General features: G+C 46.0%; 4 protein-coding genes and 2 pseudogenes across 4 annotated transcripts; 5 read left to right on the forward strand and 1 right to left on the reverse strand.

The window, feature by feature from the left end:
- Positions 1 to 1,520: 1,520 nt before the first annotated feature.
- LOC127771195 (uncharacterized) lies at positions 1,521 to 6,667 on the forward strand. The gene is made up of 3 exons (XM_052297044.1): positions 1,521 to 1,998; positions 2,942 to 3,384; positions 6,014 to 6,667. Exons 1-3 carry the CDS (start codon positions 1,831 to 1,833, stop codon positions 6,450 to 6,452), a joined length of 1,050 nt encoding a protein of 349 aa, XP_052153004.1. The 5' UTR covers positions 1,521 to 1,830; the 3' UTR covers positions 6,453 to 6,667.
- An 801-nt stretch (positions 6,668 to 7,468) lies between these two features.
- Positions 7,469 to 11,471, reverse strand: LOC127771186 (triose phosphate/phosphate translocator TPT, chloroplastic). Its single transcript, XM_052297033.1, has 12 exons — positions 11,060 to 11,471; positions 10,544 to 10,612; positions 10,355 to 10,420; positions 10,151 to 10,229; positions 9,808 to 9,928; positions 9,622 to 9,717; positions 9,284 to 9,396; positions 9,083 to 9,160; positions 8,876 to 8,992; positions 8,619 to 8,718; positions 8,396 to 8,496; positions 7,469 to 7,774 (listed from the first exon to the last, which is right to left on the reverse strand). Exons 1-12 carry the CDS (start codon positions 11,350 to 11,352, stop codon positions 7,760 to 7,762), a joined length of 1,248 nt encoding a protein of 415 aa, XP_052152993.1. The 5' UTR covers positions 11,353 to 11,471; the 3' UTR covers positions 7,469 to 7,759.
- A 2,024-nt stretch (positions 11,472 to 13,495) lies between these two features.
- Positions 13,496 to 14,077, forward strand: LOC127762979 (uncharacterized). The gene has a single exon (XM_052287526.1). It carries the CDS (start codon positions 13,496 to 13,498, stop codon positions 14,075 to 14,077), a length of 582 nt encoding a protein of 193 aa, XP_052143486.1.
- Positions 14,078 to 27,857: 13,780 nt separating this feature from the next.
- LOC127779411 (receptor-like protein kinase HSL1) lies at positions 27,858 to 31,651 on the forward strand. Its single transcript, XM_052306181.1, has 2 exons — positions 27,858 to 30,643; positions 30,724 to 31,651. The coding sequence occupies exons 1-2, from the start codon at positions 28,027 to 28,029 to the stop codon at positions 31,113 to 31,115; spliced, it is 3,009 nt and encodes a 1,002-aa protein (XP_052162141.1). The 5' UTR covers positions 27,858 to 28,026; the 3' UTR covers positions 31,116 to 31,651.
- A 925-nt stretch (positions 31,652 to 32,576) lies between these two features.
- LOC127769234 (uncharacterized) lies at positions 32,577 to 35,904 on the forward strand (annotated as a pseudogene).
- Positions 35,905 to 57,134: 21,230 nt separating this feature from the next.
- Positions 57,135 to 59,456, forward strand: LOC127771115 (uncharacterized; annotated as a pseudogene).
- The last annotated feature ends 1,289 nt before the right edge of the window (positions 59,457 to 60,745 follow it).

Below are 60,745 nucleotides of genomic sequence, written 5' to 3' on the forward strand. Positions count from 1 at the left end.
GAGCGGCGGCCAGAGCTGCACGACCTCGGCCCCGCCGCCGACGAAGACTTCTGCTGCGCCGCCGCATCGATCTGCATGAGTTACAATCTTCATCTACAGCCTTGCCTTCAGGCCAGTTAGGATTTACCATCGCAGCAGAGACATGACACCACCACAACCCTCCCAAGTCCCAACCTTGCTTCTGAACAAGCCTTCCGCACATTCGTCGTGCCCGTTACAGCAGCAGCAAGTGTATGAACCTATAGCAACATCAATTCATTTAGCTACAAGAACATGATGATTTAATTACAACTCTGCATACTTCAGCTACTACTGGTTGTTGAGAAATCAACAGTTTCGACAAATCATTTTTAGTAGAAACCGTTGATTTTTGTTGATTTTCAGTAACTGCAATCTACAGTTTGAACCAGTCAATAGAGAAGAAAAGGAATTATTTTGCTGAAAAAAGAGAGATGTGTGCCCCTGGGTTATGGGCGGAGAGGAGCACGGGGCAGGCCACATGGAAGACGTCGTCGCAGCCGGCGATGGCCGCCGCCATGCTACCGTAGTCGAGCAGGTCGGCCTTGAATAGCCGCAGCCTCTCTGCGGCGACGTCCAGAGACATCAGGTGGGCGTTCTTCGCGTCGCCTTCGCACAAATCATCCGCACAAGCACACCAATCAATCAATCCACCAGAACAAGAGCAGAACGCCATGAATATCAAAAACTTTAACGCATATGGAGGGGATTGGGGAAGTGGGCAGCGGCGACTGCGACTGCGAGCTCGAGTCCTGGGCCCCGTTAGCGCCACGCTGACTGTGTCCCGCGGCTGTGAGCTCGCCATCGCCGCAACTCGTGCAGATCGATGCGGCGGCGCCGGAGGAGGGGGGGCGAGGTCGTGCAGCTCCGGCCGCCGCTCTCTTGCCTGCCGCCGCGCGCTCACCGGCCTACCCGTTCCGCTCGTTGGCCTCCCCGCCTACTCCCTCTCTACGCACGCTCGCCGGCCTCCCCACCCGATGGCTGGCGCCCTTCTCCCTCTCCGCGCGCGCTCACCGGCCGGCTAGGGAGCTCGAGGAAGGATGAAGAATGGCCGGGAGGGAGAAGGGACAAGGACGACGGCGCGGGGGAGATAGAGAGCAGGGTGGGTCCCACTATTTTTAATGACTGACACGTGGGTCCGACCTTTTATTTTGCTTCCAAGTGCCACATCACCGCCACATACGATGAGGACTAAGTCAAACTAGCCACATCAGCGCCATATCAGTCAAAACCACCATCTAAACCGCTGAGGGACCTCATCTACATCGGTTTTGACAGTTGAGGGACCCATGGTATCTGGTATTGTGATTCAGGGACGAAAATCAGACTCGGTGTAAAGTTAAGGGACCTTATATGAACTTATTCCAACTCCGACTCGCCGACGTCCACCGGCGAACGCACGCACGGCCCACGCCGCGGACGCAGAGCCCACCCCGAACCCAACACCAACACCACCACTCCTTCTCGAACCTTCCACTCCCACGCTTCTTAGCCTAAGCCAATAGCCTAAGCGCCCTAGCCTAGCCTAGCCAACCCCCTTCCTTCCTCCTCTCCTCGCGGCCCGACGCGAGACCCAGCCACCCGCCGCCGGCTGCGTCTCCCTTCTTCTCACCCACCGTCGCGGCGGCGGAGCGAGGGGGACGAGGCGGGGGACAGCACAAGGCAGGCAAGATTCGAGAGGCCGGCGGAACCAAGCGGAGGGCGCCAGCCTCGTCGTCGTCGTCTTCTTCCGCCGCGCGGCCCGGCCGCTGCCGGCGCAGGGAGGCGCCCCCGCCGCCGCCGCCGCCACCGCCACCGCCTCCGCGGGGGGAGATGGGGATCGACTACTACAAGGTCCTCGGCGTCGACCGCGGCGCCGGGGACGACGACCTCAAGAAGGCCTACCACAAGCTCGCCATGCGGTGGCACCCCGACAAGAACCCCACCAACAACAAGAAGGAGGCCGAGGCCAAGTTCAAGCAGATCTCCGAGGCCTACGAGGTTGCCCTCACACCCCCCGCATCTCCCCCTCCTCCTCATATTCCTGCGAAGATTAGTTTTTCGTGGTTCATTGTAGCGGCTCGATCCGTTATCTCGGCGGTTTGAAGAATGATGTTCTTTCTTTGCGGAAGAAGTAATCAAGGCCATTGGAAACCTACATCATCATCAATCTTACAAAGATCATGTTTTGATTCCTCCAGGCAAATCTAGGGTATTAATATATCTGACACGATCATACCTCGTATTGGTTGTTACCCTTAGTCCGTATGGAGGGGAAGAATTTCTTTGTCATGTTATTCGTGTTGGAATCGTTCTAGCTTCAATGTTTACTGTGATTTAGCGCGCGCTCTAAAGTTTTTCTTATGTCTAAATAAGGAATAGAGGCGAACCGACCTTATTTGGCGCGCTAAATTTTTCGATGAGTAAATAGCGAATACTATATCCCTTTTACAATACTTAGATTATGGCCTTGTTCGGCCATCATTTTTGTAGATGTGGCTACCGCCAGTAGCCACGTGTGCGGGGCCGCAGCCAGAACCACTAGGCGAAGCGGCAGCTGCAGCCGCAAAAATCGCAGCCAAGCAGAGCCTATGGTGCTAAGGGCATGTCATATACTCATATCATAATTTATGTTATACATTCTGAATGATTCTTTATCCACGTTCGAAGGTATTGGTATGAGGCTAATGCTAGGTACACAATTATTTCAAGTAAAGTAAAAAAGATCTGCTGATCCAAAATGTAACCCAGCCATTCGGTATCTTTCATTTTCCAGAATACACATTGTTGAGTTGCGATTCTCATTCCATGGTTGGTATTTTCTTTTAGTGCAATATAACAGCTTAGTTTATTTCAATCCAGTCCTTGCAGTGATTGAAAATTATCCGTCCGTTGTTGATATTTTTTGATCTGTTATTAATGCTATTTTTGTTTTACCTTTTAGGTCCTTAGTGATCCCCAGAAACGCACAATCTATGATCAGGTAGGGGAAGAAGGGCTCAAGGGGCAGCCGCCCCCTGGTGCGGGAGGTCCTGGAGCATCTCCCTTCTACCCTGGTGGTGCCCATTCCAACTCTTTTCACTTCAACCCAAGGAGTGCAGACGACATTTTTGCCGAGTTCTTTGGATTCCGTGGTCCTTTCTCTAGCATGGGTGGCATGCCAAGTGTAAGTGGAGGCATGAGAGGGGACCCAAGGTTCCCAGGGTTTGGCAATGAATATTTCTCTTCACGCTTTGGTGGTGAGGGTTCCACCAGTATGCATCAGCCGTCACACCAACTAGCGAAACCTCCGCCCATTGAGAACCGGCTTCCAGTCAGCCTTGCAGATCTGTACAAGGGTGTAACAAAAAAGATGAAGATCTCAAGAGAGATTATAGACTTCAACGGGTAAGCCTCCATTACTTTTCGATGACTTTAAAACTTAGTACTAAACAACTTGCCTATACAATTTTGTTTTGTATGGTCAAAGCTCTTCCAGAGTGAACTGGTAGCACTATAAGTTTCGTAGGAGCAAGATTGTTTACTCATGTTTGCCAATCACGTATTCATTATTTCATTGTTGTTGCAATGGATTACTTCGTTGCTATTGAGCTACTATAAATGGCTACATTAACTTTCATAGATAAGAATCACCTACTAATCAATATATCCTTATTTTGGGAAAAATGAAAGCTTATCGTTCCTGGAAAATATCCTGCTTCTATCGTGCATAATGGTGTGTTTTCCTTGGTTTAACACTTGATGTGACAATCAAGTAGTTTAGATTTTGGAGCTTAATACTGTTTGCTGATCATATTGTAGTTTGTAAGCCTTGGAGCATTGCCATGATATTTGTGGTAACATGTCAGAGATTTGAAGCTGTATCGGGCATTCTATCACATTGACATCATTTTACATTTTTTTTAAAATGAAGAAGGAAATTTACTAGACAGTTCTCTGTTGGGAACATGATCTCCTTATATATGGAGAATTGTCCAGGTTTCATCATATAATTTCTATTGTACTAGAACTTGTATAGAAAATGCAACAACAGCATGCAGTGTTCAAGTTTACTGATATGTGAGGCTCATGATAGCACATCACATCCTGACCCCTAAACGACCTTGATATTGTCCTCTCCCAGTCTCCCTTTTAATACGTCTTCCTTTCTTGATTCGCCTTCCTTGATCTTATCTGCGTTCGCCAAGTATTGTTGATTACTTGGTAGCTCACATCTGCAAGCTGGCTCGATTAGACATTTGCATAGGGTGACAAGAACCTGCAACCCGAAAATGTATAAGTTGATGGCTTGCAAACAGGGATCTCATGTTCAACAGTGTCTAAGCTATTGCACTTTAGGTTTGGATTTTGGAAGCATTGAGGATTTGAGGCCTCATTTGCAACAACTCCAAATTCCTGGCACATACGCGTGTTTGGAATTTTGGAATCAATGGCCAAATTCATGGCACATACACGTGCAAGGGAATGGATTTGGATCCATCCAAACAAGGTCGAAAGGGTCATATTAGTGTACGAAACTTTGAGGCATTCCTATGAAAGCACTTAATCCAAACAAGGTCGAAAGGGTCATATTAGTGTACGAAACACTGAGGCATTCCTATGAAAGCACTTAAGGCCCTGTTTCTTTCAGCTTGGGATTATTATAATCTAGATTATTGAGTCAGATTACTATAAGCTAGATTGTTATAATCTGTAGTAGAATAAGCGGTTAGTTGTTTCTTTCCTAGATTATTAAAGCCTAGATTATTGGGTTTGCAAGTCTAAAGAGGGAGTGGGGTGGCATGGTGGGTAATTTTTCACCCAATAATCTGGAAAAAGCTCACCTAAATGAGCTTATCAGATTATAATAAGCTGGGCTCTAGATTATAATAAGCTACTTCAATAAGTTATTTATTTCTTTCAGCTTACTCCCAATAATCTGGATTATAATAATCCCAAGTTGAAAGAAACAGGGCCTAAGTTGAACATCCTAGTTGCCTCTTCTGCCACACCTTTAAGAGGTCTACTTGCATTCCTATTTTTTTGGTACCATCACAAAAAATCTCAGAGTTGAAAAATACCATTGTATATATCATTGACATGTGCCACATATGATGGTATTTTCCAATTCGTGTATCTCCATGATGGTATTTTTTAAATTTTCTCATTATTCTAGTGTCAAGTATAGTGGTTCTTCGTCCTATAAAATTAGCTTTTATGTCATTGAGATGGGAATGATCCATGATCATTAAGGAACAAAAACACAACCAGTTTTACCATGCGATGTTTGTGCATAAACCTGTAAATAGCAATGACACACCATTTGTGACATATACTGTTGTAACTACACAGACTGCAGTTCCGTATTTCCTTTTTTAGTACACCTTTATCATCTTTACCTTCTTAACACTTTCTAGTGATGTCCAAATAGTCTGGCCATTGCTAATAAGTAAATTTATTAAACAATTATATCAGAGCGCAAAGCACCAAGTTGGCAACCTCTAGATTCATGCTAGCGTAAAGGCTGTCCTATTTTGTGTAGCCAATCAATGTAACTCATATTTTTGCTAAGCATTGTTGACGTGATGTTTAACTGGATACAGAGACATGAACAAATTAGTGACATTAAAAGGAATTGTTACTTGAGATTTACGTGCGAAAAAAAATTTAGTTGTCTTCTTATGGCTGTGACGTGGCTTTGAAAAGGTGTTTCTGACATATTGGGTTATCCTGTAATTAGTTTATAAATTTGTGAAGTGTAATAATTCCTTTTAGCTCTGCTTTCCAAAGCACAGAAGTGCAGCAAAACTAAGCATTTAAAACTACATTCCCTTTTGATTTTCTGCTACATGATTAGCTGATATTGTTTCCCCCTGTTGTTTACAACACATGTTTTCAATTTTCAGGGGGTGATATTCCTACTTTTCATTTTATTCTTCAGTGAAACTGATTTTACATAACATCTTTGACTTCTTTATGGGTACCTTATGTTAATTCTTTGTACTTGTCTGCATGCTAATTTCACTATTTGTAACAGGAGAGTTTCACAGCAGGAGGAAATTTTGCAGATAGAAGTAAAGCCAGGTTGGAAGAGGGGGACAAAGATCACTTTTGAAGAGAAGGGGAATCAAGCTCCAAACATGAAACCTGCTGATATTGTTTTCATAATTGAGGAGAAGCCCCATGACATTTTCACCAGGGAGGGAAATGATCTTGTTATAACGGAGAAAATATCTTTGGTGGAAGCGCTCACTGGGTATACTGCACGTATCATTACACTTGATGCGCGAAGTCTGTCAGTGCCCATTAATTCAGTCATCCATCCTGACTATGTGGAGGTGGTCCCTGGAGAAGGCATGCCTAATCCAAAAGGGCCCAATAAGAAGGGAGATCTGAAGATTAAATTCAACATCAGGTTCCCTTCCAGGTTGACATCTGATCAAAAAGTAGGGTTCAAAAGGCTCTTGGGTTCTTGAGCCTGTTTGAACGAATTTCGTAAAAGTGACTGTGAATATTGGCGGTACCTAGCGAGGTAGATTTCTATTGGTTCTGGGGGACAAAAGGCAAGAAGTTAGAAAAAAGAAAGATGATTTCATAACATATCAGTAATAGGTTGTTATGTTGTTTTTTATCCCCATAATTTACTGATGGTTTGACATGTGCTATACCATGCTATGGCTTTTTGATTGCTCTTCCTCTTGGCTACCTGCGGGTTGCAGGGTACACACAACTTTTTTTTCTTTAAAATATATTTCTTGAGGCAATTACTGCTTCCATATGAATCCTGTAAAATCATGCATTGCAAGTAGGCACCGCTCTTGAGTCTGGCAAGGGTTATGCCTCCTTTGAATCGCAGGCTGTTTTTAGAATTTTTATATAAATATGTTGATTTCCCATATAAATCAGGGGAAAAAATTGTGCGCTCCAAAATGTTAGCCTCAGAGGAAATTTTACTCCTGCCGTGCTGCCCTAGTTTTTAGAAAATTTTAGCTTGTCTCGTGGTTTGCCGAAATTCAGAGTTTTCTTTTGGAGTTATCTAGGTCCTACCGTGAGAAGATGAGTTAGATCCCTGATAAATATCTTGGGAATTTTTTTTCGCGAACGCAAAAATCTTCGGAAATGTTAGGTTATAACTTAAAATCAGTTCTTTGGATTTGTATGAGAACCGTCGGCGTCACGGGCAGGCAAGTTGAAAAGTATGTTTTCCTTGATCGTTGTATCAAAGCTATGTGTAACCGGCTTTACGCAAATCACAGTTCTAAAGTACGATGTCATTTGGCTAAAGAAGCGGATGAATCCTATACTCGAGGGCAGAAATACAAAAGTATATAGAGTTTGTTTTTAAACTCAAAAGTACATCGAGTTAAACTTGTGGGGACGGAGTAACTAGTGGCAACAGGTTAGGTTCACGCCACATCGGCACTACTGACGATTTCCATTTCCAAAAACACAACATCCTCACTTCCTCAGAGCCAACAAAGACAAGGTCACAGACACGAATAACATTCTCGGTTATTACATACAAAATGAAAAGCTTTTCCAAGTATGAGCGTTTATTTCTACACATTTGGGCTCTCTCGACAATCAACTGATGATAACCAATCTTACCACCGCAATATGCTGTTCAACACCAGACTAGGAACAATTTGACCAAATAACCCCAAAAGCAAAAACAAGATACGCAAGAAGAAGACGCCATGATCCTCGCCCATGTTGTCCCTGAGGCGAGTAAAACTAACGCACGCACCGCAGCCACCTTGCCATATTCACAGAAACCACCTCATCATGCACTCTTCGCCTGTACCAAATCAAGATAAGCAATTAAAATGATAAACACTTTTCTCATGCCCAGTTTACTTCTTACTCTGATAAATATATTCAATTATAGAACTACTATCAAATCCATGTCCATTCTGTATTGTTGAATCCCCTTGAGCTTGAGGGTTAAAATATCATGAATACATGGAATAGTGCACAAAAAATAACTCCATGTTTGGTTTCTTTATAACCATGATGTACTGAGGGTCAGAGGCTGTCAATCAGACAATCATACAATTGTTACTTTCATTTCTAAACAGGAATAGCTGTCTTTTATGTGGTAACTGGGAAAAATGTTGGCATTCGAAAATTCAACAAATATTCAATCTAAGGGTGGAATGCTACTTTAGTTTTCCTTTAATGTTGGTCTGTTGGATAAACCATGTCTCAGTATCCAAAGTGCAGTAAAAATTGGACTACCAAAGCAACCAACAAAGTGTTTACATAATAGGCTTTCAAAATTATTTCAGTTATTTTTAGAAACTTAGTGCCATCAATTATGTGCAATTGCAGCTATATTGCAAATTTGCAACTAAAAAAAACAATCATAACATTTTTTTATACATGTATTCACATGTAGGAGATATTGTAATGAACTTACCCTTTTCTCCTCTTCGATCTTAGCCTTGATGTACGAGTAGATGGCAACACCAGCTATGGCAATGCAAGTACCAATTCCAGTCTGTGTGGTAATTCTGTTGCCTGTTTAACATATGATTTACCAAGTGTTAGGCTAGGCATAAACACATCAAACAAAAAATGCAACGAACATAACAAATTTGTAATTTTCAATTCGTAAAGGCATGGGGGAAAAAATTACTTACCAAAAACAATGATGGAGAATCCAATGACGAAAACCCTTTTCAACACATTGCCAACGGCATGCGTCAGAGGGGCCACTCGCTCCAGAGTGTTTGTAGCAACCTGCATGACATGATTGCATTAGTGATGTTCTAGTAGATGAAAGGTAGTCAATGAAAAAATTGGAATTTGTTTACATAAGAATGAAACTTAGGTACATCCTGTGAAGCACAAAAATACGATGAATTTGGTGGTTTTGCATGGCATGAAAACGGGTTACCTGGTTATAGAGGTGGTAGAACAGTCCCACGAAGAAAAGGTCAGAAACGAACTTTGTCAAGCCTACTTTTGCAATTGCATCGTTAAAACCATGCTGCAATAGTTGAGGTCCCTCGATCTGCAAGTTGGTCATGGAAAGAGGAACACCAACAGTAAGCATAATGCACGAATAATATTATACTTCTTGGACCAAATTTATCACACTTACGATCACTGCTGGTGGAATGCACACAATAAGGGCGATCATTGAGATATAAGCATACACATTGGTGCTATCCATATCAGTCTGCAACAGTGAAAATGGTTTTTAACGTCAGAAAGGACAGAATCAGGAATCAACGCAAAATCCCATGAGGCAAAAAAAAAAAAAGGTGATGAATCAACAGATTAGCACAAAAGAGGCACAAACCATAGCTTTCTTGGAATAAATGCTCCGGTAAGTGAATGAGATGTTAGAGATCATAGCATTGATGAAGCCCGTCCAGTTAAATGAAAGTTCAGTCAGTGATGCCATTGAAACACCTGGTAATCTTAATGTGGTTAAATAGGTTGAAACAAAAATGCACAAAAGCATGTGGCAGACATTACAGAATTGAAAGAATCTTCAAATACTCAGTAGCACGAGTGAAATACAATGAAATAATGGAATCATAACAAAGAAAGCATGGTCAAATTAAATTGATCAATATATTTTTAATCCTTTTAGTTTACTGCTAAATTAATGTGAAGTCTTAATTAAGGAATTACCAAGCACGACAGGGGCAAGAGACAACCAAAGAGGCAGGGGAACTTGCTGTCCAAGGACAAACTGGGTAGCCGCTGCATTGAAGAAGGGCTCCAGAGCTGCATTGCAATTGGGCAACACAAAAACATTAGCATATAAAACAAAAGAAGGTCGAAATTCAAGAATTAAATATGCACAAAAAATGGCACCTTTAATGGTGTGGGCAAATGAAACTGCAACAGTAGCAAACGATACATTGCTAGTGACATGACCAAGAGCATGGCACAACGCAACTGGAAAGAGCAGCTTCAAGAGTGTCGAATTGATAGGCTACAAAAAGACAAGGTTCTTTTTTGTCAATTTGTTGGTAATTTCCACATTAGATGCATTGTCTTGGATGAGTAGAAACTGATAATTCAAGAAAAAATGTTTTAGTTTCTTTTGATGCATGAAAGATGGATTGTGAAGCTCCATCTTAGTTTCAATGTTTACGACGACCACTGCAAGAGCCGTCAAGGAAATAACATCACAATGGAAGGAGGTAGAAATTACCGCACGCTTTGGGAGCCCGACGGTCCAGCTCACGAGGCAGTACACGACACCAACAAGCAGATGGATCACCGACACAAAGCTGCAGCAAGCAGTACGATTGTTCATACTATGTCGTAACCCAGCTACAAAATGGAATGCAAGATCACGCAGCTTGCTGATGCTCACTGTTGCAAAGCAAGGGGGGAAGAACAATAATACACTTACTATGGATAGGGGAAGTAGTTGTATATCTTCTTATTGAGGATGTTGAATATAACGTTCAAGAAGTACCTACAAGATCACTTGCACAAAATGGCAATCTTCAAACAGCTGAATAATCGCTGTGAAATCAATTCAATTCAATAAACAACGCAGAGGTGTAGGTCACGCGATTATTGTGGCAGAAAACCATACCACATGAAGAAGAAGAAGCCGGTGATCAAGGCAGGGTACTTCTCCAGGAACCCCGCTGGCTTCGCTTCCCTAGCAAAACCAAATCAGAAAAACAAAAATCATCAAATAATAAATTAATAATCTCTGAGCTGATTCCGATTAACCATAAGCATATCACACTCCAGTGGAACAGTGGGTTATCGAGTGAGCCCCATCGATCAGAATGATTATTTGTGGCTGCAGGTGGGGCCGGCATTCGGGGGTTTCTTCCATTCGAAAACGAAGAAGCTTCTCCGCCGCGAAATTTAAAAATAGAAAGCGAAATGCAGCAAGCAACCGCGAGCGATACGGGGGCGGCGGCGGAGGCGGCCGAGCACGAGCAGCGGCGCAACTGGGGCGTTTGTTTTTTCACACCCGCGCTCGTGGGTGGGTGGTGCGGGCGCGACGCGACGCGAGATTCGACACTAACCAAGTGGGAGGAGGAGCACCCGGGCTCCAGCTGGTTCTAGAAGTTTCCAGAGCGTAGGGGGCACTCACCCTGAGGTGGCGGCGGCGGGCGGGCGGAGCGCCTGCCTCCTGCCGGCCTGCGACGACGACGGCGACGTCGGCGGCTGCAGAAGGCCTCCAGCGGCGGGGAGGAGCAGCGCAGGGCGGAGCTGCCTGCCCCACACGAGCTGGCCTCCATCGGGGACGACGGCGGCGGCTGCGCACCTGGCGGCGGCCGCGGCGGGGAAGGGAGTAGCGACGGCGGGGGAAGGCGTGGCGCGGCGGAGGCGGAGGAGGCCGGCCACGCCGGCGGCGCCGCCGGAGAGCGTCCCGAGCGCCGGCATTGGGAGGGTAGCGTGGGGAGGCTGTGGAGGTGGAGATGGAGAGGAGGGTTTGCGGATAAGTTTATGGGTGGGAGTGGGAGGCGCGCGGCGTTGGGGGGTGGAGGGGGGAGGGATTTGGGTGGCGGAGGCGAGCTCGGGGCGGATAGAGTGGACCTCCCCGCCTCGCCGTGCGCCGCGAGCGGAAGGGGAAGGGAGCACGTCGCCGTCAAGGTTGGTGACGCAGCGAGGCAAGGCGAGGCGAGGCGAGCGGAAAGGGGTTTTTGTGGTTAGTTGTCGCGATATTTTTGAGAGGTGGGAAAGGGGAAGGTGAACCGTGAAGTGGCCAAGTGGAGAGTGGAGGGGAGGGGAAGAGGAGTGGAATGGGCGGACCGGGTGACATGGAAAAGGAGGGGAAATTCGAGGAGTATATTTTGTTATTTGGAGAGCACGACGGCTTTTGTTTTGATTTTTGTGTGAAATTTGTCGGGGTTCAAAGTGGTATCAGGATCACCTGAAGTTACTGTTTGGAATATCCGTTCGTTTTTTTTTTTGATGAAATGGGCACTATTGTCATGGTCATAGCTGGAAATTAGGGGTCTTCATGGGAAACACATAATAATGGACCTTTTAACAACAGTGTGAATAGAAACAATCATGTTTTCGCTTATGTTTATGTTTATCGGTCAAAATTTAAATTTTCAATGTTAAATTTGGAGTTGATTTTGAAGTTTTTCATCGAAGTTTAATTTTCAACATTTGTTTTTAGATCGCTAAGAGGACGCACATAAAAGTTTTATTAAAAATTACTTTTCGTTTACAAATATATTGTCTTAGCTTATTCCATGGCTCCAGTAGATTGACTCGGTGACTTCAAGTTTCCTCGTGCTCTAGCGGCGTCCTGGTAACATACTAACATGTAAAAGGAAGAGCTGGAGATACACAGTCCAATAGAAAAATAGAAGTTGTGTCGATTTTTCCTACTTGTGGAATCTACTTTTTTTATACATTAATTTGCTTTGATTATTACTACTCATAGATTTGGGATCCGTAATTTTTCTGAGGGTCTTGAATAGATGCACAGCTTGGGATGCAGATTATCTGTAGTAATGGCAGGGAACACCATTTGCACAGTGATATGAGTCTTGCGTAACAAGGATTTGCATTAGCATAGTGCCCGATTTTACGTCGTTTCAGGAAGATCTAACGCATCGAAGCATGAACTAATGCAGGGTACTGTAGCACCTATGTATTTTCTTCCGCACATCTTGCACCAGCCGGTCAATACTTGGGTGTGTTTGCAACCCCTTTTTCCTAACACATCTCCCTCGTTTTCCGCGTGCACGCTTTTTAAACTGTTAAATGGTAATTTTTTTAAAAAAAGTTTCTATACGAAAGTTGCTTAAAAAATAAATTAATCTATTTTTTTGAAAAAAGTAAATACTTAATTAATCACGTGCTAATGGACCGTTCCGTTTTCCGTGTTTACCGTCCACGTTAGAAAATTGGAGTAGCGAACACACCCTAATGCTGCAGTGATCTAGCACACGGTACAACATCTCATTGCTCGTGTCGTACCCGCATCAGGGCCGAGCCGTGGCTTTCAGCATCTCGATATATTGGTTGATAGTATATGGCTGTTCAGATTGATGTTATTTTTAACTATACTATTCTTTTTTTTAAGTTGTTAAAAAGAAAAAAGTGCTTACGTTAAGTTTGTTGCCAAACTTTGGTAAATATAGAAATCCTGTCAAAATTTTGACAATCTTGCTAACTTGTCAAAATTTTGACATTGCTAAAATTTGATATGGTTTATTTTGCAGTACTGCAGGTGCAGCACAACTGCGTGGTTGGGAAGTTGGGATTCGGAGTCAGGATTATCCAGCCGAAAAGGAAAAAGTACACCGAAGGTCCCTCAACTTGTCATCGAGTTGCAAATCATCCTCAAACCGCAAAACCAGATATGCCACGTCTTTTAACTAATCAAAACCAGTCACAATATGTCCCTCGGTGGTTTTGATCCCGGTTCTGTCCTACGGGGCTGCTGAATCAGCGTGGAACCCACGCGGGCCCCACATATCAGCCTGTCCAGTCTCTTCTCTCTTTCCCCTCTTCTCTCCCTTCCTCTTATCTCTCTCACACTCTTCTCTCTGGTGCTCTGGGCAGGATGGCGCTGTCACCGACGGGTGGGGAGGAGACCGACGGGGCGAGGCGGGAGAGGAGGTCCGGCGGCAGGCGACATGGCGGCGGCAGCAGCGGCGACCATGTGACGGCATCGAAGATCGTCCACACCTGCAGCGGCCGCCGCATCCACGTCTCCCTCCACGTCGACGACCCGCCGGCCGTCTCCCGCCTCTACATCCACGATCCACCTCCTCGACGCCGACAACCAACCATGGCCGGACACTTACGACCTCCGACACGCCGAGGTCGTTGCCGCCCACCACAGCTCCATCCTCTTCCGGACCCGCGTCCCCTTTGCCGACCCGGACTTCGTCGCGCCCGGACACTTTCCCGTCGAATGCTTCGTCTACACCGCCGGCGCCACCGCTGCCTCTCCCCCGTCGCTCACGCAGCTTCCCCGTTGCTTCATCGACGGCTTCTCCGACCCGGTCGAGGACGAATACTACAAGCCGTACCAACTCTAGCGACAACAGATCATGCTAGACGAGAACATCGGCTTCCTCTCCTACTCTGGCGACGGCGGCCACGAGTTCGTGGTGGCGGACATCAGGAACTACCACGGTGATTCCCTCGAGCTCTGCATCTTCAACCACCATGCCAGCTCGCCGTCGCCGTCGCGGAGCAATGGAGGATCCAGCATCTTGAGATGCATCACGCCTCGGCGTGCAAGATCGGTCACAGCAGGAAGCAGCTCAGCGATGGGTGAACGACGTCGTGCTCACCCTGCATAGCCGCTACCTGTGCTGCGTCGACTTGTACAACGACATATGCCTCATCGACACCAACAACCTGCGAAGCTTCAGCTACATCCCGCTGCCGGAGGAGGCAATGACGCACGACCGCCACATCGATGAAGACAAGCCCGATCCGGCTCGCCGTGTCTCCATCACCAGCGCAGGCTCGATAAATCTTGTTTGCATAGACAACGTCATCGTACGCAGTGAGATAAGAAGGGTAAGAGAGAGGAGACTGACCTGGACAGGTTGATATGTAGGACCCACGTGGGTCCCACGCTGACTCAGCCAGCTACGTATGACAAACCCGGGATCAAAACCATCAAAGGATCTATTGTGACCGGTTTTGATTAGTCAAGGGATGCGAGATATTTACAGTATGAGGATGATGTTGTAACTGGATGATAAGTTGAGGGACGGTGTACTTTTTCCGGCCGAATATAATCTGTTTACAATCCAGCCCATGCGAGAAACTCCTGCTCCGTTTCAGTTCACAGCCCAGTCCGGCCTTGATTTTACGATGGGATGGCCCAAGCCCCAAGGATCTCGTCTCGCACGGTGGGAGGCCTATTATTGATGTTTCTTGTCACACTCCTTAGCCCACATAACACGTGACCATTTAATTTCTGATGAGTTTTTTTATCCTTCTTTTCATCGTAACTTAAAAGCTCGAGACCATGGTAAATTATATTTTTCAGAAAAAAATTAAAAAAATATCTTTCTTTAAATTTTTAAATAAACCTATTTGACCACATTTCCCTTCGTGCTGTCAGTTCTGATATTTTTCTTTTGGACATGCAAACAAGTTATTCCGGTGTTCCTCTTAGAGAAACACTAGAATAACTTATATGCCACCCAAGGAATTTTCTCTTTATTTTATGGTTCTATGGTCCAAATGAGGGAATGATATCCTCTGACATACTACCATAGAGAAGTGGTTGTTGATATGTGAAGTCAATCCCTTCATCACAAAAAATAAATTTAAAACTAGATGTGACATATCCTAATAAAATGAATCTAAACATGCTTTTGTTCAAATTCGCTATAGTATGATATATCACATCTAATTCTATATTTGCTTCTTTTAGATTAAGGGAGTATATATGCCTTATTTGGAGAGCTTCTATCTGCTGCAACTTCTCCCCCCAAACAGTCCATATTCTAAGAATTTGTAGTTGTAGAATTCAGAAAATAAACTAGAAGTCAATAGCTGAAAAACCTAGTTCTTCCAGATTCTTAAAAGTTGACTACCAATCAGTTTTTCTTAAAATCTTATGCTCCCCAAACAGGCTCTACGTCAGTGACTACATTATTGGAGAGGAACTTCTTTAGCTCTCCTGGTCTCCATTTTAGGAGACGGACGTGCCCAGGCCGACGAGATGGAGGCCCAAAGCTGCATTTTTGTACTACTCAAAATGATGGGCATGATCATCTGATGGATGGTCGTGACATGGTTCGTTCTCAGTGAGCATGGGCTTGAATTCACGCATCTCAATCTAATCCTCCTCCAGTTATCATCTAAAAAAATCCCCCTTCAGTGCCCGTGACAGCGGCATGTGTAGTATGCACAGCTCCTGAACATGATTTCCCCCCCTTCAAATCCCCGCATATCTCGGGATAATCTTACCCAGAATCCCTATAAAATTCACGGAAATTTTAAATATTTGAATCATTTGCATCTTTTATCTGTGTTTGGTTTTCTGTCCCTCTCATTATCTCATACAAGGACCAGGTTTGGAACAAGGGAGTCAGGATTTAATTATGGTCCAACCTGTACATTTGTAGGTAATCAAACGAGGCTTTCCAATCCAAGGTAACATTCGTGATGTCCCTGTCGGGCACTCGGTCTACACGTCTCGAGCCACACTGGCCCAGTGATGTAGTAGCTCGACAGAGCAATGTCGTATGTAAATTAAATTGATCGAACAGAGCAGGGTGGTCCGCCTGCCTAACTTGGATGGGTGATCCATGGATCGATGTAACATAGTAACTGGTGAGTATCATCAATCTGTGGTGGTCTAATACTCTAGTAATTAGCCTGTCCAAAGCTCGCCATTATGGCGATGTGTGATCATCCAGCTGACCGTGTTTAGTGCACCTTTTTAATTTCTTTTGTTTGAATCAACCAGCTGATGATTGATCATCCAAAAATGACATCTTCTTTGGTTTATCCTGTACAGTATAATCCATCGAATATGTGCAGTGATGTTGTGCACCCGGTCAGGTCTGCACCAATTTTTTTCCCCGTGTGTGACACGCCTCTGCCGAAGTGCCGAGTCCATTGTCGATGCTGCTACCTGCAGTGGCAGCTTTCTGAATTCTCTTTCTGCATTCTGTAGATGGAGCAGATGCAGGTTTGACAGTGAGTTGACTGGCTAGTCCAAGCAGCTCCGACAGCTTTTCTGCAAGCTGAGCCTAATCAAATCCGTTCATCATGGGGGCCACCTCACCTCCCGGCTTTGCCCCGGCGAAACTTCCGACAGGGAGGCCGGCAACGCAACCACTACAGTACATCATCATCCAGCCACGCACAACCAACTAGAAGCAGCAAGTGATTAATTTGCTTAAGTATTGGTACTCTGATGGCCGAACTGGGCAAAATGAGAGTGATGTTTAGGCTGTGTTTAGATCCAGACTTTGGATCCAAATTTTTAAATTTTTTTATCACATTAACATGTCATACATATGTAACTTTTCAGTCACATCGTACTAATTTCAACAAAAATTTTTAACTTTGAAAGAAACTAAACACAGCCTTAGGGGGAGATGTTTCCTCTCCAAATGCTCTGAAGAAAATGTTGGTTTCAGATGCTGAAGAAATGATGCTGAACAGATGATGAAAAGAAACGCAAGCTTGATTCTTTTTTTCTGAAAGTTGCAGAGTAAGTACAAGGTGCGATTCTTCACCGTTCAGGTCCATGGTTCACATGCCTGTTGATTTTTTTTCTAGAAACACAGTAGAAACACAGGCACTTATTTTTTTTTTAGAAATACAGTACAAACGCAGGCACTCACAACGTACACACACTCACCCCTATGAACGCACGCACGCATACTATATCCCTATGAGCACCTCACCTATGAACGCACATACGCACACCATACCCCTATGAGTACCTCAGGAAGACTGGCTGGCATATCTTGAGATTGACGAAGTCACTACAGGCGCCTCGCTATCGACGGGCACGTCGCCTACCACTAAAAGAAAAAATAGCTGTAAATGCGAGCATCCATACTAAATCTAGAATTTAAACCTAGGTGGGCTAGTTCCACCACAAGAAACCTAACCAGTTGAGTTATGCTCACTTGGCGCCTGTTGAAAATTTTGGAAACCAGGGCTTAATAATACAGTGGATGTATATTCGGGGTTCGTCCTTTTTCTGAAAGTCATTAAGGCTAATGACGCGACTAATCATGGTTAGGACTCCACTTTAGTTGTAAGTACGGTGCTCATCTAGACGAACAGCGCTTATGCCACTTGCACTTGATGCGATCACACCGTATTCTGCCAAGCAATTACTTTTGACAAATGACGAAGAATCGCATCAATTTTCGCTCCCTTCTCAGGATCAAGGATAAAAGTAAAACCAAACCGAGGTATCATCGCATATACTCCCTCCGTTTTAAAATATTTGACACCGTTGACTTTATAAGTATATGTTTAACCATTCGTCTTATTCAAAAAATTTAAATAATTATTTATTCTTTTTATATCATTTGATTCATTGTTAAATATACTTTCATGTACCCATATAGTTTTACATATTTCACAAATTTTTTTAATAAGACGAACGGTCAAACATATGCTAAAAAGTTAACGGTGTCAAACATTTTGAAACGGAGGGAGTATATATTCATTCTAGTTCTTTCGGTCTCTCGCTGTCTCAATCTGGGCCATCCAAACCGGAGAAACCAACGGCTCAGCTCTCTTCTTCTGAGTGAGTGCACATGTTGTGTTGGTGTTAGAGATAGATTAGAATGAGGATAAAGTAAGGCATGGAAAACGAAAAAAATGATTAGTATATAATAAGTTTTAATTATTATAATTTTTAAAAATGGATTTATGTAATATTTTAAACAATTTATATATAAAATTTTCTTACACAGAATATACTATTTAATAATTTAGAAAACGTACTAATGAAAATCCAGCTAAAAAAATATGTACATCTTATATGTACCTGTTGTATATTTACCTTACAGTAGACAAAGAACAGAGGCAGAATTGAAAAAGAAAATGGAAGGACTTGACGCAGGGTAGTCGTCGACGACGAGAACTTCTTGCCGGCGACGTTGCGCGCCGCCGTGACCGGCCGGAGCAATCCGAGCCGTCCGATGGTAACAGGAGGGCCCACAAGACAGTCGCTAAGGTGCGCCACACATGACACCCTCTTTTTTTTTACAGCACACGTGCCGCTGCCGCGAGCCGCCGATCTTGACCTCCTCGACGCGGCCGTTTCACACGAGCGAATCACGTCGCGTCCACGGCCGGCTAGTGAATCGTGGGTATCCACTTACTCCTCACTGTTGTGTTGTGTCTGGCCTAGTGTGTGTTTGTTTGAGTGATCGAGACTTGAGAGTTCCACCTGTGGTCTCCCTGGTTGGCTGCCTCGTTTGCTCGTCATTTTTTGTTGATTTTTTTGCTCTACTTGTTTCTCCGAAATTCGAGTTAAGTGTAGCATATTAGGGGAAAAAACGATATACAGTAACCCCATTATGCAAGCAATATTATCACTGAACGTAGAATAATCTTATATTACTTGGGCCTGTTCAAAGTTTAAAAGTACAAAAACAAGAAAAATTATTGATGTATGATTAATTGAGTTTTAATTATTTTAAATTTAAAAGGTAGATTTATCTAATATTTTGAAGTAGCTTCTTTGTAATTTTTTTTAAGAAAACACCGTTTAATAATTAAAAAAAAAGATGTTAACAGGAACCAAGTTAAAATCAGAAAAGAACGAGCCTTGGTGCCTAGTTGGATACTATGCATCCACTAACTACCCAGGTGTAGTGCCATTCCTCAAAGAAATTCTACAAAACACCAAACTTTTTCTTCAAAATGCTCAAAAAAGTTTGTTCCATATTTCATACTCCAAACTAATGCTTGTTCCATAATTCATATTCCAAATTAATACTTGTTCCATATTTCATACCGCAGCAACTTTTGAAGAAAAAACTGTGGACAGCCACAACTTGTGTTCTTCTCTCTCTATATATATCTATATATGAAGAGCATCCTTCATAACAAAAAGAAGAATAAAAGAACAATTCACAATATTGCCGCCGTCGCCGTCGTTGTAGTGGCATCGTTAGGCATAGTGCCAAACACTGCCGCTACGTCTGCGTCCGATGGCGATGGCCATTCAGCCACCACGGCAACCTACACAAACACACAAAAGAGAACAAAAATAAAAATAAAAACGGAGGATGCCAGCGTTGACGCCAAGTCCGGCCTTTTTGTTCTCTCTATCTACTAGTCTTGTCCTAAAGAAAAAGATTAGGGATGACTAGCTTTGCCTTAATTTGGAGTCAAGGGAAGGGTTGATCTAATTGGGGGCCCTAATTATTCTCCTGTCCACTTCTCTCAGACCAACCCACTCGACCACATTGGAAAATTTTGGAACGTTCCAAAGTGGAGAGATGGAGCTGCTGATTAAGCATGCGTGATGGGCACCGGCCTGGAGAAACCTGTGATATTCCATTCATGTCTTGAGTTGATGCGCTAGAACTTTACTGTGGGTTTATAGGCTTATCAGTCACAACTAAAATTTAAATTCATATTTGATTTTAAGAAATTAGTTATCGTAGTTTTTTTTAATATTGACTTTTAAAATACGATATTAGGAGGAAGAGACGTCCCTCCAAATAAACTTTTAAGAAGAAATTATGAGTGTGGCTGGAATTAAACACGAGACCTCAAGGTTTAAATCACACACACATTGCCACTGTAATATCAAGTGCATCTTTTTAATATTGGCTTTTGCTAAGAACTTTATCGTGGGTTTATTGGGTAAGTCATAACCAAATTAAAATTTTAAAATTTAATTTCATATTTGATTTTGAGAAACTAGTTGTCGTAGTTTATTTTTTTCAATATTGACTTTTGCTAAGAATACAAAAAAAAATTTACTGTAAATTATTTTTGAATGAGTTGTTCTTTTTTTTATTCACGGCTTGTCAGCACTCTAGTATTACTACATGTGACGATAATTTCTTCTCAACTTTGGTCATTAATTGTTCATTTATTACACTAAGAGCTAGTTCAAAAGTACTTAACGGATGATGAGTTATCTGATTTTGCGATAATATACGAGGTACATAACGAATTAACACATTACAACGTTTAAAAAGGTTTATTTTCATTAAGTTTTCAAACAAACTAATAACAGATCAGGGTTTTGGGGAAAAAATTCATCATTTAGGAGCTTATAAATCGTGCCTAATTCGTAAAAGGAAAATAACTAGGCCTAAATAGCTTTGTATTACACGAATAAAGAAGAGGCACTATGACTTTCAGCACTTCATCATCTCAAAATAATCCAACTTTTATATACGAACATGAACATAATATATCTCTAGTTGGTTCAGACGCCTTAAACTGTTTTTGTGATCCAGTAAACTGTACTTGTGGTACGTGTCTTTGGCCTCCGCATCAAGTAGGAGTATGTATGCACGCAACCATTCTCAGCACCGAATACCTCGTACTCTAATTAATCCCTGTTAATAAGTACTCCCTCCGTCCCAATATATAAGAATCTAAAATTGGATGGGACATTTTCTAGGACTACGAATCTGGACATGCAGCATATTATATATTAGGACAGATTCGTAGTACTAAAAAATATTCCATCCGGTTCTAAGTTCTTACATGTTGGAACGGAGGGAGTAGCAACGGCATAGAGAGTACAATGCTGTATGATTCCTTTCTTTAGCATCACGTCGTCTCACGCACAAACTCCTCACAAACTCTGTTGCGAACCGTGGCCCATCAGCGATGTTTGCTGGCTAGCTGCAGCACAGTAGTTTGCCTACGATTCGATCGATCTCTCGTTGCTTTTAAGCGTGCTCCAAAGGCTAAAAAGCCAAACCTTTTGGAATCGTTTTAATATCCAGGCCGGCTAACCTTTAAAGCGAAGCACTAACCTGAGCATCGATCACCACCCCTCAGGTTAGATTGGTTAGCACACCAACCCCAACAAGGCTTTCTTTGTGGATTGGAGTAATCTCTTTTGAGATTGACTGTGAAATTGAGCCATTGGAGGTATACTGTGTTGAATTTTGAATCCCTCTCGATTCAAAAAGGAGAACTGAGTGGTTCTTTTTAAAGAGCAGTAGGGTTAGTTGAGTTGCAACTACATTTAGTTTTTTCTTCAAAAAAAAAGATTTTAGATGAAATATTTAATCCACGATATTTACAGTTTTGTAGCTTAGAATTCACCGTACTAATGCCAATATCTCTAAACTACTCTCTCCGTCTCCGATACTAAGGGTTTTTTTTTAAAAAAAGTTCTAATTTCTAAATTTAACTCTGAGAGTCTGAAGTAAAGTGGAGTAGCCAAACCCCACTCTAGCTCTCTAATTAACTTTGTGAGAGTGCTCGAGCCCGCTATAATCCTTTTTAGGTGGAGCTGAAGCTAGAGCTCTACTAAACTGACCTTAAGTACCTAGTGTTTTGATCAAGATCTGGTCAAACTTTAAATATCAGCAATTTTTAGGTGTGTCTTGGAAAATACTACTATCATCATCTCATAAACTCGTTTAAAACAAATTTATAGTCGAAACCACACCTTCAAATACCGTGAAAAAGTTCAAATGTTAAGTATCTTTTATTGGATGGGCCGTAGAACTTAGTTTTTTTCTTTTGTTTGTTTGGAATTTAGGGTGTGTTTAGTTCACGCTAAAATTAAAAGTTTGGTTAAAATTGGAACGATGTGACGGAAAAGTTGAAAGTTTATGTGTGTAGGAAAGTTTTGATGTGATGGAAAAATTAGAAGTTTGAAGAAAAAGTTAGGAACTAAACCAGGCCTTAAGAACCTAGCATTTGGGACCTCAAACAACGATATCGCCATGTCGGCACCAGGGTTTCCCAAACCGCCGGGGCCGGGGTTACCGCACCCCGGCGGTAAGCACGGTTACCGCGTGGTAACTGCGGTAACCGTGAAAAACCGTGCAAAATTTATCAAAAAATAAATTATTTTTTAAATTTATTTAAATTTAAGGAGGTTACCGCAGTATTTATATTACCGTACCCCGCGATAAGCCTGGTAACCGCAGTAACCGCGCGGTTACCGGCAGTAAAGGAAACCCTGGTCGGCACCATTTAAGCACGGTTCCACATGTGACATGTTTTCATTTATTATGCCATTCTGCTACTCCCTTCGTCCCAAAATAAACGCAACTATGAATTTCCGTGTCTAATTTTGATCGTCCGTCTTATTTGAACTTTTTTATGATTATTAATTTTTATGATTATAGTACTTTACGCGTGACTTATGTTTTTTAGTTTTTTTAAAAAATTTAAATCAGACAGACGATTAAAGTTGGACACAGAAACTAATGGTTGCACTTATTTTGGGACGAAGGGTACGTCCGAATTTGAACAGTGATCTCTCTCGGCTGTCCTGGCACCATTCGGATTTTCATAAGCCGCGTGTCCTGGCAAAATTCAGATAAGATGGAAGTGAACAGTACTCTCTCATATCTGGCTATGAAAAGGAAAAAAAAAAGAGGCAGATCATTGTGGCCCAAGCAGATCACTCACCGTACTGTAGTAACTTAGATATTGTGATGAGATGAGCTTTTGTGGGGGGCTAGCGATGATGATTGCTAGAAGGCTGGCCATGCCATTTTGATTACAATCGCATTTGCAGAGACGGAATAAAGGGTTCCTGATCGATCTCTTTACCTCTCCTTTTCGAATGATACGATTGGCCACGCATGACAGGAAGCCGTATGTAGGTGTATAGATAGATGTGCGTACCCCTTTTCTCCCGACACCCCTCATGGTCGAATCATATCTGACATGACAAAATTGATGAATCGATCGGCTCAATCATTCCCCGAGAGATGAAAAATGTGAAATTGTGGTAGTTTCGTCGTGTAATATATCAACTCATTTAACTGCAAATTTAACTTGCATTTTGCTCAAAATCCTTGTGTGTTGATCAAAACAACTCTTTGTCAAACAATTAGCAGAGAGAGCTTCCATTCACTCCGAGACAAGTTACAGGAAGCAAAGTTCACCATGTTTATTATCTCCTGGCCTTCTTTACTCTATCGTACTAGAGATATTACTTTATCTTTTTAATTAGTACTTTGTTATCATGCTTAGAATATTCTGGACGGTTTAAGGATCCCAGCTAGTTTAGTACCACCAGTTTGAGACTTTGCGTTTTCAATAAAGCTGGATGCTAATCCATGCGTGATCTGCGCCTTTACGGCGAGGGACAAGCGGCGATCGCACTAGCCCGTCTCCCCATCCTGAATCAACGGCTCCAGCTGCATGCCTTCCCAAACAGAAACCTACAAAGAGGACACACGTCACACAACCCAAATTATTAATGATCTGGTTAGTAAATTGGTTATATCAATTACATGATATTTTTTGCTTAGTTAATAGCTACAGCTTGTCCAAGCTCGGATTAGGACCTTTTAAGAATGCTCGTATGAAATTAAAACAGCCAAATTACTCCTAATGAATTTGAAGAATTTCACTGTAATATTACACATTTCTCAAAGGAGCAAAATAAAGAGCATAAGAAAGAGATAATAATTCGATGCGTATCTATCAGGGCAAGTAACGGCCATGATAGGAATGTACGGATGTCACATTGGTGATCGATTTGGAGGTATATTTATATAGTTAGTTGCCGGTGGTTAGCATAAATGGATATATGCTAGATGAATATTTGCTTTGCTAAGCTAATTGCTTCCAACCCAACCGATGCATGTGGAATTCAAATGACACCTCCACGAAGCTGACCGTCCACCCACCCACCAGCAGCAACATAAAAACCTGTTCTGGCACTGCTAGGTTGCTAGTTCCTCCGGTATTGTCTTTTCGAATAGCTGATTAAGCCAATACATGATGATTCTCTCTGCTACTAGCAAACAACGAGTAACAAGTACCCCACTGTACAAGTTAAATTTACCTGGAGAATCAATAAAAAAAATACATACAATAAATTTTTTAAAAATATTTCCAAAAACGCATTTCAAAATAGTAAGGAAAAAAATGTTGTTTAGTTTTTTTTCTTCAAAATGGCTCTCGGCACCATAGCTGAAAGCTTGCCGCAACATATTTGTTTTGTACAACAAACACTGCCACGGTATTGGTATCGTTATCGTGCTTTTTTTTACGTAATGATAAAATCTGCCCTTTGCTTCAATAGGAGCTGCAACCATATAGTTATTGTTCCTGATATATGGCAAAAAGAAAAATCAGATTTGGAAATAACCATTTGTTCTTTTAAAAGAAGGCACAAAAATGTGAAAAAGAAAAAAAAATACCCTTAAAGGATCGTTTTAAGTTGTTAGTTCTCGGATGTTCACGTGCTTAATTACCACTGATTTTCTAATTAATTACCACCTGCTGGGAAGGGGGGAAAAAACTTCATGTACGTACACGCGTACCTTCGGCGAAAATCCATGTGTTATGTGCGACACAATCCTAGTTGTACAGTGACAAATATTCTCCCAAATCATCACCTGCACATTCATCCAATCTGCCAATTGGTTCCCAACTTCTGCTGTGCTACCGACCGTGGCACCGTGCCATACACACCCCATGTGATCGGAATATACGCAGACATATATCATACTGTGTACATATGTATCTACCGGCCGGCCATGTGGATTATGGGATTGCGAATGGAATTATGTGATTTAGTGCCGTGTTTTCAGTTAACACCCTGCTCTGTCACTATATTATTGCCGAATATTCTGGTTATAATTAGGATTAGGGGATTAATAATCCTGTGGCTGGCACAGAGAGCGAGAAGGGTACACCTCCAACAAACGGATGATGTTAGAAAGCATGGCGGGAAGAGGCAATAATTTTTTTTATTTTTTTTAGTTTTATTAATAGATCTTTCCAAAAAATATTTTTAAGTCTGAAACTTTTGGCTACGCTAGCCTGCCTGTCGTGGCCAAATAACTTTGTCACGCCACCGTGGCTGGCGTGGCAGTGGCAAAATGTTCATTTTTCAGAAATATCTATTAATATCTACTATTATAAAAATTGAAGATGTTTTTTGCCGGTATTTTGGTACGTTGTCCGTGTATGAGTTGGTTTTTAAGTTCGTTTATTTTTGAAAATACATATCCGTATTTGAGTCGGTTTTTAAGTTCATTCGGTTTTGAAAATACATATCCGTACTTGAGTTGGTTTTTAAGTTTGTTCGCTTTTGAAAATACAAAAGGAATTATATAGAAGATCGCTTTAAAAAATCTCGCATCCTAACTTGAGACGATCGAACTCCTAATTGCAGCTCATGATTTTCTATCAAAATATATATCTAAGCGAATTTAACAGTGAATTTCATCTTATCTAAACCATATAACAATGATAAGATTAAAATAGCCTTCACCTGTTGTAATGCACGGGTATTTTCTTCTAGTAAAATTAAAAAAAAATCAAGAGGCAACAAGGAAGGAGGCAATTTGATTGTACAGGATGTCAATTATTCAGCCGCCCAGGAGATGAAGACAGATGCTAGAATCCATAGACTGTGGTAATGCAAAAGATGATGTGTATGGCTGTACATACTAGTAGCAGATAGCTGACATGTTGAAATATAGTGATGTGTATGGCTGTACATAGCTGATACTCCAGCTGACATGTATAGCATTCTGCCATAATCCCTCCGTAAAAAAAAAACCAATTTAGGATTAGATATGTCACATCTAGTTTCTCTTTTTTTTTTTTTGGATGGATAGAATACTAGTACTTGTTTGAGCCACCATTTTGAATTTTACTGCTCATTTATCTCCTTTTATTTTCCATGGAAAAAAATCGGACTACTACAAATAAATGTATAAAGATGGAATCTCGAAACAATTTTTGATTTCTGCAGTAACTTATAAGTGACAATCACCACAACCGTATTAGTAACCGTTCCTAACATGATACTTTTACCTCGTCGACAACAAATTGGAACTATCGTACCCGGCATGTTCGGTTGCCATACTATAGTTCTATACAAGTATTGTACTAGTACAGCGCCAACTGTCCGTACACCCGCCGTGTCCGACCACCGTACAAAGTACAACGCCGATGCCCGGAGAGAAGCGATCGAGAGGAAACAAACCCACCGGGACCAACCGACCGACCAAGCAAGCAAGCGCCCAAACGGTTGGGTTGGGTTGGGGCGTTTGGGTACGTGATGCCCTGATTCCGAAGCCACCTTGCAGCAGCACGCTCCCATTGAAATCGACCGAGGATTAATTCCGTTCCGTCGAGGTGGTACGCATCAACGCATGGATAGGATGGAGATGGACCAGCCTCGCTAGCCGCATGCGCATGCAGATGCAGTGCAGTGCAGTGCAGGCCTCCTCCTCCTCAAAACATACCTTTCCTTTCCATCCGGCCGCCCACGCAAACCCTCCTCTGCACATGCGAATATGTGTGTGCACTGCACAGTTACCGGTTTTTTCTTTCTTTTTTGATGCAATTATGCAGAGGGTAGTCTTGTTACTGCACATATTGTCGTTTTCTGTTAATTCTGGAAATGGGCAGAAGATAATGTTTCTTTTGGATACTGACGTGCAAATTGATAGCATGCATGGATAATCACTTGTGCTGATTCTCACTCCCACTTGTAACTTTGATCTTGATCGGTAGCGAAGTTTGTAAATATTACTAGGCCTCTTCATATTTGAGCCATTTGATTATTCTCTTTTTTTTGGAGAGGAATATTTTTATACAAGAGTAAATTTTAGAGAAGTGTATATTTTAATGTAACCTATCGGTTTGCTATAATATTAGAGATCCAATATGTACAATGACAACATTCGAAATTATCAAAGAAATATAATTTCGTTAGCGCCCTTATCATTATTTGATAAACCGAGCCTCATATCACACATACTTTACTAGATGTAGTGTTACAGTATACCACGTCATCATGCTACGCTATTGTCTGTATGCGGACACAATGTTGGATGACACAACAACATGTAAGGTTAGAAACGACATGTTTTATGTACATGCACATATTTTGTGTAATTAAAAAAATACTAGTTTGTAAAATGTAAACGTGAAGAAAAACCATAGCACAAAATTATGTTTCCTAAACGTAAAAGTCAAGAGGTAAACTTGTTCAAAAACTTCCGCGACAATTCAGTACTACAGTACGATCATCCTGCACGGTTGAGTGACTTGAATCCGCGGCGGTTTGATCGCTACAGAAGCAACCGGGCCCACAACCCAGTGGCTCAACACACAGCCAAAAGCAGCCGTACCGCAACCAGAGCCCCAACACAACAGGTCAAACCTTGGTCTCCCCCATGTTTCACCGATCCCATTAATCTATTCTTCTCGTAAAAAGTAAAAAAAAAATAATTGTTTCGACCCATCCACTCCCACTCTCTACTCAGCTCATCAGCTACTCTACTCTCCCACTTGCTTCCGCTGCTTCTCCTCTCCATAAGAGCACCCACCAACTCAGCCTCTCCTCCCATCGCCGCCGCCAATGCCGGCCTCCACGGCCTCGCCACCGCCGCACCTCGTCTGAACCCCCGTCTTGCTGCCGCCGGAAACCGCGTCGAGAAGTTAACCATGGGGTCTGGCTCACTCCTCCTCTCCCTCTTGCTGGTGCTCGTCGTCGTCAATGTCGGGGTGGCGGTGAACCAGGACGGGCTGTCCCTGCTCGACGCGAGGCGCGCGCTCGCCGCCCCGGATGGCGCGCTGGCGGACTGGAACGCGCGCGACGCCACGCCCTGCAGCTGGACGGGCGTCTCCTGCGACGCCGGCGTCGGCGGCGGCGCCGTGACGGGGATCTCCCTCGCGGGCCTCAACCTCACCGGGTCGTTCCCGGCGGCGTTGTGCCGCCTCCCGCGCGTCGCGAGCATCGACCTGAGCGACAACTACATCGGCCCCAACCTGAGCTCCGACGCCGTCGCGCCGTGCAAGGCGCTCCGGCGGCTCGACCTGTCGATGAACGCGCTCGTCGGCCCGCTCCCCGACGCGCTCGCGGCCCTCCCGGAGCTCGTGTACCTCAAGCTCGACAGCAACAACTTCTCCGGCCCGATACCGGAGTCGTTCGGCCGGTTCAAGAAGCTCGAGTCGCTCTCCCTCGTCTACAACCTGCTCGGCGGCGAGGTCCCGCCGTTCCTCGGCGGCGTGTCCACGCTCCGGGAGCTCAACCTGTCCTACAACCCGTTCGTGGCGGGGCCCGTGCCCGCCGAGCTCGGCAACCTCTCCGCTCTGCGCGTGCTCTGGCTCGCCGGCTGCAACCTCATCGGCGCCATCCCGGCGTCTCTCGGCAGGCTCGGCAACCTCACGGACCTCGACTTGTCGACGAACGCGCTCACCGGCTCGATACCGCCGGAGATTACGCGGCTGACGAGCGTCGTGCAGATCGAGCTGTACAACAACTCGCTCACTGGGCCGATTCCCGTGGGGTTCGGCAAGCTCGCGGAGCTCCAGGGCGTGGACCTCGCCATGAACAGGCTCAACGGCGCCATCCCGGATGACTTCTTCGAGGCGCCGAAGCTGGAGAGCGTGCACCTGTACGCCAACTCGCTGACGGGGCCCGTGCCGGAGTCGGTGGCGAAGGCGGCGTCGCTCGTCGAGCTGCGGCTGTTCGCCAACCGGCTGAACGGCACGCTGCCGGCCGACCTCGGCAAGAACAGCCCTCTGGTGTGCGTGGACATGTCCGACAACTCCATCTCCGGCGAGATCCCGCCGGCGATATGCGACCGCGGCGAGCTCGAGGAGCTTCTTATGCTCGACAATAAGCTCTCCGGTCGCATCCCCGACGGGCTCGGGCGTTGCCGGAGGCTGCGGCGGGTGCGGCTGTCGAACAACAGGCTCGACGGCGACGTGCCCGCCGCGGTCTGGGGCCTGCCGCACATGTCGCTGCTCGAACTCAACGACAACCAGCTCACCGGAGTGATCTCTCCGGTCATCGGCGGCGCGGCCAACCTGTCCAAGCTGGTGCTGTCCAATAACCGGCTAACTGGTAGCATCCCGCCGGAAATTGGCTCGGCCTCGAAGCTGTACGAGCTCTCCGCCGACGGCAACATGCTCTCCGGCCCGCTCCCTGGGTCTCTTGGCGGCCTCGAAGAGCTCGGCCGGCTTGTTCTCCGGAACAACTCGTTGTCAGGTCAGCTGCTCCGGGGAATCAATTCTTGGAAGAAGCTTAGTGAGCTCAACCTCGCCGACAATGGCTTTACCGGAGCAATTCCAGCAGAGCTCGGCGATTTGCCGGTGCTGAACTACCTTGACCTCTCCGGCAACCGTCTCACCGGTGACGTACCAATGCAATTGGAGAATCTGAAGCTGAACCAGTTCAATGTCTCCAATAACCAGCTCAGTGGCGCGCTTCCGCCACAGTATGCGACGGCGGCATATCGAAGCAGCTTCTTGGGCAACCCGGGGTTATGTGGAGATAATGCCGGTCTATGTGCCAATTCACAGGGAGGTCCTAGATCCCGCGCTGGCTTCGCCTGGATGATGCGCTCAATTTTCATATTTGCGGCTGTTGTTCTGGTTGCTGGAGTTGCGTGGTTCTACTGGAGGTACCGGAGCTTCAACAATTCTAAGCTAAGTGCCGACCGTTCGAAATGGTCATTGACATCATTCCACAAGCTCTCATTCAGCGAGTATGAGATCCTGGATTGTCTTGATGAGGATAATGTGATTGGTAGTGGCGCATCCGGGAAAGTGTATAAGGCAGTGCTCAGCAATGGTGAGGTGGTTGCCGTTAAGAAGCTTTGGGGGTTAAAGAAGGGGACGGATGTTGAGAACGGGGGTGAAGGATCCGCAGCTGACAACAGCTTTGAGGCGGAGGTGAAGACTCTTGGCAAGATTCGCCACAAGAACATTGTCAAGCTCTGGTGTAGCTGCACGCACAATGACACCAAGTTGCTGGTGTACGAGTACATGCCCAATGGTAGCCTAGGAGATGTGCTACACAGCAGCAAGGCTGGTTTGCTGGATTGGTCGACGCGGTACAAGATTGCTTTGGATGCAGCGGAGGGGTTATCCTATCTTCACCATGACTGCGTCCCTGCGATCGTCCATAGGGATGTCAAGTCGAACAACATCCTCTTGGATGCTGAATTCGGTGCCCGTGTTGCAGACTTTGGGGTTGCCAAAGTGGTAGAAGCCACTGTCCGGGGCCCCAAGTCGATGTCAGTGATCGCGGGTTCATGTGGTTACATTGCACCTGGTAAGTCTCACTAATTGTTTTAGATGTAAGTTTCAGTTAGTCCTTTAGAATTGTGAATCTGATGTACTTGTTTTGTGCAGAGTATGCATACACACTCCGCGTCAATGAGAAGAGCGACATATACAGCTTCGGAGTGGTTCTTCTTGAGCTCGTGACAGGGAAACCGCCAGTCGATCCAGAGTTCGGCGAGAAGGACCTGGTGAAGTGGGTGTGCAGCACAATTGATCAGAAGGGGGTAGAACATGTCCTCGACAGCAAACTCGACATGACCTTCAAGGATGAGATCAACAGGGTGCTGAACATCGCCCTCCTCTGCTCGAGCTCCCTACCGATCAACCGCCCGGCGATGCGCAGGGTGGTCAAGATGCTGCAAGAAGTGCGCGCCGAGGCCACAAGGCCAAGGCTGGAGAAGGACGGCAAGCTGTCGCCATACTACTACGAGGACACCTCCGATCAAGGGAGCAGCGTGTAAAGGTAAAAAACCCCCAAAAGAGAAGAAGATGACAATAGGCCAATAGCTGCTTCCATGAATCTTCTCCCATGGCTTGTAGAGCTGTAGCTAGGTAGGAAAGCTGCAATCATAACCCAGTCGTGTCCAAAATTCTATAGTTGCTGATTTTGAGCGCTGAATTTGCTCGCCGCCGACGCCGGCCTCCGACAGCACGGTTAACTCTGGAGCTGTGCTCTCCAGTCCGGCAATGGAGGACAGTAAGCTGGTGGGTGCCCGGTGTTCTTGGTTGTCCTTGCTGTATGTGGACCGTGCCATTGATGCCGGTAGGGCAGATCGCTCGTCTGCTGTCCATCGAGAGAAGAAAAGTCTGTGAACGGAATCAAATGTAGGTGTGTACTGTAATTAGTACTGCTACTTTGCCTTTTCTCCTGAGATAAGCTAGGAGTATTGTTCAAGGCTCATGGTGATGGCCCATGGGGTGGTTGGATCAACTATTTCCTGCTCTTCAACTCAGCAGGAGAGATGGAAATACTAATGCAAACGAGTGAATGAATGAATCTGACCTCTTTATTACGAGTACTACTAGTACTAATCCATGTTTGCTGTTTGCTTCTGAACCTTTTATCCTCAACAAAAATGATTGCGTGTTCTCTGTACCGAGAACTATTTGATGCGCCATTTTTATACGGATCAATCATTCGACTACTCCATGCTGCCCGTTGCTGTACCATTACAGTACACGTCGCAGTTTGGATTGGCATTTGGCAAGCTGTTCGAATCTCACAGGAGCCGGGTTTGGCGCCGTGTCAAGAGCTTCTATGCGTTTTCAATGCGCGGGCGCTCATCAATGGGGCTCGCTGCTGTCGGTTGCGCCATGGATACGACAGTGGCACGAGGGTTTTGTTTACTGGAGTGATTAGATTGGACAGCAGCAAGTGTATGGGGGGTTTGTCTCGGCCAGCGCGTCGCCTTTCGGTTCAGGCGCTTTGGAGGTTGGATTTCGAGTTGTTCGCATCGAAGAGGTCATGTGGAGATGGAAACCAGAGCAGTGTTGTGTTGCGACCGTGTTTTGAGCTGTTGTTTCTACGATGCCATCTGGGGTCTCTGGTGTTCCAGATGCTTGGGATGGGTTCGGTTCGGTGTAGGAGCCCGTGCTGGAGTGACCCTGAAGTCTCCGTGGCACGCCGTGCTGTCTCTCGGCGAATCTGTTGTGCTTGGCGCCGCTGCGGAACCGAGAAGGCGTTGTGGTGTGGGCTGCTCGTTGAACATGGGCCGTGTCTGTTCGGCGTTGGGCTGAGATTGATCCAGAACGCCATGCGGGCCATGTTGTATGGGCCACCACAATGGCCACCGGTGTCCTGACACGAGGTCCAGAACTGGGGGAAGATTTCTACTGGGCCGAGCAGGCGATCACGCATGCCACGGAGCTAGCTGAGACCGCGACAGCCTCTCCCGCCCGCGCGCGCGCACGAACTCCCCGCATCGCGCGCCTTTCCCCTGCGAATTCGTGCACTCGCGAGTCGCGAGCGTCTCGCTCGCTCTTCACCGGTCCACGGTCCTCTCGCTGCCATGCACTGATGCACCGGGCGCACGCAGCGCCGGGCCTTGCTCGCATCGCATCGCAGGAGTAGTAGTGTGGTAGACGACGCGGATTGGTTGGACGCGTTCAATCACCAACTGACAAAGGCTGCGGCGAGCCTGCCACACCTTTCGCCGCGAATCTTTCCGTTCACGTCGCCTCCCTTTCTCCTCTTCGGCTCTCCGCCCTTCTCCGCACGCAGCCACGAAACGGCAATCGCGAAAGCTCGCCGGTCACCGCTCCTCCTCCTGGCCTTCTCTCCTCAAAAACCCTAGCTCCTCTGCCTCTTCTACTAGTCCTAGTCCTCTCCTCTCCTCTCTCTCTCTCTCTCTCTCTCTCTCTCCCCCCATCTCCCGGAGCTCGCACCAAGCAGCTGTGCGGCGTCATCTGAGCGAGCTCGAATGGGGCCTCCTCTTCTGCCGTCGACGTCGTGGGTGATCCTGAGCCGGGAGGTGTACGCGTGCGGCGACGGCGACGGCGGCGGCGGCGGGATCCCCCTACCGGAGGGCGCCGACCTCGCCCTCGAGCTCGCCGCGCCGCCGCGCGTCTCGAAGCTCGCCGTGTCCCGGCGCATCACGCCGGCCAAGGTGAGCCCCTTTGCCAAGTGGAAGTCCTTCGTCATCGCGATCGACCCCTCTGCGGGGCTCGTCCTCCTCCTCGCGCCGCCTCCCCCAGGACCTGGTCCCGGTGAGCTGCGGTCCTTCACCGACGCCGACGGCAAGGTGCACACGTACCACGTCACCACCATGCCGACCCAGCGCTACTTCGTCTGCGACATCGCCGCCCGCACCGCCCACTACCTCCCCGACCCTGAGGGATGCGTCTTCAACAACGATCTGAGCATCATCGCCGCGCCAGGAGGTGGGGGAAAGTACCTGGTCGTCGAGTTCAAGTTCATCGTTGGCGGCGACAAGGCCACCCTCCTCTGCTTCTCGTCCGAGACCGGCCTGTGGGAGAAGAAGCCCGTCAACAACCCCCTGCCCCGCTGGATCTGGAGATGCTTCGACGTCGGTTCCTACGCCGGCAAGCTCTACTGGGTGGACACCGCGGCGGGCCTCCTCTTCTGCCACCCGTTCGTCGACGAGCCGCACATGGAGTACGTCCCGCTCCCCAGGGTCGAGCTCCCGCCAGAACACGACGAGGACTGCCACGGCTGCGACTACTGCGCCGAGAGAGCGTTCGTCTCCCGCCGCTTCGTGCGGCTGAGCGACGGCAAGTTCAGGTGCGTGGACATAGGCTCTGCAAGCGACGGTGCCGGTGCTACTACCAAGGTCTCCATGCACACGCTGGTTGATCCAGGGAGGCAGGGACCAAGGTGTGGACGCTTGAGTACGCCGTGAGCTTCGCCGACATCTGGGCCAGCGAGAGCTACAAGGTGGCTGGGCTGCCGGAGAAGGCCCCGGTGCTCGCGCTCGTCCACCCCAAGAACCCCGACGTGGTGTACTTCTTCGTGGAGGACCAGCTCGTCGGCGTCGACCTGCGCGCGAAGGAGGTCCTGGAGTATGAGACCCACAAGATGACCGTGCCGGAGAACGCCCGTGTGTTTCCTTACGGCCTTCTTCCAATGGTGCTCCCGCCCGCGCTCTCCGCAGGTAATTGTTCCGTGCGCTCAACACTTCCTTGATACTACTAGTGCTCATCTTGTCAATGTTCTCAAATCTGCTAATTAGAACGGGACATGGTACTAGGGTAGTGTGGTTTCAACTTTCAAGTACTGCTCCTATTGGTCGTGTAGTGACAGTACTGAGCAACTTTATACCAGTATGTCCTAGCTATTCTGTCCGCTTTGCGCGCATTTGATCTCATGGTTTGATTGGCTAGTTTTTGTGTTCAGTGTTCCATGTTGATTGATGTGTCTGTGCCGTGTATATATAAGACTGCTTTTCATGGTACCGACCTGTTGTGAATTCTGAGCAGTATGCGCGTTCAGTAAATTTTGATGAATTGGTGTGTTCAGTTTGCGTTTAATCCCAAATAATTGGAGTTCATTTGAGTTTCTTGCCTACCTATTTGGCCATTCATATGTTGATCTTGATGGTTCCTGAAATTCATTAAATTTTGACAAATTTGTCTAGAACTTTTATTTATGGTGTTTGTTTGCATAAACATTTGCACATATATATATGCATTACTCGGTATGATAAAAAGTTCAGTTCTGCTGCTTAATTCATACCCACTGTCCGCATGAACCGTGTAATATGTGTCATGTATAATTACGCATCTTGCATCCATACGCTGAAATTGCAATACATTCATTTTGTTCATGTAAAGAACATTTATGTTGCCCTGAACTTTTCTGAATGTACTAACAAGGTGGTAAGACACTAAGACCTATCACTGAGAGCAATATGCACAATTGTACACATGGTATTGAAGATGGATACATATAAAAACATCAATTCATGTTTTCTTTTACATTCATCACTTAAACCTTCCTGCTAGTAGTTTCTTTTGCTGTATCCTGTTATTCCTGACATTTGCACCAACTTCTTGCAGCAGTCTCAGATTATTATTTCCTCTTGCTCTTCATATTCTCTTATTCATATATGTGAATATTATTTCCTGATAACCATATGGCACTTTTTAGGGCAAGATTATTACCACTTCAATTCCTATCACTCAAATCAAGTTGTTCTATCAGTTATCGCTTCCTCTTCTTTTTATCCTATAATAACAGAAATTTGTGTAGTTTTTATCAAACCATGCAAATGCACTTTTAGGGCAAGATTATTAGTACCACTTCCTGTCACTCAAACATGCATGTTCGTTAGTATTTTGACTAACTTGTGTTTTCTTTGATTAAAGGTTTGTCTAAGGAGGGTGCTACCTCTGCGTGTGATAACCAGTTGGATGTAGGCATTTTGGATCTTTCAAATGTTCGCATTTTGGAGTTCTCTTCGCCTGCCTCTTGAGAATGACTGTAGAATGCTGCTATTCCTTTTCATGATTTGTTATGCTTATGTCGGATACTGTTGCACTTATTGCGGTAGTACTCGAGTAGTATGTTAATAGCATGCCTGGATAATTAAATTAACTTTGCAGGTTTAATTTGTCTTTTTGTTATGCTCCTCTTGATTATTGTTTCTGCTGTTGCATCCTCAAAGTTGGAACCTGGAATCAACTTTGAGTGAAAATCACTCAGTACTTGTCAAGTTGCCCTGCCTGCACACATGGTCTACATTTCCAGCTCATCTTTTTGATCCCCAACAAGGCAGGTTCCCGTGTAGTTCAGAAAAAAAATTGCAAGCCACAAATTCATCAATCTACATCTTGACAATAAGAGATAAACTGTTCTGATTTTTTTTTTAAAAAAATACTAAACGCTCCTAAAAAACAGATTACGAAAACATTAGATTGTTCACTAAGGCATGCATTTGTTTGAATTTTTCTGGAGTGGTTATTGTATCCGGTGAAGAAGTATTTTTCACATCATACTCCCTCTGTCCTATAATACAAGGGATTTTTAAGTTTTTGGTTGCAATGTTTGACCACTCGTCTTATTTAAATTTTTTTGAAATTATTATTTATTTTATTTATGACTTACTTTATTATCCACAGTACTTTAAGCACAACTTTTCGTTTTTTATATGTAAAAAAAATTGAATAAGACGAGTGGTCAAACGTAGCAAGCAAAAACTTAAAATCCTTTATAGTGTGGGACGGAGGGAGTACGAAGTAATTCTCATTGCAGTATGTTATTAAGAAATCTGAAGGGTTAAGCTATGCTATGCCTACTGCCTAGTAGAAAGTATTTTGTTCGTGTCACGTTGCCTGCCACCACATGCATCTCATTTGGTTTTTGTTCGTGGACCTAGCTAGCGGAAGCTTTCGTGCGCTGCTCATTTGTGTTCAGCTGGTCGAAGCAGCGCGGCCGCTGGCGTGGCAGTGTTGCTGCCTGCCGCGACGTCCCACTCACGTAGCCGACTAGCTCGGTGCGCAGGAAGCAGCTCGGCACGCCGGCACCGGCAAAGCTCATGTGGCTACACGAGTCACGTCTCGCTCGGCTCACGCACGCACTAATGCACGATCGAACGAACGAACGAACTCTTTTCGCACCGCCCCGACGCGCCTGATTCCCCACGCTGCCACACACCGGTCGGACTAGGTTGCATCGCGCGCAGGAGCGTAGCGTAGACACGAGCTGGTCGGGCGTTTCGCCGCTGCCTTTCGACGACTTGCTTTCTCTGCAGACACCAAAACGGCAACTGCCAAAAAGAAAAAGAGAACGATCACCAATCCTCCTCTCCAGCGCTGCACGCCGGCCTCTCTACCCTCTCCACAGCACCACGCGAGAAAAACCCACGCGGATTGATTCAAACTCGTATTACCAATCCTCCTCGCCATCTCTCTTCGTCGAATCGATTTCCTCTGTTAGCTACTCTAACTAAGAACACACAAACTTTCTCAAGAACTGATATTGTCTACCAATTCGACAGGATTGGCACCGCCGCCGCTATCACTGCCTTCTTTCTTGCCGAATGAAACAGAATATTACAGAGTTAGTTATATCGCTCTCTCACCAATTCACACTCCACACGCAACTCACACCCTTACAGCTGGCCTGGGCCTTAAGCCCACTCTGGCCCAAACACCCTTGGGTTACGTTTAATCATTCTTGCTGGCCTGTCCTTGGAAGTCTGCTTGACACCCTCCTTCAGAGCAGCACCCTGTAGCAGATCAGGTACTCCAGTAGAGCTGACAATCCCCTCCCCTTGAGACAAGGCTTGCCCCCAAGCCGGAGCACCAGGAAAACGCTGTTGCAGCTCCACATGATCTTCCCAGGTTTCCTGTCCAGCAACATCACCAGACCATCGAACTAAAACTTGTGGAACCACAGAGTTACCTCGACGAGACTGACGACTGTCAAGCACAGCCACCGGCACCTTCAGATGAGATAAGGCAGGAAGCTGAGGTTGAACAGAAGGAGAGAATCCAACAGCAGATTTAAGTTGAGAAACATGAAAAACAGGATGAATGGTGCTATCAGGAGGTAACTGTAACTTGTATGCCACTAACCCAACTTTACTCAGGATCTGGAAAGGCCCAAAATAACAAAAGCACAACTTGTGATTAGCTTTCCTAGCGACTGAAGATTGCACATAAGGCTGAAGCTTGAGAAAAACCCAATCACCCACTGAAAATTCCCGGAAGCTTCTCTTCTTGTCAGCATACTGTTTCATTTGTTGTTGAGCTCTGTCCAAGTGCTGCTTCAACAATTGAGTCATCAACCTTCGCTCTGTGAGCCATTCAGTCAAATCAGGGATACTACAAGCATCTTCACGAATACCAAAATGATTAGGAGGATAGCCATACAACACTTCAAAAGGGGTCTTTGACAAAGCTAAATGATAAGAAGTATTAAACTAGAACTCAGCAAGATATAACCAAGAGCTCCATTTGGTAGGCACAACATGAACAAAACAGCGTAAATAGATTTCCAGACATTGATTCACACGTTCCATTTGACCATCTGTTTGTGGGTGATAAGCCGTACTGAGATGCAGCTGAGTACCAGAACGAGTAAATAACTGATCCCAAAACTGACTGGTGAAGATCTTATCTCTATCAGAAATTATCACAGAAGGCAAACCATACAACTTATACACATTACACATAAAAGCTTGGGCCACATCCACAGCAGAAAATGGATGAGATAGAGGAACAAAGTGAGAGTACTTGGAGAACTTATCAACCACCACCAAAATGCAGTCAAATCGACCAGATTTAGGTAAACCTTCTATAAAATCCATAGAAATAATTTGCCATGCACCATCAGGGACTGGAAGAGGTTGTAATAAACCTGGATACTTGGATCTGTCAGGTTTAGCTTGCAAACAGATTTGACAGCCTTTAATCGAACGCTGAATCTGTTGTTTCATGCGAGGCCAAGCAAACAAAGCTTTGATTTGCTGATAAGTAACATGAAAGCCAGAATGACCACCCATAGGACTGTGATGAAGAGCAGCAATAACTTTATTTTGCATCTCAAGATTGTTACCCAGCCATACCCTGCCTTTATATTTCAACACACCATTGCATAAAGAAAAAGGTGGTCGAGCATCGGCCTTCAGAGAAAGATCAGTCAAAAGTTGGGCAGAGAAGTTATCCTGAAGATAACCATCAGTGACTTCCTTAAGCTACACAGGAGCACAGCTAGAAACCAACTGCAATTCACTGGAGTCATCATTATATTTTCTAGAAAGGGCATCAGCTGCTGCATTGCTGGACCCTTTCCTATAACAAATCTTAAACTGCAACCCTAACAGTTTAGTAAAAGCTTTGTGTTGCCAAGGAGTATTTAATCTTTGTTCATTGAGATGCATAAGGCTATGGTGATCAGTTAATATAACAAATTCACCTTGCTGCAGATAAGATCTCCAATGATCAATATCCAGTAAAATAGCCAAATACTCTTTCTCATAGGCAGATAATCCTTTAGTCTTAACACCCAAAGCCTTACTAACAAAAGCAATTGGATGACCCTGCTGAGATAAAACTGCCCCAATGCCCCCATCACTAGCATCTGTCTCCACAGTGAAAGGCAAAGAGAAATCTGGCAAGGCCAGGACAGGTGCTGAAACTAAAGCTTGCTTCAAGGACAGAAAAGCCTGGTCAGCTGCAGGGGACCAAACAAAGGGAACATCCTTCCTCAGCAGTTGAGTTAAGGGCTTACTAATGATGCCAAAATTTTTAACAAATTTTCTGTAATACCCAGCTAAACCCAAGAAACCCCTTAATTTATTAACAGTTGTGGGCACTTTCCAATTGACAACCTCTTCAATCTTAGACTGATCAGTAGTAACTCCCTTGTCACTGATGATGTGACCTAAGTAAGAAAGCTGAGGCTGAGCAAAAGAGCACTTAGAGAGTTTAACTTTCCATTGATGTTGACAAAGTAATTGCAGCACTTGCCTGAGATGGCTCAAATGAGAGGAAAGATCAGGGCTGTAAACCAATATATCATCGAAGAAGACCAAGGCAAATTTCCTCAATACAGGAGCTAAAGTATCATTCATAGCTCCCTGAAAAGTGGCAGGAGCCCCAGTGAGACTAAAAGACATCACTCTATATTCATAATGACCAGAATGAGTCTGAAAAGCAGTTTTATGTTCATCTCCGGCAACCAATCTAATCTGGTGATAACCTGCCCTGAGATCCAACTTAGAAAAGAACGTTGACCTAGACAATTCATCTAAGAGTTCATCAATCACAGGCAATGGAAATTTCCCTTTAACAGTAATAGCATTCAACTGCCTATAATCAATACAAAGCCTCCAAGTTCCATCTTTCTTTTTCACTAACAGAGCAGGAGATGAGTAAGCACTGTTACTAGGTTGAATAACACCAGAAAGCAACATATCTTTAACCTGTTTCTCAATCTCATCTTTCTGAGCAGGGTTATGCCGATAAGGTCGAATAAAAACAGGCTTAAAATGAGGGAGAAGAGGAATGTGATGATCACAAGCTCGCCTGGGGGGTAAGGTAGTGGGTTCTTCAAAGACAGACTGAAATTCCTGCAACACAGACTGCAAACCAGGAACAGAAGAGACTGCAGGAGAAGGAATTACTTGATGAATTTGAAGAACATGCATAATAGAGCCCAACTTAAGCATCCCCTGTAACTGATCTCCCTAGATAGAATGGCATTGATCAGTAAGAGCCTGAATACCATGTAATTTAACTGAATGGCCATCTTTAACAAATTCCATCCATTTAGCAGACCAGTCAACATGCATTTGCCCCAAGGAAGCTAACCAGTCCATGCCTAAAATCACATCATAAGCCCCCAATGGAAGTATCTTGAATTCAGTTTGATAATATTGGCCTTGAGTACACCAAGTACAAGCAGGGATAAAAGAAGAACAGGACAAAATGCCACCATCAGCAACTTTGACAGATACCGATTTAAGTAAAGGTCTAATCCCTTTTAGTTTGGAGGTCAGAGAAACATCCAAAAAGGAATGAGAACTCCCAGAGTCAACTAACATCAGAACCTCAATACCCTGAACCCAACCTCTTAATCTGAAAGAAGTGACAGATTCAGTGCCAGAGAAAGCTTGCTGTGACAAAGCCATCACAACTGTCTTAACAGAATCAGAGTCAGCAAGTTCCTAATGTGAATCATCCTGTTGTAGAGCCTCCAATAACTCCTGAACAATGTGTAATTGAACTGATGGACTGCATTTGTGCTCCCTGCTCCATCTCTCTCCACAGGTGAAATAATGACCCTTAGATCTGCGATACGATTTCAATGCAGCCAACTTATCATCTCTGACTTTAAAAGCAGACTGAGATTCAGGAGACATAACTGAAACAGGCTTGGGAGTAGAAGGGCCTGGAGAGAACTGTCTAGGAAACTGTTTAACAAAAGAAGCAGAATCCACTCGTTTTAAAGAAACAGAAGGAACTCCTTCAAGAATTTCCTCTTGTAATAAGGCCAAAGAACAAGCTGAGTCCACATCCTGTGGTTTCTGCATAAGCACACCGGAACGAATCTCCTTTTTTAATCCCTCCACGAACTTGGTGACAAAATAATTGAGAGGCAGTGAACTATTATAAGCCAACAACTGATGCATTACACTATCAAACTTCTCCACATATGCAGAAACGGAAGAATCCTGAATCATATGAAACCACTGACGAATCAACACTTCCTGCCTGTCCTTAGTGAATCGAAGCCAAACATGTTCAGTAAATTCTCCCCATGAAACCCCCACAAGCTTAGAGCGCATAGACTGGAGCCAGAAAGCTGCATTACCAGTGAAATTCAAGCCAGCCACTCTAACCCAGTGCTTTGGATTAATCCCATAGACCTCAAAATATTCTTCGCAATTGCACTTCCACATTTGAGGATTATCACCGTCAAACTGTGGACAGGACATAGGTGGTACCGATCCCCCAATTCCAGATGTATTGCCAGCACTAGCCCAATTCCCCAAAGTAGGATCCAAAACATCAAAATCATGATTGGGAGAGGTAGGAGAGGGAGTACCGAAGGTTTGACCAGAAGCATCCGGAGCAGGAGAACGTTCACGGGAAGGATCCTGAACCACGGACTGCAATTTCTCCATCTTCTCTTGCAGATCCACCACCGAGCCGTGTAGGAGATCCACACGCTTCTCCACCGCTGGGATCCGCGACTCAACCACCAGCTTGAGGGCTAAGAACTCCGCCCTGCTTTGCTCCTCCAATTTCTCCCGACGCTTGTCGCTTTCTTCCCGTTTCTTCTCTGTCTCCTCCATCTTGCGAAGAAGAAGATCAAGCTTGCCGTCGTGATCCATGAGCTTCGCGGCCTGCTTGGTGACGTAGCGGGGCTTCTCGTAAAGAGCCGTGGTGGCAAAACGCTCAAATCTCGCGGACCTAGTTGAGGGAGCCGAAGCTTTTGTGGGATTTGTCGCACAAGGCAACAATCCCCACCTCGCCCAGGAATTATCGCAAAATTAGAACGAATTGAGAGAAAAAAATTTCAGTTCGGCTTTGATACCAGATTTGTTAGCTACTCTAACTAAGAACACACAAACTTTCTCAAGAACTCGATATCGTCTACCAATCCGACAGGATTAGCACCGCCGCCGCCATCGCCGCCTTCTTTCTTGCCGAATGAAACAGAATATTACAGAGTTAGTTATATCGCTCTCTCACCAATTCACACTCCATACGCAACTCACACCCTTACAGCTGGCCTGGGCCTTAAGCCCACTCTGGCCCAAACACCCTTGGGTTACGTTTAATCATTCTTGCTGGCCTGTCCTTGGAAGTCTGCTTGACACCCTCCTTCAGAGCAGCACCCTGTAGCAGATCAGGTACTCCAGCAGAGCTGACATCCTCATCCCCTTCTCTCCTCAAAACTAGCTTCTACTCCCTCCGTCCAAAAAAAACTTAAGAGTAATTTCTAGAGTTTGAATTTTGTCCCACAAAAAACTAACTACCATCCTATCTAACATCGGTACATAAATTAAGAAGTTTTCTCTATTAAACACCCCTTATCTACCTATCGATATTACTACTTTTTCTAATAATGAGGAATATTTTAGTCATTTTTACTCTTCACTAATCTCTCTTTGGGATGTTAGGAATGGGTTTTTTATGGGACGGAGGTACTTCTACTCCTCCCTTTACTCCCGTACTTGCATGTTGGATAGTGTAGGGAGAGAGGAATACTGCGAATATTGGACATGTTGTATCGAGCCTCGGGGGCCGATATATATAGAAGATACATGGGTAGAGATAAGGAAGGATTACATGTAAGGAAGGAATCCACACAAATCAATCATATTCTAATATATCTTTATCTACCATCTACTCTAACAGTGCGCACGTCGTCGTCGACGACCGATTGAGCTCGTATGACGCCTCCTCCGTCGTCGCCGACGTGGGTGTTCCTGAACCGCAAGGCGCGCGTGTGCGGCGGCGAAGGTGGCGATAGCGAGCCCGTCCTGCTGCAGGGCGCCGACGACGTCTCCCTCGAGCTCGCCGCGCCGCCGCGCGAGTCGGTGCTCACCGTGTCCCCGCGCGTCTTGCTCGGTGACGTCTCCGTCCTCGCGCTCGACCCCTCCGTTGGGCTCGTCCTCGTCCAAGCCCCCATCCCCTCCGGACTCCGACGAGCCGCTACCTTGGGCCCCATACTACTTTGTTTGCGACATCGCCACTGGCACCAACTCCCGCGTCCCCTACCCGGGGGAGACGGGGGAACTACATGGTCGTCGAGTTCAAGCCAGTACTAGGCGACGACGGGGAGGACGACGACACCATGTTCGTCTCATGCGGTTATGACCTGTGATGATATGCGTCTCGTTTTTCATTTACCCTAACCTCTCTCGCTTGCATGTGGGCCCAGAGGCTATCGAATGCTAAAGGGGCATTTGCAAATTTGCCACTGGTTTTTTTAATTTTGCAAGGATGCTACTCGAATGATAGTTCCAGTGGTATTTTTGTAATTTTCTAGTGACAGTTTTGCAATAACTATTCAAAGTAGTGGTAAATTTACAATTACTCCAATGCTAAAATGGCAGCAGCCCTTGTGTTCGGCTGGGTTGAAGAAGGCCGGGGTGGCTACTGCGACGGCTCACTCGGTCCGCACGAAGCAGAGCCACCAAGCTCGCGTGACGCGTCGCGCACGATAGCTAGAACTCGGCGGTGAGCAATGCTTTCCCCCCGCGCTCCCCGCCCCGGCGGATGGGTTTCGTGCAATTCTCGGCGCGGGCGTCTCGCTCTTCGATCCTCACGAGCTCACCGGTCCACGCTCCCCAACGCTACCACGCACCAGACATCGATCGGTTGCATCGCGTCGCGGCAGCGTAGTAGACTAAACACGGGCTGGTCCGGCGCTTGCGGCGCATCGTTGGGCCTGGATGTGGAGTCGAGGTGTACGAATCGCGGGACGCCCTTGGCAGGCACAACCGGCGAGAGGTCGCACTTGGAGACTAGGTATTGGAAGTGCATTGGGGTCAAACAGGAGGTGGAGAAGCAGCGGAGGAGGTGGATGCATGATTCTGAGGAGAGGAAGACCCACATTGCCACGGATGGGTGCGGTTGCGACAAGGGCAACGAATCGGCTGCAGGCTGCAGCCTGCCGGAGGTGTGGTCATGCCGTTGTGGGGAGCAGAATTAAATTTGAAAAATACAATGTTCAATCAATTTTTTCAGGAATACACAGGATGCAAATTTTTTTAGAAATATATCATCGGTCTCGCACAACCATTACGCGAAAACGATGTGAGTGTGATGTCACGGACAGTATCACGCGGTCTCGCACACCAGCAGCGCGAGACCGCATGGTCTCGTGCGAGACCGAATGGTCTTGCCGAACCAAACAGTGATACGGAGCCATGTCGATTTAATTAATGGTTAATTATCTTGATTAGTGATTAATTAAGTTATTCACTAATTATTATTAGTTAATAGTTAATTAGATAATTTAATCTCTAATCAAATGGAGCCGTATTTACAGTACTATTACCGTTGGATGGTGTCGCTGATTGATTTGGCGAGACCGCGCTGTCTCGCACTTTTATCGTGCGTCCATCCACCACATCACGTTTACGTTATTTTCGTGCAAGATTATGCGAGATCGACGATATATTTCTTCAAAAAATTTTGCATCCCGAATATTTAAAAAAAATAAATGAACGGTATATTTTAAAATTTAGTTCATCGGACGCAAAGGGGTATAGGGATTGGATTTGCTCAATTGGCTCGGCCCATTACGCATGCAAGGAGGAGAGCTATGCCCAGGAAGTCTGAAATCTGGCATTTTAGCCTCTTTGGTTCAATATACCCTTATTACTTTTTGTCTTTTCCTATGTATATATGTATTATACATTACATATATATTTTTTTGTCAAACTAAAACTTACGTATTCATCTAAAATACCTATGTACACACAGTGGGCCCGCCCCTAAAACGGGGAGAATGTGTGACAAGGAAAAAAGAAAAAAAAAAGAAAAAAAAGGGTAAAAACGTAAAACAAGAATACGCGAAGCCACGAAGGAAGACGTAAAGAAGTGATTGTTCGAAGCGAAGCAACTCGGCGGGCGTCCTATTTATTCTGTCCCTCCTGAATCCGTCGCAAGAAAAGAAAAAACACCCTCCCTCCTTCTCCCTCTCCTTCACCTTCGTCTTCCTCCTCTTCTTCCTCCTCGCTTCTGGTTTCCGGCGAGCAGTTCTTGCCGGATCATGTGCTCTCCTCCGACGGACGCGCGCCGCAAAGCGCGCACCGCTGCACGCGCCTCCACTTCCATCTCCGCCCCACCTATAGGGAAGGCCGACGAAGACGCAGAGCGGCGCGCGGCGCACACGCACGGCAATGCGCCCTCATCGACCTGCATCCCGGCGGCAGACGGCGCACGGCGGCGCTCACGTGCAGCCGATTACTCCGAGAGCAGCAAGGTCGGCGAGTCGAGCACCTGCTCGAGGGCCCCAAGTCTCGGGAAGAGGTGAGTTTTCCCCCTGTTCTTGAACCCTTGGAGACATTGGGTTCATCTTTTTCTGTGGTTCTTGATTGGGTGAGGGTTTCTGGATGGAGTTGTGAGATTGGGTTCATCTTTTTGTGTGGTTCTTGATTGGGTGAGGGTTTCTGGATGGAGTTGTGAGAAAAGATCGGGTTCTTGGTTCAATTGCGGTACAAAAATTTCGGATTCGGGATCGAATTTTGTTGGGAATCATTAGATTGCGTTTCTTGCTGAATCTCTGATTGGTTTGGTTCAATGCAGATTGCTGCCATGGTGCACGACGATCTTTTCTGACGTTTCCCTCGTTGAGAGGAAGGCCAACATGTACGGCCTCTTCGATGAGGAGGAGGAGGAGGAGGAGGAGTAGGCCGAGAGCTTATTCTACTGCGTGGCACCGGAGTGCCGATCTGGCGTCGAGGAAGACCACCAGACCCACGCGGCTGGACACGACACGTTGCTCATTAGGTTCTTAGGCGGAGGAGGTGGAGGTTATCTTCGTGTGATTGGGGATGAGCCTTGGAGCTGGTTTGTTGGCGGGATCGAGGTACGCCGGATGCAAGTTGTTCATTGCTTGTTCCTGTCTGAATTGTTGATTGTTTGATCTTCGAAGTTCAGTTAATCTTGACCATTTCGATGTGTTCTTTTCAGTCCATTCCAGTAGAGAAGGGCAAGGGGAAGCTGGTCCCCCTGCGTCCACCGAGCGGGCGGCGCTGCAAGACGTGTGCGGACGTGCTGGTAGCCGCCGAGAGCGCGCTGTTTTGCACGTTCCAGTGCAAGGCGCGCTCTGGCGAGGTCGCCGGACACCGTTGGGCGCAGGACCTCCTACTGGACGATTTTGCTGTGCCATGCGAGAGGTTCGACCGTGTTTGCTGGGTTTATCCCCCCAAGTCGTTCTGTGGTCTTTGCTGTGGTAGCCACCATTCCTGCGCGCCTGGGACATTCGGCAGCAAGAACTCGAGGTTCACCACCGGCCGCGTGATCGACAGCGACGGCCGCACAGTGATTCGCCACGTCAGTGACCCAGACGGCGGGCGCTGTAGGGGTGTCTGTACGATCTGCAAGGGTGACGTCGCCTCGGCGGATCACGCGTGCCTTCGTAGCCTACAGGTTTGTTCATTACTACTTACCATTCAATTCGTGTGCTGCTTGCTTAGGCACATTTTAGTTCGCGAGAAGATAATTTTTAGGTGTCACATCAGATGTTTGACTAGATGTTGAAAGGGGTTTTCGGATATGAACGAAAAAACTAATTTTATAACTCGCTTGTAAACCGCTAGATGAATCTTTTGAGCCTAATTAAACCGTCATTAGCATATGTGGGTTACTGTAGTATTTATGGCTAATCATGGACTAATTAGGCTCAAAAGATTCGTCTCGCGATTTCCATGTAAATTTAAACAATTATTTTTTGTTTTTATCTATATTTAGTACTCCATGCATGTGTCCAAAGATTCGATGTGATGTTTTTGGGAAAAAGAAAATTGGGAGCTAAACCAGGCCTTAGATCACTAATGAGGGTGTGTTTAGTTCGCTAAAAGAAAATTTTCGAGTGTCACATCGGATGTTTGACCAGATGTCGGAACGGGTTTTCGGACATGAATGAAAAAAACTAATTTCATACTCCCTCCGTCCCAAAATATAAGCATTTTTAGAGTCTAACACGGTTTCCGATATGCAACTTTGACCAACAATATCTATAAAAGTAAGATGTTTTAAATAAAAAAGTTGCATATTATGATAGTTTGTTTAATGATAAATCTAGTAACATTAATTTTAGATGTTTGATCTTTTTAATTTCTTTTGCTATTAATAGTTAAAGTTAAAAATATTTGACTTATCACTATACTAAAAATGCTTATATTTTGAGACGGGGGGAATAACTCGCCTGGAAACCGCGAGACGAATCTTTTGAGCCTAATTAAGCTGTCATTAGCACATGTGGGTTATTGTAGCACTTATGGCTAATTATAGATTAATTAGACTCAGAAGATTTGTCTCGCGATTTCCATGCAAATTGTGCAATTAGTTTTTACTTTTATCTATATTTTAATGCTCTATGCATGTGTCCAAAGATTCGATGTAATGTTTTTAGAAAAAAAATTAGGGAACTAAACCAAACCTAACTTGTGACAAAACACAGTTGATGATGGATGACGAGGAAGTCGCGGTCTCCGAGGAGCGACACTACAGAGACGCATTTTGTTTTGATTGTGCCAGGGGTTTCTCCTCAGCGGTGTGTGGCCATCATCATGGGCACACTTGGCTCCGTGTGTGCTTACATGGTGGCCACCATGGTGGCCTCATCCTGGATACTTAGGCCATTCACACTGTGTCACGGAATCAGCAGGGACTTTCTACCTCCACGTAAGCAAACCACGCTCAAATCTACTCGGCTCACAATGCATGGCAGCATGGGTATTCAAAGTGGGCCCACCAAGTAATGATTTTCCCTACTTTTCTGGCTTGGGAGCTCCTCTCTCTCTCTCTCGCTTTTCTGCTTCCTCTCACGCTTTTTGAGCCGAAGAATGTGTGACCAAAGTTGGTCACGCGGACTTCAATTTAGTGGGCCTAGGAGTAAACGTGGCACTGGATTGAAGAATCTCGCAGACGTGGCAGCGTTGGGCTGAATGACAGATCATCCCACTGTGAATGGCCTTACGGGCCTGGATGCCGTTCAGGTAACTGGAGTTAGCTATACTAATCTAGTACTGGTGTCTTTTTTTGGTTTATCGTCTCACTCTGTGCATGTCTTGATTCTTTTCACTTTTCAGTATTGCACCGATCCAGCAGTAGCACCAGGTCACCGTATCATCACGATACGTTGCCCTAGCACAGCCAGGTGCCGTCAGTGTCAGTACAGGGTGTCAACTGACATGGTTTTGGATTGTTCCCTCTCCTGTAAGCTGGCACTTTACCACCAGACATGAGGGCTTTTGCTTCTATGGAGAAGATCACCTGAACTAGTATGATGTACTCCTTCGATAGACCTTTTATTTGGTGCTATCTCTGATCAGTGATCACCTGAACTGCTAGTTGGCAGTCTAGTGTTAGTGCTGTGTGACTATTGACACCCCTGATACTTCTATTGCTCATCTGTGCTCTTCCTCGTATTAATTTCCTTTTTGCATTATGCTTTGGGTATCAGTCTCTAGTTCTCCAGGAGTACTATGCGGAGTATATTGATTGATTTGCCCTGTTCGGTGACTGCTAATACTCTTGATTACTACTCCCTCCGTCTCATAATATAAGAGATTTTGAGTTTTTGTTTGCACTGTTTGACCACTCGTCTTATTCAAAAAATTTTAGAATTATTATTTATTTTTTTTACTTACTTTATTATCCAAGGTACTTTAAGCATAACTTTTCGTTTTTTATATATGCATAAATTTTCTGAATAAGACGAGTGGTCAAACAATACAAACGAAAACTTAAAATCTCTTATATTATACACTCACTCCTGAGTGATTGATTGTAGCAGTCGACGTGACTCAAAATCAGCGAGCGTGTGGAGAGCGTGTTTTTTTTAGAATTTAACAACTTTATTAAACTAGAAGCATCTCCAAAGGGATTGGAGAATAACATCTCCATTGTAGGACAAGACGTTGAAGGATGACAGGTATGAGTGATATTTTGGCATATTTTGTGAACCTGTACATTGGCAACAAATGCACTTGCTTGTTTTGATAAATAATCTGCCATTTTGTTTTCTTTTCTTGGGACCCACCGAAATTTGATTGTTTGACCCTGCAATAGAAACTTTAGTTGAAAAAGGACCAGTGAGGTGGCTTTTGCATGAAAGATTAATCTTGTATAGCCTTGATTAGACTTTGATTGTCTGAAATTAGGATAGGGTCCTGCATCTGAAGTCTTGCACGAACATGGAAGTCCAAAATATGATACCGGCAAGTTCAGCTTGAAAGGGAGAAGTAAATTTGTGAGAGAAACCTTGAACAAACACGCCCATATGATTTTGATGATTATGAATGAAAATCCCAAACCCTGAGATATTGTCTTTCCATGAAGCATCACTGTAACATGTAATACCTGCAGGTAGAGGGATATGAGCAATAGGTTCATTTAAGATATTGCTATTGTCGTCTTGATTGGAATGCATGCTAAAAGGAGTTTCCTGTTGAGTTATTAGAGTAATAAAATTTTGACTCATAATATCAGCTGCATGACAAGCCTGTATAGGTTCCCATTCTTTTTTCTTTTAAACTCTCGGGCTATTAATATGCACTAGGCTTTTCAGGCAGATTAATTTCGAAGTTTAGGGTGTGTTTAGATCGAAGGGTGTAAAATTTTAGCGTGTCACATCCGATATATGGACACACATTTAAAGTATTAAACGTAGTCTAATAACAAAACAAATTACAGAATCCGCCTGTAAACCGCGAGATGAATTTATTAAACCTATTTTTTTTTGAACGACTCGCACGAGACGGTGCGAAGTTCTATTGATAGAGCAGGAAAAAAATTACAAGATTACAACCCTGGAGGGTCGTAACTAGAAAAAAGGAAAATAAAAACCACCAACCCATACACCGACAGCGCCAATACACACGACCGGAGAAGGTTAGCACCGGACCGGCTGCCGCTAAGCGTGACCAGCTGCCGCTAGACCAACAACGGAACACAGACGAGATCGCCCTACAGCAAGGGGGTGCCAAAACGACGACTTCAAGAAGAGAAGCGACGGAAAAACAGTCGTCGCCGTCCGTCAGGCTGAGAGCCAAGACTGGGCTTTCGCCCGGCAACCACCCTTGAAGGGTGAGACAGCACGACAACGCTCTCAGGAGGGGGAATTAACCATCGTTGTTAGTCCGGCCAAGGCCGAGCTGGGTTTTCACCCGCCACTCACCACCTGCGAATCCACGGCTGACGCACCGATGCTCCACCACCACTCAAACTCTGCCGACATGTGGGGCCCCTGCCCCAACGCCCCCCGTCGGCCAGCCTTTGTGCGCCGAAGACCGCACCACACCAACCGACAGCTCCACCACGCACCGAGGTCGCCTCTTCCACCGCCGGCCGCGCCTCTCGCGCTAAGCCGGCCTTCTCCACCGGACGCGCCTCTCGCGCCAGTCGGCCTCCCTTCATCGGCCGCGCCTCTCGCGCCAAGCCGGCCTCCATCTCCGCCGCCCGCGCCTCTCACGTTGAGCCAGCCTCCGCTGCCATCGGCTGCGCCTCTCTACGCCAAGCCGGACTCCGACCTCTCCTCCAAACGCCACCACGCCGGTCCAATGCAGCTGTCTACCATGCCCTTGGCTAGCCGCCCAAGGCCGCCTTGCCTCCTCCCACCTCAGGCACGGTCGCCAACACCATGCCTCCTCCCTCCGCAGCCACGGTCACCACCGTGCCTCCACTCACCGCCGTCACAAGTCGCCATCACCAGCCAGCGCAGCCGCCAGCTGCTGCTGTCGCCGCCGTCGTCGGCAGTCGCCATCCAGCCGCTGCCGCCGTCGCCAGCCACCATCGCTGACAGCAACTGCGCCGCCGCTGTCGGCCGTCGCCATCTCCAGCACCTGCCGCCGCCAACTGCTGCCACCGCCGCCGTCGGCAGTCGCCATCGAGCCACCGCCGCCGCTGTCGCCAATCGCCATCGCCAGCCAGGTCGGCCACCGTCCGGCCGCACACCGCCGCCGCCACCACCAGGCGCCGCCGCCGACGCCCCCACCAGTGGACGCCGTCGCCGGCCACCACCCCACCAGATCTAGGCGGATCTGGAGGTCACCTCCGTTGCCGCCCCACCTCCGACCACCGTTGCCACACCTTCAACCGTCGCCGCCAGGACGACCGCTCGGCCCCACCGCCGCCAATTGTCTCCACGCCAGATCCGCCCGGGAGGCACGGATCTGGACGATTTTCGCCGCCTCGGGCAGTCCCCCTCTACCCGAGCGTGGCGCGAAGACGAAGCCCCGCTGCCGCCGTCCTTGCGCCGCGCGGCTTTGCCGGCGGCTGCTCGGACGGCGGCGAGGTGGAGGAGGGGGGTGGGGAAACGTGCGCCGGTGGGGGCGTTGCCTCCCGTGTCGCCCAAGGGGAGGGGACGCGAGAGTCCCGTATTTTTTTTTTATTTATTATTAAACCTAATTAATCCATCATTAGTAAATATTTACTGTAGCACCATATTGCCAAATCATGCGCACTTAGACTTAAAAGATTTGCCTCGCAATTTACACGTAATCCGTGTAATTAGTTATTTTTTCAATATTTATTATTCTATGCATGTATCAAAACATTCGATGTGACATGTGTAAAATTTTGTGAACTAAACATTGGAAGTTCACGTCAAAATTAGAAGTTTGGTTGAAATTGGAATGATGTGACGAAAAAGTTAGAAGTTTGTGTGTGTAGAAAAGTTTTGATGTGATAGAAAAGTTAGAAGTTTGAGGAAAAAAATTAGAACTAAACGAGGGCATGGCCTTAGAAGCCGAATCGGAGCGAGGCATACGTTTCAGAATTCAGAGTCGGAAGCTGTGTCACGTTTCAGAGTCGGAAGCTGTGTCGTGTGGAGCATGGATAAATTCAGTCCCCTCCGCTCTCTTTCTCAATCGCTGCAGACTCGCAGGACTCCAAAAAAAAAAAAAAAAAGCCTTGTATTACTGGAGATGTCGCCGCCGATGCCGCTGTCGTGGGTGCAGGACAGCAAGATGTACTTCGCCAAGCAGCGGCTGCCGTTGGAGGACCTGACGCAGACTTGCCGGAGGGACCGGTACTGCGTCAGCTGCGCCCGCGCCTTCTGCTCCCACTGCTGCGCCTCGCATCACCTGTGGCCGGGGCACCACCACATCGTCGTGCCGGTCACCGTCGACGCCGCCACCGGCCGGCCAACCTTCCAAAACCGCGACGCGGAGGGGCACAGGATGTTCCCGCGCGTCATCGCCGACGCCATCGTCTCGCACGACTACGCCACGCGGCTCCCCAGGGACGCCTACTGCGCGAGCTGCCAGGTCGCCTTCTGCGCCGCCTCCTGCCACCACCACTACGACCACCACCGGAACGGCGACGACGACCCGGTCCCCGACTCCGTCCTCCGAATCGAGGAGGGCGGCGGGCGGCGCTGCGTGCGGTCGACGGGCTCCGATTGGTGGCTCCCTTACCTGGAGAGCGTCCTCGGCGACCCGGTGCACGAGGGCGAGGACGAGCGCGGGGAGTACTACGAGCTACTGCCGATACTGACGAGGCCGCCGGGCAGCTGCGCGCACTGCCGCCGCCATATCGGAATCCAGCACTCCTCACACTGCTCCATGGCCTGCTACAACAGCCACCAAGGGGAGGTCGCGGAGCGGAGGCGGCGGCGGGAGGCCAGGAACGCAGGCCGCGGGATCGCCAAGCTGCAAGTCGAATGATTTCGCTCACCTACCAAGAATAAGCAAAGCACCTCAATCGTTTGTTATTTTAGTACTACTACTACGTATTGCTTTGTAACGAATTAATGATGGTTTGTCCGAAAAAAAAAAGGGAAATAATGGGTTGATGAGTTAGAATTTGTTATTTTAAAATACATAGGCCCTGTTTGATTCGATGGGCTAATGTTTAGCCCTCACATTTTAGCCTCAAATTAGCCCTTAAGAATCTAAACATGTGGGCTAATTTTAAGCTAATGTGAATTAGCCCCCCTCAAAACATTAGCCCCTCCAAGGATGCTAATGGGGCTAATTTTATGTGGGGATCATAAAAAAACAACTCTCTCTCTCATTCTCTCTCCTCTCTTTCTACTCTCTCCACCTTTTAGCTGCCTACCAATTCATGACTAAACATTAGCTCTCAAAATTAGCCCTGGGCTAATCTTCCAAACAATGCCATAGTACAATGCAGATACTCACAACACACTTACACTCACCTCGATGAAGGCATGCTCGCAAATTCTATCCCTATGAGCATTCTCGAAGACTGGACCAACAAATACTTTAGATTTATGAAGTCACCATAGACACATCGCTGTCGTGATGGTACTATAAGAGAACACACGTGCACATAAACTTAAGTATAAATTCTACTGAATGCAGATTAATATGATTTTTCAAAATAATTTTCTATTTTTTTAAAAAAACACATCGTTTAGTATTTCGTGAAGCATATGCGTGAAAAATGAGAGATGAGAAGTTGAGAAAGTGAGTCTAAAGTTTATATAGGAATAGAATTTATAAATAACTGAAATTTGGAATTAAAAAATAATTAATAACTATCACCTATACACAATACAATATAAATATTACATATTGGTTAGTTTGGTCAAGTTAGTACATAATTTAAAACTATTTTGGTATTTTAATATATTTCATAATAATATGTGAAAATACATATGCTATTATGTGAGAAAAAATAGCCGCGCAATCTGCGTGAGCCATTCAATTAACTCTACATTAAAAAAAGATAAATCCTTTCTTTCTATAAAAAGTTAAGACCCAAAACTGAAATCTCAGTGTTCCATATCATCGTTAATTCTCAGCCGTTTGATTGGTGGATGAGATCGCATATGAATCATTGGATGTGAAGGTCCTCGGGCGAAATGTTGAGCAATTCGTTTATGCATGTGTTAATTTATAATGCATGTAACGCATGCATGTACGGGTGAGATATTGAGCAGTGCGTTTATGATTAGAGGCAATGGGCCATGGTTAATGCCATTTATTCTCCTCCTAAATCTCTCTTAATTCTTTCAGATTATTCAATAATCACATGCATGTAACTGAACAGAGCCAACGCCATTTAAGAGGTTATTTGTTCAATATGGCAAATGATTGGCTATATATTGGTTTAATCTAAATGCATATATATATGCAGTAGACCCACCGATTCCTTTTGAGCAAATGCAATTTCAATTTACTAGACACTTCCATCATTTATCTATATGTAAAGATTAATCTTAGAATACTACGTACTGAAAGTATCACATGTCCCGAGCAATATCAAACCACCTTTGTTTTACTTTTCAACGACCAATACTATATGATTTAAATTGCTTTAAACCTCACCATCTTAATTATTTATAGCTTTTTTTTAAATAGTTGATTAGAGTTAAAAGTTATACAAGTGTAACTATTATTTCTTCTAATATCATAATAAACTCCTGCAGCACCGTATGGGGTTTCATCTAGTTCTTCTGAGAAGTAAAACCCTGCAAAACATAGAATATGAAAACAAGAGTTTGTCCCCTAGCTATTTGTTTTATTTAACACAAGGCAGGTATCTGTTTGTTTCTTTTATTGGAGCGGTTCTGACACTTATTTTTTCACATTACAAAGTCCTTATAGTATCTTTTGCTAGAAGTCTTAAAAGCTTAAACTATGCTAGGGGGTGTTTAGATCCCACCCAAAATTTTTATGATACACCTATATAAAGTATTAAATATAACCTAAAAAAATAATTAATTACACAGATTACGACTAATTTGCGAGATGAACCTTTTAAGCCTAATTGCTAGGGATGGCAATTTTACCCATGGGTCCGGGTATCCGTGGATACCCGACTCGATGGGCACGGGTGTGGGTGTGACTTTTTACCCATGGGCACTCCCGCTCGAGACCCGAAGACATTATGGGCAATAGGCGGGTTTCATTTTTTACCCATGGGTAACCCATGCCCGACGCGATACATATGTATTAGCTAATTTTGACTCATTTCTTAAATATTATACCATTTATCTCGGTTCATTTGTGATGCTAACAAATACTAAGTTGTGATGTAATTCAAATTATTGTTGATAACCGATAATTTGGTAATTATTGATTTTATTTATCTTTGTTAAATTATATCTTTCAAGTTATTATTCATGTGAGATCCATCGGGTACCCGCCGGATATACCCGTGCCCGCTGGGCATGGGTACGTGCACGAAGTTTTGCCCACTAACTCTTGTGGGTAGCGTTTGGGCGGGCAATGTTGGGCATCGGGTCGGGCATGGTTTTGCTCTACCCGCGCCCGACCTGACCCATTGCCATCCCTACTAATTGCTCTATGATTTAACAATGTGATGCTACAGTAAACATTTACTAGTGACGGATTAATTAAGCTTAATAAATTCGTCTCGCGGTTTACTGACGGATTCTGTAATTAGTTTTTCTATTAGTGCCCAAACATCCCATGCGACACATCAAACTTTACATTCCTGGATCTAAAACACCTATTCCAGCAGCAACAATTTTGTTCGTGTCATGCAGTTATGACCTATGATGCTAAGGCTGTGTTTAGATCAGGGGTGTAAAGTTTTGGCGTGTCACATCGGATATACGGATTACACATTTAAAATATTAAATGTAGTTTAATAATACAAATCCGTCTGTAAATCGCGAGATGAATTTATTAAGCCTAATTCTTATTTCAAGGTTCCCAACTCCCCCTCCTCGTTTTTCGCGCGCACGCTTTTCATACTGCTAAACGGTGCGTATTTTGGAAACATATACGAAAGTTGCTTAAAAAAATCATATTGATCCTTTTTGAAAAAAAAATAGCAAATAATTAATTAATCACGCACTAATGAACTGCTTCGTTTTCCGTGCCGGAGGGATGGGTTTCCAACCCAAACAAACGAACAAAGCCTAACCCATCATTATCAAATGTTTACTGTAGCGCTACATTGTCTAATTATGGTGCAATTAGGCTTGAAAGATTCATCTCGTAATTTACGCGCAATCTGTGTAATTATTTTTTTCTATATCTAAGACTCCACACATGTGTACAAATATTCGATGTGATATGGTGTAAAATTTTGACAAGGATCTAAACATGCCTAAAATGCTAAAAATGGCAGCCCTTGTGTTCTGCTGGGCTTCGGGGCGGGTGCGACTCGCGAGGGTGAGGGATGGCTGCTGCGACGGCCGACTTGGTCGCAGGAAGCAGCTCACGTGACACGTCGCGCGCGCCGTGAGCAAGGCAATGCAGAACCAAGCTCAAGTGAACAAGGCAAAATTCTCAAAAAAAAGTGAGCAAGGGGCAAGGCAGAACCAAAGCAAGTGAGTACGTGGCACGTCGCGCGTGCGCACGATAGAACGAACTCGCAATATGAGCAACGCATGCACCACACCTTCCCCCGCGTTAGCTCCCCGCCCCGGCGGATTGGTTTCGTGCAATTCTCGGCGCGGGGGGCGTCTCGCTCCTCGATCCTCACGAGCTCACCGGTCCACGCTCCCCAACGCTACCACGCACCAGACATCGATCGGTTGCATCGCGTCGCGGCAACGTAGACTGCGTAGTAGACTAGACACGGGCAGGTAGGTCCGGCGCTTGCGGCGAATATTTCCGTTCACGTCGATGCGGCTCGTCTGCCTTTTCCCCGACCTGCCCCTCCCCGCACACACCGAAACGGCAACTGTCAAAAGAAAAAGGGTAAATTTAAGATCACCCATCCTCCAACTCTGCGTTTCTGGTCTCCACCACGCGACAAAACCCAAGGATTGATTCAAACTCGTCCCACCAATCTTTCCCATTGATTCGATTTGCTTGTCTCAAACCCTAGCTTCTACTAGTGCTCCTCATCGATCGCCGCTCTCCAACTCGCACCGGGCCCGAATGGCGCCTCCGTCGTGGGTGATCCTGAGCTGCGAGCCGCGGGTGTGCGGCGACGACACCGTCCTGCCGCAGGGCGCCGACGTCGCCCTCTCCCTCGCCGCGCCGCCGCGCGTCGCGGTGCTCTCGGTGTCCCGGCGCGTCTCGCCGGCCGAGGTGGACCCCTGCGCCAGGTGCAAGTCCCCCTTCGTCCTCGCGCTCGACCCCTCCGCGGGGCTCGTCCTCCTCGTCGCGCCGCCGCCACCGTCCCCCGACGACTCCGGCGACCTGCGGTCCTGGACCGACCGCGACGGCAACGAGCGCACTTCCGCGTCAGCCTCATCCCGCGCCCGCTCTACTTCGTCTGCGACGTCGCCGCCGCCACCGCCTCCCACGTCCCCGACCCGGAGCGCCTCATCTTCAACAACGACCTCGGCGTCATCGCCGCGCCAGGAGGAGGCCGGGGGAGCTACATGGTCGTCGAGTTCCAGTTCATCGTTGGCGGCGACGAGGCCACCCTCCTCCGCTTCTCGTCCGAGACCGGCCTGTGGGAGAAGAAGCGCGTCAACAACCCCCTGCCGCGCTGGATCTGGAGATTCTTCGACGTCGTTTCCCACGCCGGCAAGCTCTGCTGGGTGGACACCGCGGCGGGCCTCCTCTTCTGCGACCCATTCGTCGACGAGCCGCACATGGAGTACGTCCCGCTCCCCAGGGTCGACCTCCCGCCAGAACACGATGGAGACTGCCGCGGCTGCGGCTACTGCGGCGAGAGAGCGCTTGCCTCCCGCCGCTACGTGCAGCTGAGCGACGGCAAGTTCAGGTGCGTGGACATGGGCTCTGCAAGCGACGGTGCTACTACCAAGGTCACCATGCACACGCTGGTTGATCCAGGGACCAAGGTGTGGACGCTTGAGTACGCCGTGAGCTTCGCCGACATCTGGGCCAGCGAGAGCTACAAGGCGGCTGGGCTGCCGGAGAAGGCCCCGGTGCTCGCGCTCGTCCACCCCAAGAACCCCGACATGGTGTACTTCTTCGTGAAGGACCAGCTCGTCGGCGTCGACCTGCGCGCGAAGGAGGTCCTGGAGTACGAGACACACAAGATGACCGTGCCGGAGAACGCCCGTGTGTTTTCTTACGGCCTTCTTCCAATGGAGCTCCCGCCCGCGCTCTCCGCAGGTAATTGTTCTGTGCGCTCGACACTTCCTTGATATTACTAGTGCTCGTCTTGTCAATGTTCTCGAATCTGCTAATTAGAACGGGACATGGTACTGCGGTTTCAAAGTATTGCTCCTATTGGTCGTGTAGTGACAGTATTGATGAATTTTATACTACTAGCAGTATGTCCTAGCTATTCTGTCCGTTTTGCGCGCGTTTATAATCTCATGGTTTGATTAGTTAGTTTTTGTGTTCAATGTTCCATGTTGATTGGTGTTCATTTGAGTTTCTTGCATATCTATTTGGCCATTCATATGTTGATCTTGATGGTTCCTGAAATTCATTAAATTTTGACAATGTCTAGAACTTTATTTATGGTGTTCGTTTTCACAAACATTAATTTGCACATAAATATGCATTACTCAGTATGATAAAAAGTTCAGTTCTGCTGCTTAATTCATACCCACTATCTACTGAAAGTGACTGCATGAACCGTGTGATATGTGTCATGTATAATTACACATCTTGCATCCATACGCTGAAATTGCAATACATTCATTTTTGTTCATGTAAAGAACATTTATGTTGCCCTGAATTTTTCTGAATGTACTAATAAGGTGTTAAGACACAAAGACCTATCATTGAGAACAATATACACAATTGTACACATTGTATTGAAGATGGATACATCTACAAACATCAATTCATGTTTTCTTTTTCATTCATCACTTAAACGTTACTGCTAGTAGTTTATTTTGCTGTATGTTGTTATTCCTAACATTTGCACCAACTTCTTGCTGCAGTCTCAGATTATTATTTCCTCTTGCTCTTCATATTCTCTTATTCATATATGTGAATATTGACAACCATATAGCACTTTTTAGGGCAAGATTATTACCACTTCAATTCCTGTCACTCAAAATCAAGTTGTTCTATCAATTATCGCTTCCTCTTCATTTTATCCTATAATAACAGAAATTTGTCTAGTTTTTATCAAACCATGCAAATGCACTTTTAGGGCAAGATTATTAGTGCCACTTCCTGTCACTCAAACATGCATGTTCGTTAGTATTTGACAAACTTGTGTTTTCTTTGATTGAAGGTTTGTCTAAGGAGGGTGCTGCCAATAATTCGAGTGGTGTGAGATCTGCGTCACTGGCTTCCCCGCCATCTGATCCCAATGGATCCTAGAGTGGGTTGTTCTTGTTTCGTCCAGGGAACCACAAAGCTCAAGTGAAGAAGCTACCTGTGCGTGTGATAACCAGTTGGATGTAGGCATTTTGCATTGGATCTTTCAAATGTTGGCATTTTGGAGTTCTCTTCGCCTGCCTCTTGAGAATGACTGTAGAATGCTGCTATTCCTTTTCATGATTTGTTGTGCTTATGTCGGATAGTACTGTTGCACTTATTGCGCTAGTACTCGAGTAGTATGTTGATCGCATGCCTGGATAATTAAATTAACTTTGCAGGTTTAATTTGCCTTTTTTTATGCTCCTCTTGATTATTGTTTCTGCTGCTGCATCCTCAAAGTTGGAACCTGGAATCAACTTTGAGTGAAAATCACACAGTACTTGTCAAGTTGCCCTGACTGCACACCTGGTCTCCATTTGCTGCTCTTCTTTTTGATCCCCATCAAGGCGGGTTCCCGTGTAGTAGTTTAGAAAAAAAATTGCAAGCCATAAATTCAATCTACATCTTGACGAAAAGGGATTAAATTGTTCTGATTTTTTTTAAAAAAAATACTAAACGCTCCTAAACACAGATTACGAAATCATTAGATTGTTCACCAAGGCATGCATTTGTTTGAATTTTTCTGGAGTGCTTATTGTATCCGGTGAATCAATTTTTTTCACATTGTGAAGTAATTATCGTTCTAGTATGTTGTTAAGAAATCTCAAGGGTTAAGCTATGCTATGCCTAGTAGAAAGTATTTTGTTCGCGTCATGTTGCCTGCGACGACGTGCATCTCTTTTGGCATTTTGTTTCTTTTCTTACCCTAATCTCTCTCACTGGCTCGTGGACCTAAAACCTAGCGGAAGGTTTCGTGCGCTGCTCATTTGTGTTCAGCTGGTCGAAGCAGCGCGGCCGCTGGCGTGGCGGTGGTGCTGCCGTGCGCGACGTCCGACTCACGTACGCCGACTAGCTCGGCACGCCGGCAGCAGCAAAGCTCACGTTGCTACACGAGTCACGTCTCGCTCGGCTCACGCACGCACGAATGCAGCGCGCCGCCGACGTCTCCCTCGAGCTCGCCGCGCGAGTCGGTGCTCACCGTGTCCCCGCGTGTCTCGCTCCGTCCTCGCGCGCTCGACCCCTCCGCGGGGCTTGTCCTCGTCCAAGCCCCCATCCCCTCCGGACTCCGACGAGCCGCTGCATGCCCTGGGTCCCGTACTAGTACTACTTCGTCAGTTCGTCTTGGACGTCGCCGCCGGCACCGCCACCCGCGTCCCCTACCGGGGGAGCCCACCTTGAACGATGACCTC

Source organism: Oryza glaberrima, chromosome 1 (genome assembly GCF_000147395.1).
Source record: "Oryza glaberrima chromosome 1, OglaRS2, whole genome shotgun sequence".
NCBI lineage: Eukaryota > Viridiplantae > Streptophyta > Magnoliopsida > Poales > Poaceae > Oryza > Oryza glaberrima.

Bases quoted from the DNA above. Each gene is read 5' to 3' on its own strand.
- LOC127771195 (XM_052297044.1), top strand. From the start codon at position 1,831: ATGGGGATCGACTACTACAAGGTCCTCGGCGTCGACCGCGGCGCCGGG. The intron at 1,999-2,941 runs GTTGCCCTCACA...TTTACCTTTTAG, and splicing joins AGATCTCCGAGGCCTACGAG to GTCCTTAGTGATCCCCAGAA. The intron at 3,385-6,013 runs GTAAGCCTCCAT...TATTTGTAACAG, and splicing joins GAGATTATAGACTTCAACGG to GAGAGTTTCACAGCAGGAGG.
- LOC127779411 (XM_052306181.1), top strand. From the start codon at position 28,027: ATGGGGTCTGGCTCACTCCTCCTCTCCCTCTTGCTGGTGCTCGTCGTC. The intron at 30,644-30,723 runs GTAAGTCTCACT...TGTTTTGTGCAG, and splicing joins ATGTGGTTACATTGCACCTG to AGTATGCATACACACTCCGC.
- LOC127762979 (XM_052287526.1), top strand. From the start codon at position 13,496: ATGGCGCTGTCACCGACGGGTGGGGAGGAGACCGACGGGGCGAGGCGG.
- LOC127771186 (XM_052297033.1), bottom strand. From the start codon at position 11,352: ATGCCGGCGCTCGGGACGCTCTCCGGCGGCGCCGCCGGCGTGGCCGGC. The intron at 9,397-9,621 runs GTAATTCCTTAA...TAAGATTACCAG, and splicing joins TCTTGCCCCTGTCGTGCTTG to GTGTTTCAATGGCATCACTG. The intron at 8,993-9,082 runs GTAAGTGTGATA...ACCAACTTGCAG, and splicing joins GCATTCCACCAGCAGTGATC to ATCGAGGGACCTCAACTATT.